The 54,257-nt window shown below is 36.8% G+C and overlaps 1 pseudogene; it reads right to left on the bottom strand.

Annotated features, from left to right (window-relative positions):
* Positions 1-6,911: 6,911 nt before the first annotated feature.
* Positions 6,912-27,332, bottom strand: LOC140524493 (pancreatic triacylglycerol lipase-like; annotated as a pseudogene).
* Between the last annotated feature and the right edge of the window lie 26,925 nt (positions 27,333-54,257).

Here is a 54,257-nt window from a genome sequence, read left to right as displayed (position 1 = left end):
GCTTGTATTCTTTTTTAATGTTTATTGAGTTTTAGTTTTCAATATTCATTTCCACGAAGTTCTGAGTTCCAAATTTTCTCCCCATCTCTCCCCTCCCCATCCCATAATGCCTTGCATTCTAATTACCCCTTCCCTTATTCCCATCTTCTCTCTTTTCTTTTAGAGAAAAATAGATTTCTATACCCCATTACCTGTATTTCTTATTTCCCAGTTGTATGTAAAACAATTCTCAACACTCATTCCTAAAACTTTGAGTTCCAACTTCTCTCTCTTCCTCCCTCCCCACATATCCCCACTGAGAAGGCAAGCAATTCAGTATAGGCTACACATGTGTAGTTTTGCAAAAGACTTCCATAATAGTCATGTTGTGTAAGACTAACTATATTTCCCTCCATACTAACCTGCCCCCCATTTATTCTATTCTCTATTTTGACCTTGTCCCTCCCCAAAAGTGTTTACTTCTAATTACTCCCTCCTCCCATTTGCCCTCCCTTCTATCATTCCCCCCACCCAACTTATCCCCTTTTCCCCTACTTTCCTGTAGTGTAAGACAGATTTTCATACCAAATTGAGTGTGCATGTTATTCCCTCCTTCAGCCAAATGTGAAGAGAGTAAGCTTCACTTTTTCCCTCTAATCTCCCCCCTGTCTCCTCCATTGAAAAAGCTTTTACTTACCTCCTTTATGAGATAATTTGCCCCATTTCATTTCTCCCTTTCTCCTCCCAATATATTCCTCTCTCACTCCTTAATTTTACTTTTTTAGATATCATCTCTTCTTATTTAACTTACCCTGTACTTTCTGTCTATGTGTGTGTGTGTGGGTTCAACTTTAGAAAGTCCCTTATGATTTCTCTTTCCTGTTTACCTTTTCATGCTTCTCTTGATTCTTATGTTTGAAAGTCAAATTTTCAATTCAGTTCTGGTCTTTTCATCAAAAATGCTCGAAAGTCCTCTATTTCATTGAATGACCATTTTTTCCCCCTGGAATATTATACTCAGTTTTGCTGGGTAGGTGATTCTTTGTTTTAATCCTAGGTCCTTTGAATTCTGGAATATCATATGCCAAGCCCTTCAATCCCTTAATGTAGAAGCTGCTAGATTTTGTGTTATCCTGATTGTATTTCCACAATACTTGAATTGTTTCTCTCTAGCTGCTTGCAATATTTTCTCCTTGATCTGGGAGCTCTGGAATTTGGTTATAATATTCCTAAGAGTTCCTCTTTTCAGGTCTCTTTCAGAATGTGATCAGTGGATTCTTTCAATATTTATTTTACCCTCTGGTTCTGAAATGTCAGGGAGGTTATTTTGATAATTTCATGAAAGATCATGTCTAGGCTCTTTTTTTGGTCATGGCTTTCAGGTAGTCCCACAATTTTTAAAGTGTCTCTCCTGGATCTATTTTCCAGGTCAATTGTTTTTCCAAAGAAATATTTCACATTATCTTCTATTTTTTTCATTCTTTTGGTTTTGTTTTGTAATTTCTTTGTTTCTCATTAAGTCATTAGTTTTCATCTGCTCCATTCTAATTTTTAAAGAACTATTTTCTTCAATGAGCTTTTGAATATCCTTTTCCATTTGGTTAATTCTGCCTTTTAAAGCATCTTCTCCTCATTGCCTTTTTGATCCTCTTTTGACAATTGAGTTAGCCTATTTTTAAGGGTGTTATTTTCTTTAACATTTTTTGGGTTTCCTTACCAAGCTGTTGACTCATTTTTCATGATTTTCTTGCACCACTCTCATTTCTCTTTCCAATTTTTCCTCTGCCTCTCTTATTTCATTTTCAAAATCTTTTGTGAGATCTTCCAAGGCCTAAGATCACTGCATATTTATTTTGGAGGTACTGGATGCAGAAGCCTTGACTTTCTCTGACAATATGCATTGTTCTTCCTCATCTGAAAGGATGGAAAAAATACCTGTTCCCCAAGAAAGTAACCTTCTATAGTGTTGTTTTTTCTCTCTTTTTGGGGGGCATTTTCCCAGTCAGTTACTTGACTTTTGAGTTCTTTGTCAAGAAGAGGGTATACGCTGGAGACATGTAAGTTCTCAGTTCCTCTAAGGTATCACAATCAGGGGAAAGGAGTTTACTCTTTGCCTGGCCTGCACACTGATCTGGGAGCAACCAAAAACATTTCTGCCCAGAATCTGTGAGTAGTAGAATTCCCTCTCCACAATGACCTTCAGGTCCACCACAACAGCATGCCTCATCACCCCAGAACTATGCTCAGGGCTGAGATTCAGATCAGTTTCTCAATTCCCCCAGGGGATTTAGAAGGAGGGATCAAAAAAATGGATGCTCCTGCAGTGGCTCCTGCTGGGCTCCAAAAATGAAAGCTGCAGTTGCAGTGGCTGCTGCTGGTGGTACAGACTGCATTCCCTTCTCCTGGGTGAAGGAGCTTCCTCACTGACCTTTGAAGCTCTCTTTCACATTTGTGGGTTGAGCAATCTGGGAAGTGCTGCTGTCTGTGGCTCCCTGAAGCCTGTTCCAAGTCTTGTCCCTGCCATGCCACGCGACCCATGTTGGGCTGCTCTCTGCTCTGCATCTGGTGTGATAGACCTTTCCTGTTGATCTTTCAAGCTGTCTTGGGCTGGAAATCTCTTTCACTCTGTTGTTTTGTGGTTTCTGCTGCTCTAGAATTTGTTTAGAGTCATTTTTTACAGGTATTTTATGGGCTATGTGGGGAAACTTCTATAGGTCCACCTTTTTACTCCGCCATCTTCAGTTGCTTGTATTCTTATAAATTTGGCTTGCTTCTCTATATATTTGAGAAATGAGGCAATTATCAGCGAAGTCTGTTGTAAAAATTGCTCACCAACCTCCTGCTTTTCCTTTAGTCTTGGTTGCTTTGGTTTTATTTGTGTGAAACTTTTAAAAAATGTAGTATAGTAAAAATTATCCATTTTACATCTTGTAATGCTCTCCATCTCTTGTTTGATCATAAATTCTTCCCTTCTTCATGGATCTTATGGGTAAACTATTCCTTGCTCTCTTAATTTTCTTATGGTATCACCCTTTATGTCTAAATCAGAGATTGGGAACTTGCAACCTCAAGGCTACATGTGGTCCTCAAGTGTGGCCCTTTGACTGAATCCAATCTACACAAAACAACTCATTCTGTGAAGTTTGGATTCAATCAAAAAGCAGTACTTGAAGAAATACAGGGTCACATGTAGTTTGGCCTCAAGGCCACAGGTTCCCCACGTTGGTCTCAATCATTTACCCATTTTGATCTTATCTTGGTATACAGTGTAAGGTGCTACTCTCTACTTCATTTCTGTCATACCATTTTTCAGTTTTTCCAAGTTTTTGTCAAATAGCAAGTCATTATCCCAGAAGCTGGGGTCTTTGGATTTACCAAACACTAGATTGCCATAGTCATTTACTACTTTGTCCTATGCACCTGATCTAGTCCAGTAATCCACGATTCTATTTCTTAACAAGACAATTTTGATGATTGCTCCTTTATATTATAGCTCAAGATCTGGTATGGCTAGACTACCTTCCTCATATTTTAAAAATTAATGTGCTTGATGATTTTGATCTTCTGTTCTTCCACATGAATTTTTAAATTCTTTTTTCATAGTTCTATAAAATAAATATTTGGTAGTTTGATTATTAAGGCACTGAATAAATAAATTAATTTAGGTGGAACTGTTATTTTAATTTTATTATCTCAAAGGAGCCCTTGATATTTTTCTAGTTGTTTAGATCTGACTTTATTTGTGTTTTGTAATGGGGTTCATACAGCTCCTGAGTTTGTCTTGGCAGGTAGCCTCCCAAGTATTTTATATCATCTACAGTTATTTCAAATGGAATTCTTTTTCTATCTCTTGTTACTGGGCTATGCTGCTTATATATATAGAAATGCTAATGATTTATGTATGATTATTTTATATTTTGCAACTTTGTTATAGTTTACTATTTCAGGTAGTTTTTCTTTTAGCTAATTCTCTAGGGTTCTCTAAGTATAACATTATATCAGCTCCAAGAAGTGATGGTTTTGTTTCCTCATTGCCTGTTTTAATTCCTTTTATTTCTTTTTCTTTTCTTTTTGTAAAACTAAAATTTATAGTGCAATATTGAATAATAGTGGTGACAATGGGTGTCCTTACTTCACCCCTGGTTGTATTGGAAAGGTATCTAGCTTCTTCCCATTAGAGAGAATGCTTGCTGATGGTTTTACATAGATACTACTTATCATTTTAAGAAAAGCTCTAATTGTCCCTCTGCTTTTTAGTGTTTCTAACAAAAATATATGCTATATTTTGTCAAAAAATTTCAACATTTATTGAGATAATATAATTTTTATTGATTTTGTTATTGATATGGTCAATTATGCTTACAGGTTTCCTAAAATTGAACCAGCCTTATATTCCTGGTATGAATCCCATCTAGTCATAGTGAATGATCCTGGAAATATGTTGTTATATAATCTCTTTGCTAATATTTTATTTAAAATTTTTGCATCAATACTCATTAAGGAAATTGATCTATAGTTTTCTATCTCCATTTTAGCTTTACCTGGTTTAGATATCAGCACCATATTTGTGTCATAAAAGGAATTTTATGGAATTTAAAAGGAATTCATTCTTGTCCTATTTTTCCATATGGCTTGTGTTGTATTGCAATTAATTGTTCTTTAAATGTTTGACAGAATTTACTTGTAAATCCATCTGGCCCTGGGAATTTTCTTAAAGGGTCCTGGCTTAATCAGTTTCTTTTTTTTTTAAGATGGTGTTATTTACCTATTCTATTTTCTGTTAATCTGTTCAATTTACACTTTCACAAATATTCATCAATTTTGCTTTGCCAGATTTACTGGCATATAATTGAACAAAATATTTCCTAATTATTGCCTTAATTTCCTCTTCATTGATGATGAATTCACTCTTTATTTTTGGTACTGGAAATACGGTTTTCATCTTTCTTTTAGTAATCAAATTAAATAATGATTTATTTATATTATTGGGTTTTTTTATCCTATATTTCCTTATTAGCTCAATAGTTTTTTCTTTTTTTCAATTTTATTCATCTCATCTTTTGTTTTCAAGATTTCCAATTATAACAACTTAAATATATTCCCCCCATTAATAGGCCTCAGGTGGAACCCATTAAGGAAAGCTTGATTATGGGAGGATTGTTTTGTCAGAAGTCCCACACCTTTTGTTAATTCCTAATAAGGCACTGGGTCATCAGGGTTGTGATGCCCTCTGACTCTGAAAAGTGTATATATACTCTGAGGTGAAGTTTTGCCCTGGGGCTTATGCTTTGGAAGAAAGTTCATTGCCAGATGAGACTCTGGGTAGCCAATATGAAGACCCCCAGCTATGAAAACCCAGATGTTAATGCTTCTCTCTCTGGTAACTATGTTTGCATGTAATGGTCAGACAGTTGGATCTGTCTGTTGATCTGTAATGTACGTATTGTTTATGGTCAGACAGAAGCCCCATCTGTTGGTCTTTATTTCTCTGTTTTTAATATAGCATTTCAGAAATGAATTTGGCCACAGCACTGATAGGCTTTAAAGATACTGACAGAACCCATAACCAATCAAAAAATCAAGTTTGTATTTAGCACCTACTGTTTGCTAGGCAGAGTGTCAGCCATGGTCACTGAAATCTAGGGATATGGAATGTCTCCAGAACAAAGGAATGCCAAGAAAATTTTAAAGAAAAGGTGGAAATAAGTCTACTTTGACTTGAGAAATGATTCAGATGACAAGTGTTTTTGATATAAAATTTTGTTCTTAATATTTTAGGAAGGAAAATATTGCTAGCCTCAAAATACCATGACAGAACCCTTATGCACCTTGGATGCTGAACACCAAGATTCTATGGAACATCATTTGGGAAGCTGAATTTGAGCACAATACTACATGTTCCCTGAAACTCTTGCTCTGTGAGTATAGTTAGCATGTTGAATTCAATTTAGCAATTAAGTCATCATTTATTAAACACCCTTTACTAAATACTGATAATAAAAAGATATGAAAAGATCTTTAAGAAACTTTTATTCATCCTTGTATTCCCTTCTAGTACCTTATCCAGCATTTAGTGGACACAATAAATATTTTCCCAATGTGAAATAAATATGTTAAGAAGCACAAGAAACCAGTCCAGAGTAAAAATTCCTTTCCTCTCGTTTTTTTTTAAGTTTAGCTTTTCTCATATTTTAGCTCACTAGCATTTCCAAAAATTCATGGATTAGGATTATCTTGACCCAGAAAGGATGGAGGAAGTAATTGGTACATGATTTTCCTTATTAGTAGCTAGACATTTATCATACAACATTAATTCAACCATGGCCATTTTCAGTAACAACATAATGAATTATAACAAAACTCTAAGATGTCGCAACTGTACTATAATATTACTTAGTCCAAATGTACTTAATGATATTTACCACATAGTTCTATGGAACGAACTGCTGTCCATGATACTATTTGCATTAACTTTATGTTTTCCTGGAACCAATTAATGTTTGATACTTTTATGACATTTGGTTAAATTCATTCATCTCTCTGAATCTCAGCTTTCTCATCTTTACAATGAGGGACTTGGATTAGATGATTTCTAAGGTTCCTCCTCTCTCTAAATTGTGTGATTCTATACTCCTTTATTGTACATTAGATAGAGGCATACTTAAATAATTGGAATTTAACAACAGTGAAACAGTCAAACTGACCTTTCCATGGATTTTTATTGGATGACACAATATCAACCAACACATGTTTAAAAATTCAATTTTTCTAAGGTAAACTATCATCTCATGAAATAATTTACATATAAAGTAAAGGTAATATGAAAAGGCAGCTGAGACATGTCTATCTCAAAGTAGATTTTCTGGTGAGCATATTACAAATATGCTTCTTCAGTACTTCAAATCTCTCTTGGTTCACAGTAAAAAAAATACTTACATTCGTCCATCTGAAGCTTCTACAGTGATTGTTGATGCTCCTACTGTGGGGAGGGTTGGATTGACTGCATTGTTGTTCCAAAGAAATGTAACTCTGAACAGTTCCAACATCAAAATCTGAATCAAACTCATTAGAATGGGTATAACCTGGTTGTAGGCTCCCCCTTGGAATAGAAGTAAATAACAAATTCAAGTACAGGAATCTCTACATTTATTTACTTATAAAATCTATACATGATACATATTTTTCTAATTAAATTGCATTTCTCATGTATTAAACAAAGGCAAAAAGACACACAAACAGAATTGTAATTTATGCCCCCAAATACCTCACAGTATTTTAGCATGTTTTAATCACAACTTTCTCCTACAAGTTAATAATGACTTCATTAAATCTCTTTTCCTCCAACTGCTGTGTTAGCAAAATAATTATTTACTGATTATAAATTAAATACCTAATGACATGAACAAAAGCATTTCTCTTATGAAATAAAAATGAATTATTTTCCCAGTGAATAGCAATGCACCAAAGTTAGAAACCAAATTCTAAAGTCAATTACAGTGTGCAAAATGCAAAAGGAAGTCATAAAATAAAATTACTAAGTTAATTTTTAAAGCAATGAAAATATAAACAATAATTTAGGTAAACACATTTGTATGAAGTAATAATTCCAAAGTTAAGATGTATGATAATATTGAACTCACTTGTAAATCTGATATTGCCTGCTGTTTCCATTACTCCAAACTTATACTGTTCCAGTAACCTTTTTTCCACACAATGTGACAGCTACCTTATACCTCCAACCTACAGAGAAAGGTAGAAATAGAAATATGAAGAAATAAACATATTAAATGTATAAATACGTAAATAGAAAGAAACAGACTTCTGTAAAACAATTTAGATGGTGCTAACGTAGAATATAAGATAATTTAATTATAGAATGCATGATTCTTATTGGATACAAAGTTTTAAGTAATTCCTTTATTTTCAAATTTTCACTTCTTACTAATAAAATGAATTCAAGCTAAAGTCAAGAAACTTTAACTGAGAGATTTAGACATTGACTATTTCTTCATAATGTTTTCCACTTTCTCTTTTGTCTACATAAACAAAAAAGTTCTTTGACAGAAAACTATTGCCAAAGAGAAGTTGAAAATTTTATATTAAAATAGGTTTTTTTTAAATTTATGGTCACTTCACGAAATTAGAGCTCACTATCATGGTGCTTGACAATTTATGAAATGTTTTTCTCATACAAAATTTGGTGTAAAATTATTATGGTCTCCACACTGTAAATGAGAAAGACAACATAAGCATAAATTATTTAACAAATGTCATATATTAATTCAGGCAGCTAGCAGAAACTGGAATTGAACCTTTCTTCAGATTGTGACTCTAAACCCAGCACTCTTTCAATTATATAATATTACTTTAATATCATAAATTCAGAGCTGTAAAGGATTTTAGAGGCATCTAGTCTAACACTCTTATTTTCCAGATGAAGAAACTGAGAGCCAGCGAGATTAAGGGATTTATCCAGTGTACCATACCTGGAAGGATCAGAAGACAGACTTGAACCATTGTCTTCCTGACTCCAGGTTCCTCCCTGTATGTACTCTGCCTCCCATATGCAATCATACTAGGTCCATATGGGGGCAAAATTGTGAAGAAAAGGTGTCTTCCACATCTTTAGCCTCTTGGTTCAATATCCTCTCCTCCCTTCTTTTGTTTCCTGGCCAGAGAACATAGAAATGAGGTCACATTATTTCCATATAAAGCTATTCTCAGATTCTTTACATACTCTCAGCTATGAATAAGCTGTTGTTACACCTTATAAAGTTGATTTTTCAGCAATTATTGAGTAAGCAGCAATAAAAAACTTAATTGTGCAAATTGTTTTTTATTAATGTTCACAAAAGAAAACATGAGTGTATGTGTGCATATATATATATATATATATATATATATATGTATGTATATACATATATACATATATGTTTAAAGACCCTCAGGGCATGTAGCAACATTGCAGCTACAGAAACTGGAAATTTATTTTGTGAAACCTCTGGGTATTTGGCAATCTGTTTTAAGAAGCATCTGAAACCAGAGGTCAATTTGTACACCCAACACATTTAACAGTGAAACCATGCTCTGGCATCATCCAGATTTCTCAGGCCAGGGAAAATCTGCTTTCTTCCCTAAATTGGCCATCAGTATCCAATAGTCATCTCTACATTCCCTTCTTTTTCCTGTTTGTACTGGAGGAAGTCTTTCCAAAAAGCAACAACAATTTCACAGAGTTTTGAAAATGAGGGAAATCAATGGAAACTTACGAGCAAAATTACTGGCATCCCCAGTGTTGAGATAAAAGACTTGTCCCACTCTTGAAATTTTACCAACATATTTGTCAGCATAGTGGTCCATCTGTGGACATCCTCCAGATGGACATGGGAAGCACTTATTCTGATGAAAATACATAAATGGTTAATGAGAACATGTTATCTTTCCAGGTTTTACCTCCCTACACTCACTATCCATTCATTTATCTAAAAAGCAATATAATTCTGGTACCTTCGTAACAGTTGAGAAGAAAAATGATCTTATTGGGGGCAAAGCCAAGATGGCAGAGTAGAAAGACATAGATACAGAGGCTCTCCCCACACAGTCCATAGAAAACCTGTAGAGAGGGACACTCAACAAACTGTGGAGCAGCAGAAGTGGAGAACAACAGAGTGGAAGAGATTTCCAGCCCAGGGTGACCTGAGAGGTCCACAGGAAATGTCTGTTGCACCGGGATGTGGAGCAGAGCCCAGCCCACCTGGGTGGGCTCACAAATAGCCCTTGGGGGCAGAATCTCCAGTCATGGAATCCCCAGTCCCAGCAGCAGCAGGTTCTCAGATCCCTCAACCCACAGGCACCAAAGGTCAGTGACAGGGCTTTTTCAGCTGGCAGGGAAGGGAGAAGGGCCTTCCCATAGCTCTGGCAGCAGGCAGCAGCCACAGAGCCTGCACAGCAGCCCATACTGAAGCTCCATTGTTGGACTGTAAAAACCCCTGGGGGCATTGAAGAGCTGAGTCTGGCCTCTGCCCTGGGTAGAGGCCCTGGTTGAGCTGGTCTTTGTCTCACACTGAATGGTGGCCCTGCCCATCCAACTTATCTGAAAATCAGCCCCCAGTGCTGACTTGGGAACTGGAGGCCAAGTGGCTGTGGAGAGGTATCAGCTAAGATTCTGAGCATAAAAATCCCTCTCTGCGTCCAGGCCAGTACATACTTGATCATGCCACCTTGGAGGAACTGAGATCTTACAGATTCCCAGAGTATACCCTACTCTTGACAAAGGACCCAAAAGTCAAGTAACAGGTTGGGAACATACCTAAAAAAAGGGAAAAAAAAACAAGACTATAGAAGGTTACTTTCTTGGTGAACAGATATCTCCTCCCATCCTTTTAGATGAGGAAGAACAATGCTTACCATCAGGGAAAGACATAAAAGTCAAGGCTTCTCTATCCCAAACATCCAAAATAAATATTCAATGGGCTCAGGCCATGGAAGAGCTCAAAAAGGATTTTGAAAATCAAGTAAGAGAGGTGGAGGAAAATTGGGAAGAGAAATGAGAGAGATGCAAGAAAAGCATGAAAAGTAGGTCAACACCTTGCTACAGGAGACCCAAAAGAATGCTGAAGAAAATAACACCTTGAAAAATCGGCTAACTCAATTGGCAAAAGAGCCAATTGGTCAAAAAGCCAATGAGGAGAAGAATGCTTTCAAAAGCAGAATTAGCCAAATGGAAAAGGAGGTTCAAAAGCTCACTGAAGAGAATCGCTCTTTAAAAATTAGAATGGAGCAGATGGAGGCTAATGACTTTATGAGAAACCAAGAAATCACAAAACAAAACCAAAAGAATGAAAAAATGGAAGATAATGTGAAATATCTCATTGGAAAAACAACTGACCTGGAAAAGAGATCCAGGAGAGACAATTCAAAAATTAAGGGATTACCTGAAAGCCTTGATCAATAAAAGAGCCTAGACATCATCTTTCATGAAATTATCAAGGAAAACTGCCCTGAGATTCTAGAACCAGAGGGCAAAATAAATATTGAAAGAATCCACTGATCACCTCCTAAAAGAGATCCAAAAAGAGAAACTCCTAGGAACACTGTGGCCAAATTTCAGAGTTCCCAGGTCAAGGAGAAATTATTGCAAGCAGCTAGAAAGAAACAATTCAAGTATTGTGGAAATACAATCAGGATAACACAAGATCTAGCAGCTTGTACATTAAGGGATTGAAGGGCATGGAATAGGATATTCCAGAAGTCAAAGGAGCTAGGACTAAAACCAAGAATCACCTACCCAGCAAAACTGAGTATAATACTTCAAGGGAAAAAATGGTCTTTCAATGTAATCAAGGACTTTCAAGCATTCTTGATGAAAAGACCAGAGCTGAAAAGAAAATTTGACTTTCAAACACAAGAATGAAGAGAAGCACGAAAAGGTGAACAACAAAGAGAAGTCATAAGGGACTTACTAAAGTTGAACTGTTTACATTCCTACATGGAAAGACAATATTTGTAACTCTTGAAACTTTTTTCAGTATCTGGGTAGTTAGTGGGATTACACACACACACACTCTCTCTCTCTCTCTCTCTCTCTCTCTCTCTCTCTCTCTCTCTCTCTCTCACACACACACACACACACACACACACAGAGAGAGAGAGAGAGAGAGAGAGAGAGAGAGCGAGCACAGGGTGAATTGAATAGGATGGGATCATATCTTTAAATAATGAAATTAAGCAGTGAGAGAGAAATATATTGGGAGGAGAAAGGGAGAAATGAAATGGGGTAAATTATGTCTCATAAAAGAGGCAAATAAAAGACTTTTCAGTAGAGGGGAAAAGGAGGGAGGTGAGAGAAAAAATATGAAGCTTACTCTCATCACAATCGACTAAAGGAAGGAATAAAATGCACACTCATTTTGATATGAAAACCTATCTTACAATACAGGATAGTGAAGGAGAAAGGGATAAGCAGGGTGGGGGGGATAAAGGAAGGGAGGGCAGTGGGAGGAGGGAGTACTCTTGGGAAGTGATAGGATTAAAAGAGAGAATAGAAGCAATGGGGGTCAGGATAGGATGGAGGGAAATAAAGTTAGTCCTACACAACACGACTATTATGGAAGTCATTTGCAAAACTACATAGATATGGCCTATATTGAATTGCTTGCCTTCCCAAAGGGAATGGGTGGGGAGGGAGGGATGAAGAGAAGCTGGAACTCAAAGTTTTAGGAACAACTGTTGAGTATTGTTCTTGCAACTAGGAAATAAGAAATACAGGTAATGGAGTATAGAAATTTATCTTGCCCTACAAGACAAAAGAGAAGATGGGGATAAGGGAGGAGAGGGATGTGAAAAGGGAGGACAGATTGGTAATAGGAGTAATTAGAAGGCTCGGAATTTAGGGGTGGGGGAGGGGAGGAATGGGGAGAAAATTTGGAACCCAAAATTTTGTGGAAATGAATGTTGAAAACTTAAATAAATTTAAATTTAAAAAAAAGAAGAAAAAGAAAAATGATCTTATGTCCAAAAATATAGGGAAGAGTTATCCTATCCTCCTGACTACATCTACATAATATAATAAATGTCTGTTGAACTGAGAGCTTAAATCGAATGATGAAGGCAGTTTTCAACAAACTTGTACTAATGAAAGTTAGGATAACCTAACAACAGAATATGGAATTATGACTTTCCCTTGCCCCAGCCAACAACCATAGATGGCATTTATACAGTACAAAAAGTTTGCCATGTGCTTTACACATATCTTTTCCTTTGGTCCCTACAACACAACCTGTAAGGTAGGTACTATTATTATCCTCATTTTACAGGTGAGGAAGCTGAGACTGAGAGAGATTTAATTATTTGCCCAGATTCCCATCACTAGTAGCTTTCTCAGGCAGAATTGGAATTCAGGTGTTTCAAACATCAAATCTAGTCCAATGTCTACTGTGCCATAACACCAAGTAGAATTTGAAATATTTTTTCCTTTTTAAATGACATTCATTGTTGATGATTTTTAGAATGAGCATTTGTATGAACTAAAGAAAAGCTAGCTTTTTAAAACAATTGGGTGAACCTAATGAACATTTGGGATCTAAGATCACAGCCCAATAATGCTGTACTAGCTTCCTGAGCAAACCTCTATTATTTTTCCTTTATAAGTAGTCTAAAGTTCTATTAAAAGTACATCACAAACTGAACAAAGCTAAAACATCCAAACTGTTATCAGGATGTTTAGAAAATCCATATTTTTATAAAATATTTTCTCATTTTCATTACATTTTCAATTTCACTGCAGATAGACACAGATTTCCATATGCTGTCTTCTTTGTTTCTAAAATGACCCTAAATGAAACAAATACTTAACCAGTACTCATAAGAGAAAGGAAGGATGAAGTAATCATTAAGGTAATTTAAACCAAAATGAAAATTTCCGTATTTCCCCCCAAAAATGCAAATGATAATTATGTGATTAAAACTGTATTTATATGACTTAAAGTAGAATACTCATGTAGCAACACTGATTCAACATACAGCGTGTGTATAAAATGATTCTAGAAAACAATAAATCCTAGAGTTAGAAGGGTCTTAGAGGAATCTGACTGGCTTGAAGCCCTAGAGACAATGCTGTAGGTCATATAGTGTCAAAACAGGACTGGAACCTAGATCATCCCGTTTGCTAGTTCAGCAGTCTTTCCACTGCATCACCATGTTCTGAGCTACTTTACAGAAATTTGGGAGTATGGGAGACATTATTATACTCCATCTATGTGTTCTCAAGAATTGAAGGAAATGAGAGTGCTTATTCTGGAGAAGAAAAGGTACAGGAGCCACTAGATGACTCTCTTGAGAATTGTTAAGAGAAATTGATCAGGGAGGCAGAGCCAAGATGGTGGACTAGAAAGACACACTTACGCAGGGTCCTCCCCACAGCCCATAAAATACCTGTAGATGGGGACTCTCAACAAATTTTGGAGCAGCAGAAGTGGAGAACAACAGAGGGGAGGAGATTTCCAGCCCACGGTGACCTGAAAGGCCCACAGAAACATTGGTTGCGCTGGCCAAGCAATGCGGTGCAACTAGACTCTGGGAAGAGGACACCTTGGGGGAGGACTCTCTAGTCACAGTAGCAGGGCCTCAGATTCCTCGGCCCACAGGCACCAAAGGTCAGTGATGAGGTTTAATCAGCAGGCCAGGAAGGGAGAAAGGCCTTCCCATAGCTCTGGCAGCAGGCAGCAGCCACAGAGCCTGCACAGCAGCCCATACTGAAGCTCCATTGTTGGACTGTAAAAACCCCTGGGGGCATTGAAGAGTTGAATCTTGCCTCTGGGTGGAGGCCCTGGTTGTGCTGGTCTTTGTCTCACACTGAATGGTGGCCTTGCCCATCCAGCTTATCTGAAAATCAGCCCCCAGTGCTGACTTGGGAACTGGAGGCCAAGTGGCTGTGGAGAGGTATCAGCTAAGATTCTGAGCATAAAAATCCCTCTCTGCGTCCAGGCCAGTACATACTTGATCATGCCACCTTGGAGGAACTGAGATCTTACAGATTCCCAGAGTATACCCTACTCTTGACAAAGGACCCAAAAGTCAAGTAACAGGTTGGGAACATACCTAAAAAAAGGGAAAAAAAAACAAGACTATAGAAGGTTACTTTCTTGGTGAACAGATATCTCCTCCCTTCCTTTTAGATGAGGAAGAACAATGCTTACCATCAGGGAAAGACATAAAAGTCAAGGCTTCTCTATCCCAAACATCCAAAATAAATATTCAATGGGCTCAGGCCATGGAAGAGCTCAAAAAGGATTTTGAAAATCAAGTAAGAGAGGTGGAGGAAAATTGGGAAGAGAAATGAGAGAGATGCAAGAAAAGCATGAAAAGTAGGTCAACACCTTGCTACAGGAGACCCAAAAGAATGCTGAAGAAAATAACACCTTGAAAAATCGGCTAACTCAATTGGCAAAAGAGCCAATTGGTCAAAAAGCCAATGAGGAGAAGAATGCTTTCAAAAGCAGAATTAGCCAAATGGAAAAGGAGGTTCAAAAGCTCACTGAAGAGAATCGCTCTTTAAAAATTAGAATGGAGCAGATGGAGGCTAATGACTTTATGAGAAACCAAGAAATCACAAAACAAAACCAAAAGAATGAAAAAATGGAAGATAATGTGAAATATCTCATTGGAAAAACAACTGACCTGGAAAAGAGATCCAGGAGAGACAATTCAAAAATTAAGGGATTACCTGAAAGCCTTGATCAATAAAAGAGCCTAGACATCATCTTTCATGAAATTATCAAGGAAAACTGCCCTGAGATTCTAGAACCAGAGGGCAAAATAAATATTGAAAGAATCCACTGATCACCTCCTAAAAGAGATCCAAAAAGAGAAACTCCTAGGAACACTGTGGCCAAATTTCAGAGTTCCCAGGTCAAGGAGAAATTATTGCAAGCAGCTAGAAAGAAACAATTCAAGTATTGTGGAAATACAATCAGGATAACACAAGATCTAGCAGCTTGTACATTAAGGGATTGAAGGGCATGGAATAGGATATTCCAGAAGTCAAAGGAGCTAGGACTAAAACCAAGAATCACCTACCCAGCAAAACTGAGTATAATACTTCAAGGGAAAAAATGGTCTTTCAATGTAATCAAGGACTTTCAAGCATTCTTGATGAAAAGACCAGAGCTGAAAAGAAAATTTGACTTTCAAACACAAGAATCAAGAGAAGCATGAAAAGGTAAACAGGAAAGAGAAGTCATAAGAGATTTACTAAAGTTGAACTGTTTACATTCCTACATGGAAAGACAATATTTGTAACTCTTGAAACTTTTCTCCGTATCTGGGTAGTTGGTGGGATTACACACACACACACACACACACACACACACACACACACACACACACACACACACACGCAGACAGACAGAGAGCACAAAGTGAATTGAATAGGATGGGATCATATCTTTAAAAATATGAAATTAAGTGATGAGAGAGAAATATATTGGGAGGAGAAAGAGAGAAATGGAATAGGGCAAATTATCTCTCATAAAAGAGGCAAGCAAAAGATTTTTCAGTGGAGGGAAAAAGAGGGGAGATGAGAGAAAATCATGAAACTTACTCTCATCTGTTTGACTAAAGGAAGGAATAAAATGCACACTCATTTTGGTATGAAAACCTATCTTACAATACAGGAAAGTGGGGGAGAAGGGGATAAGCAGGGGGGGCGGTATGATGGAAGGGAGGTCAGTGGGAGGAGGGAGCAATTTGAAGCCAACACTCTTGGGGAGGGACTGGATCAAAAGAGAGAACAGAAGCAATGGGGGGCAGGATAGGATGGAGGGAAATATAGTTAGTCTTATAAAATACAACTATTATGGAAGTCATTTGCAAAACTGCACACATATAGCCTATATTGAATTGCTTGCTTCCCAAAGGGAATGGGTAGGGAGGGAGGGATGAAGAGAAGTTGAAAGTCAAAGTTTTAGGAACAACTGTCGAGTTTTGTTCTTACCACTTGGAAATAAGAAATACAGGTAATGGGGCATAGAAAGTTATCTGGCCCTACAGGTCAAAAGAGAAGATGGGGACAAGGGAAGAGAAGGAAGTTAGAAGAGAGGGCAGATCCATCATAGGGGCAATTAGAATGCTAGGCATTTTGGGGTGGGGGGAAGGGAGAAATGGGAAGAAAATTTGGAACCCAAAATTTTGTGAAAATGACTGTTAAAAGTTAAATAAATAAATAAACAGATAAATAAATAAATAAAAGAGAGATTGATCAGAAATGTACTATTAGGCCCCAGTGGAAAGAACCAGGAATTATATGTAGAAAATAACGTTCATGTCAATACAAAAAAATTACTAACAATTAGAGTTTCCAATAGTGCAATGGGCTGGTAAAGAGTCCCCCTTGATGGAGAACTTTAATGGCCACTGGATGGTTACTTATCAGTCATGCTGTAATAAAGATTGCTTTCAAGTATAGTTTTCATTAAATGGCCTCTAATGGTCCTTGTTCCTTCCAGGTCTGTTATTCTGTGTAGAGAAATGCTTTTTTTCTGGATCTTGATGTCTACTTTCATTTATAAGGAAGCTCATGGTAAGGAAACTCCTTCTATCAATCCAGAGCACTGAGAAGTTAAGTTACGTGTCCAAGGTCAAACTAATGTGTGCCAGAGGTTGGAAAAGAATCCAGTATTTATGGACTTGGAACCCAAGTTCTCTACGCAGCATGCTATGCTGACTCTCATGTTATGCAATAACTTACTGCCTCAAAAGATTTGTAGGAAGCACAGGGATATCCAGAAAAGCCATTTGGGTTGAGGATGCTATCTGCATAGTACCTGTAACTTCGCAGGTGATTACATGCTGCAAAATCACGAGTTCCTGTGAAATTTGATGGGATCATACAGAAGGAACACTATTATTTTTTGATCCAAAATTATTTTTGGAAATTGATGACATTTGCATAAATTATAGACTTCATAGGCCGTGGTCAAACTTTAAGGACATATTATACTTCTTGACAATTTAAATTTAAAAGAAATTAAAATTGAAAATTAAACTTTAAAAAATCAAATTTGGGAACATATTCAGCTATCACTAAATACTATCAGACCAGGCTTGTCATCTCACCAATATAGGGAGTTCCTGGAGAAAGAATTCTTTGACCAAAGAGGTAGACACATTCTCTTCAACTAAGAGAGAAAACAGGGCTACCAAGAGGTTCAGTGACTTGCCCAGCATTATAAAACCAGTACTTCTCTGAGGTAGGATTCATCAAAGGTCTCCCTGACTTTGAGATCAGCTCGATAGCCACTGAAGAACTCTGGCTCTCAAGAGGAATTAGTGGTTACAAAAATGGAGTCAAATACACACAAGAGTGGGGAATTTATTTTGAGGCATAGTGGACATAGATGCATGTCTTTAGTTTATTAAAGGACAAGTTGGACTGAACCAGTGGAAATCTTACACAAATCCATTTCTTTTCATAACTCTGTACTCTCACTCTAGGAGGGGTGTCTCATACAGAGACATGTAGAGTACTATGGAACAGACTTTAAAATCCATAGTGTTACAGAAGAATAAAGCAAAGGTGAGACACCTTGGCAAGTTTAGAGAGATGGTAATATGCATTTTATTAGTAATTTTTGTTATATGCTGAATGGACTTACCTTCCCAGATTCCACTTATATCTATAATCTGAGAAAGGATATTCTTCTGACATTCAGGCATTTCCGCTCCTCCATTTGGGAAGAAATCAAGGTGTCCCACAATTTGACTTGTTCCAAAACCTAAGACATTTGAAACATGTGTTAAGTGGGTTTGAGTGCATTGCTGAAAGCTTAGTTATAGCTCATCATAGTTGCAAGAATCGAGAGGAAGAGCTCACCTAAGTAAGGGATGATAGGAGCAGCATCTGTGTGAATGACATCAACAAACAAGGCATCACTGGCATCCAATCGGACTTCTTCTGGGGCCCCCTCAAAGCAAGGCTCAGCAGGATCCAACCCTGAAAGAAATATTGTAATATTTTTGCTAAATTCTTTTATTTCATACAACATAAGCCATTATCAAATGGTAGCTATGACATCATGCGTAGAGAGATAATTGCAAGTCTTGGGCTCTCTTCCTCTCTTTGATGTGTCACAATAGGTGGGTGACCTTGGACAAGTAATTTAATCTCTCAATGATTTAAGCAATTCTCTAAGACTATAAATGGCAGAGAAGGGGCTGACTTGAACTGGTAGAAGGACTTCCACATACAAGAATTCTATCAATGAAATCACTGTTCTAGGACTTACCCCTAAGAATTGTTATAGAAAATATCTGTAGATTCAATCACTTTGATTTGGTGATTTATGTAATAATGATGATTATAATGTAATAGTTCATAACTAGGTGGTGCTTCAGGGTATATAGTACATTTCCCTCACAACATTACTTTAAGATATGAAATTTGAGTAATTATTATCTCTGTTCTGCAGATGAGGAAACTGAGATTAAGAAGGTTAAGTAACTTCACCCAAGACCTTACGTGTGTATGTGTATGGATAATTGTGGGGAAAGATAGTTTGAATTTCTTATTATTTTTAGAATTTCATTGACTCTTTTGTTGCCATCTTTGTTACAAAATGAATTGTCTGAGTGTTACAGAATTCACCATTCGGCTTCAATTCATAGAAGGCAAGGATAACCAGTTTTAGAATTGTTTATCACTTGAATAACACCACAGCGGTATTAAGCTTGAGGAACATAGAAGAATGGGGTACTTTTTGCCTACCAAGAGAAGTTCAAACTTTATGGAGAACTTCTCTCCTTTAAACCCTGTGAATATACCAGAAATTTTTTTTCAAAATACCCCTACTAGGTAGTCAAAATACAAATAAAAATGCAGATTCTCCAGAGAATCCCTGTTATGCCAATTATTTTCAGAGAGCCATGATGTCAAAGACAAAAAGAAAGGAAGAGATAAAGGTCTAAAGTAACTTTTTAATCAATGGTCCCTAAAAATTCCATCTCCTATCTAGCATCAGATTATCTTTGTGAGCAAAAATAATCTAATTATCCCAGGGCAGGAAGTGTAGTCAGATTCAGGCTCTCTTCCAACAAACTACACAATTTTATACACATTTTACTATATGATGCTAATATCAGGCAAAATGAAGGAGCTTTTTAATGTTTTACATAACATTTAAAAGATCACTAAGTTCTCATCATGTTCACCCTCAAATCTTAATTATATCATAGCAATGTTAGCACAATGTTGCCAGTTTCACCATTTTAATCCTACCTGTGATTCGTCCAAGCTGACCATTTGATCTTCTCCCAGACTCTCTAGCAATATGGGATCCCAGACTGTGACCAATGACATGAACGTTGGAAAGAGGGTATCCAAGCTCATTCTGACAAGACAAAAAATCATCAGAAATGGCTAGGCTGGTGTTATTGGTATGTTCATGACACACTCTTTGAGAGTCTTTATTGAGAATGGCTTCTCACGTCTCTTCAAAAGATAAATGATGATACTTCTAACTTTTCAAAGAGCGCAAATATTAAAGTATTCATAGTTTGTGACTTTAATTATGTACTTACATCCTGTATTAAACAATATGTTTTTAAGATGATTTTATCATGTTTTTGAGGAGGGGATTTGATATTAAACCCACCATTTAGAATTATTAGAATTTTCCCATAGCATAGATTTAGAATAAGAAAGACAATGAAGAAATTACCTAGCCATCTACAATTTGAGCCTAAGATATTTCTCATTTCTTTTAGTGATAAAGAGTATAGATCTTAGGATTATGAATTTAGTGGTAAAAAGGTCATTGGAAATCATCCAATCCAATCATTTCCATGTTAAGAAATGGAGACCCAGAAAATTGGCTAGCACAAACTCACACAAGGAAAGTAAGCAGTAGAACTGGGATTTGAAATCAGGTTATTAGACCCTAATCATTGTGACCAATTGCCTCTCAACATTTCCTAAAAGCTGATATTGACATAGGAACAATAATTTGACCATTGATAACTCTCCAGGCACCACAGTTTTAAAAACTAGTGAAATTTAGTCAACCCATTGGTGAAAATCACTTGTAGAAGGTTGGCGGGGTCAAATTAAATTGGTTGCTTGATTTTTTTCTTATAACTTAGTTGAGCAGGCATTTTAGTCAAAATGGAAAAATAAGTCTGTGTTCATAATAATAATAATATCATTCATATAGTGCTTTAAATTTTGCAAAGCACTTAACAAATACTATCTCATTTTATCCTCACAGCAACCCAGGCAAGTAGAGGCTGTTATTATCCCCATTTTGCAGATGGGGAAACTGAGGCAGAGAGAAGTTAAGTGATTTGCCCATAGTGACACAGCCAGTATGTGTCAGAAATCAGATTTGAACTCATCTTCCTGACTCAAGATCTAACACTTTATCCACTGAGCTGCCTTCCTCTTTGCAGACCAAGACCCAAATGTAGACACACTGCTCTTCTCTTCTGGTTAACCAAAACAAACAAAAATCTTCGTATAGAAAGGTTGATGATGACCTCTAGCAATGATATGAGTACAGCATTCAGAGAACAATGGTTAGAAAGTATGAAAATAACATGAAAACAACTAGTTACCTTGAGATAATCCACAAAACAGGCTATTTCAGCCCCTACTACTCGAACGTTTTGGGTGTCTTGGGTATATAAAGTCCGTGAACCCTTTCTCCAGTCCACACAAATGCAGTTTACCTGTTCCACTTTAAACAAATTCTGGAACAAATACAAGAGAAATAGTTAAATCATCAAGGGAGTGTTAGAACACCCATTTTTAAAAGATTATTTTTTACTTGTCACTAAGAAGCTTAATGAACTATATTATCTATGAATGGTTTGTTGAACATCTTAAAAGCTATGAAGAAATGCATCCACTAACAATAACAAAAACATTTTAAGGATGACACAATATTGAATTATTACCTTTTGACATTTAGCATTCCCAACTATTAATATGACTTTGCTGAAAACTTGTATCTGTAGTTCAGCAGGAACTCTACTGAGGGATTCTGTTGCATTAAGTGGAGAAATGTGTATCATGAGAAACTACAGGAAGCATGATATACAATGTGTTGCTATTATTAAGCAATAGCAGGGATAGGTCTGTGTACAGAGATTTCCCGTAGCAGACCTTTTAGAAATGAGTGTAACTGGTAAGTAAAAAAGATTGTTTTAAAATATCCTGTTTTCAATGAACCTAAAGGGAATTTGGGACAAACACCTATGATTATCTTTACAGCTACATCATTGGAAAGGTATTTCACATGAAAAAATAGCCTACAGCTACATAGGTCAAATCTTTGGCCCTTCTAAGCATGTGCACCTTCCTATAGAACCATAACTAGCATGGGGTAAATGCGACTTTGTTCCAGGGAGCTGATATCCTACATAGGAGGGGAGGGAAATATGGGATATAATCACCTCTGGCTACAGTCCTGTAGCTATGGTCTCCTTTCCCGAAGACCAACTTCCCCTCTCCCCTCAGTCCCAAACCTAGCATGTAGAAGTACCAGAACTATTTGGGGATAGGGATTGGGTTGCCTTCATGAGGAGTAATGGTTTTTCTGTGCCACCATGGCCCTCATCCACCCAAGTAGATTTGCCAAGGAAACATTTGTGTAGTTAGGGCTCTGCTGGTGACTCCTACCCTCCCATCTTGACTTCTTTACAGAAAGTTAGGCTTTCTGAGAATCCAGGCAATTAATAAAAATGCTTGTTGAATTCAACTGAAGTTTGCTGAATGCCTGAAGAGGGAGGCAATGAGGAGGAGAAAAAGAAAGATCTCTTGGCTCCTGGGAGCCATGTCCCACCAGCAGGGGCCCTGCTATCTCAAACACCAAGCCAGAGCACACCAGGAGAAGACTTGAGGAGACTAGACATTCCTTCAGCTGCCTTCAAACCTCCTGTGCCTAGCTTTAGAAGTCCAGAACACAGGAACTTAAAATCTGTCTTATTTGCCTTGCTTCCTCAGTCAAAGAGCATTTGCTCCTTGAGAATGTAAGGGGAAGTGAGAATTATCACCATTAAGGTACTGCACAAGGAATATTAGGGCTGAAAAGAAAGTTCAGAATAATAATAGGTATTTTATTATATAGTATGTATTTACTATATATAATACAATGCTATATATTATATATAATACAGTACTATACATAGTATATAGTATTTTTGTGTTTGCAAAGTACTTTACATATGTTAACCTCCATATCTTTAACACATCCCCATTTTATAGATGAAGAACAAGATTAAGAGAAGTTAGGTGACTTGTCTAGGGTCACTCATCTAGTGTCTAAGGTAGAATTTGCACTCAGATCATCCTGAAACTAGAGTCAAAACACTATCCATTACACTACCCAGCTCCCCCAAACTTAGATCATTTAGACCAGTGGTCAAGAACCCACTTCCTTAAGGCCATATGTGGCCCTCTATGTCCTCAAGTGCAGTCATTTGCCAGAATCCTCAGGGGCCATATGTTTGGATGCAGTCAAAGCTCCTCACTTGAGTACCTAGGGCCTGGAGGAAGCAGGTTCCCCACCCCTGATTCATACACCTTAGAACAGAATCAGGAGACTTGTTTGATTGTCTGCTTGAATCCCTTAATTTTGTTGATGAGTAAACCAAAGCCCAAAGAAGCAAAAATGCACCATAAGCACACTCTTAGTAAATTGCAGAGCTGGAATTTGAACCCTAAAATTCAGACTACAAATCTACTGCTTATTCTCTGTACTTCCTCTCATGTCAGTGAAGAAACTAAGACCCAGAACTGGCAAATGACTTTGAAAATGGCACATGGCTAATAAATGCTAAAGCCAGGATTAGACTCCCAAATCAGTGTACTTTCCATGTATAAGTACTAACATGTTATCGGAAATTTTGTGTGTATGATATTAGAACAGATTGAGGGTGTCAACAAATATTCTTTTGTACCATATACCCTCAGTTGTAGGGTAAATGATTTTATAATGATTTTCCTTAATTGTGATTTAGATTTTCTGTCTCTAATTTTCATTTACTCTAGAAAACCAGTATAGTTCATCACGTGTTAGAATGTGAAATGAGTAGATTGCAATAAGGCAGTTGACATCATCTCCATGATCATTATGGATTGCCCTTCAATGAACTAAATTACAGCAAATGGCCAGGGGCCATCGTGGTGCTCTTATACATACTGGGTAAATAATAAACATCCAATGAATATTCCATGGGAATGAATGAAATGAAGGGATTGGTCATATAGGTTAAACCTCTGGAAATGGGCATAACCTGTAACTGATTTGGTTTGGGAGTCTTGCAGAAGTCAATGATCCTCTCAGCACACAGTAGGCCATCAGTGTACACTTTCTGAATGAGTGAGTGAATTAATGCATGTGGCTATGAGGCTATTTTAGCTACTGGAAACTGACTATATTTGGTTAAAACGTAAAATCTCTCAATTCTTTTCAAACTTTTTTTTATGATCAGAGGGAAACAATCATTTCTAGATTTCAGACACTGAAATCAAAAGTAAAGATGAAGTAGATGAGGGAGGTGTATCTCCTTTGCTTTCAATGAGAAGTCAGTGAGCAAAAATCAAGACTGATGGAATATTTCTGTCCTATGCCAAGTTAAATGTTTCATTTGGGAATCCCAGATTAATGAGAAAATCCTGGAAAAGGGCTAAGACAGTATCTTCAGTGGCAACATAAGAGTATAATCAGGGGCAAAATGGTAAGGCAGAAAGAACATTAGTCAGAGACTCAAAAGATCTTGCTTGCGACTTCCGTTACAAGCTAATCATAAAATCACAAGTAGGACATATCAGAGGCAGCTCCTTTGATTCTAAATCCAATGCTTTTTCCACTACACTGCTTTTTTCAGGGTGAGCATAAGTGAAAACATTTGACTGCTCAGTTCTCACATATACAAAATAAGGTTAATAAAACTTGTACTATTCTCCTCGGTCCTGTTGTGAGAAAGGGACTCTGTAAAGATTAATATAAGGGAATAGAGGAGTGGAGTTTACCATTGATCTACCGTGCATGTTGTCAGCCAGTTTTCTTCACCTTTGTCTATGAAGCCATGAACAATAAATCAAGTTTTTCTATTTTTGTTGAATTTAGAGCTCTTGACAGCTGCCAAATTGTCTAGAAGTATTTCCTGTATTAAGAAGAAAAAATTTCATATCAGTCTCTCTGTTTTCTGAAATGTGATTCAACATGAGAGGAAAAGCTTCAGAGAAAAGGGTCTTTTTCACAGCTCCTCTGACACTATTGCAAATCACAGCCTAATTGGTAAATACCTCAGGACTCTGCCATCACTTAGAAAATAGAATGTGAAATGTATACTCTAATAATGATAGTAAGGGCAGTTTGAATGTGCAAAAGTATGACCAGGAAGAAGGAATTAATCCTTATCTATTACATTTAAAGCAATTATTGATAGTTTCTATATGAAATATAGCTCTTCAACTTGTTTGCACACTGGTTTGCATGTGGTCTTACTCATTAGACTCTGAATCCTTTGAGAACACAGATAGTGTTTTTTTCCTCTGTGTCCTTGGAAGTTAGCAAAGAGCCTGGCACATAGTAGGTATGTAATAAATGCTTGTTTACATGGCTTGACATAAGACAAACAGTGACTCTGGAAAATTCACAGTAAAGTAAAACTTGATCTTATTGTTTTTGAAAAGCCCCCAAAGAATCTAACTGCCTTCCCTGGTGTATGCTCAGTGAGGAACTAGGAAATCTAGACAGCCTATTATTTCCTCTAAATAATATGCACAGGTCATAAATCTTAAAATAGTAGCAGGACTTACTTGATAGTTCTTTGGGCTTTCATTGGTATACAGAAGAAAATGGGTGTTGATTTGTTCTGGAGACCAGGGGAGTACTTTAAGAGGTCTTTCAAAAATGCCAGCCCATGGTATATCATCTGAAAAGCATCCCAGTCTTGAATAGCAGACTTGGTCTCCTATAATCATCCAAAAAGTACCACCTCAGTAATAAATTAAACTAGAGGGGAGTTTTGATGACCTCTCTGTTACACAGGAGAAATTTGTAAAACAATGTTTTAGATTTTACTTCCCTCTCCTCAAAATCCCTTTATTGGTTATGAGTAATATACATGTTCTTCTCTCCTAAGTGCCAAATGCACAGTATACAAAATACTGAAGTACCTCATTCCTCTTATTACTGTGGTAAGACCCCTACATAAACCCATTTTTTAATCTCACCATTTTTGTGCTGGTCTCTGTGCCACAGCCACTAGAATCTGAGGAAAGCACACCTTAGCCAATCAATCAAGAAACCTGTGATAACTACCTACTAGGCACCATGCACTCTGCTAATTACTGCTAAAACTTAGTCTTAGAGTAAATGCTGGATATGGTGACCCACACCACAGTCCCTGCTACCAGGAAGGCTGGACTTTGAAGGATCTCTTGAGCTTAGAATTTCTAAGCTGCAATGGGCTCTAACAGGCTTGATTATATCAAGCCTCTTGGGAGTAGGGGCTGTCAGTTTGCCTAGGGAGGGAGTGAAATGACACAGATGTGAAACAGACTAGATCCAAGTTTCCATGTTGAAACCAGTGATGATTAGATGAGGCCATTGAATAGCCCCTGTCCTTCCAACCTGGGAGACATAGGGAGACCCACTCTAAAAAATACACCTTAATTAAAAATAGAATGATGAAATAGAATAAAGTTTGTTCTTGTAATTTAAAGAAGTAGGTTTGAAATCCAGTCTTGACAGTTTGCCTTAAAACACAAAGATATAAAAATGATTTGTATTTTATTACTAACTGTATTACTCTAGACAAGTCACAGCAACTTAGAACTTCAGTTTTCTTATTGCAAAATGGGGGTGATAATAATACCTACTAGGTTTGTTTGGGGGGTCCCATGAGAGAATATATTTCCAGCAGCTTACAGAACTTGTCAGATCCGTTTCTATCTCTTTAATCCTCCACAGCAAATCTGTTGCCAAGTTCTATTTCATTGACCTCTATAGCATCTTTCACATCCTGTCTTTCACTTCTGCTACCATTACAACCTCCTTATTTTAAATGTTCCATCACTTCTTAGTTGGACAATAGCAATACCTTTTAATGGGTCTTTCTGCCTTAGTCTCTCTCTATTATCTTGATAATGTAACCTTTAAAATATGACTCTTATCAAACACCATCAATGACTCCTCACTGTCCAAAGGGTAGAGTGTAAAGTCTTTTACTTTACTTTTAAAGCTTTCTGCAATATCATTCTATCCTTCCTTTATATACTTATGTAATGCTAATAAATATGACTTCTCCTCTTTTGGTCCTAACTGAACCTTTGGCCCAACAGGCACTCAAAATGGAGAAGATGCAGGCTCAGCCCATAAGCAAAAGCTGTTCTGAGTTTTGCATAATTCTGAGCTTGAACATTGCAATATCAATGAACTCCTCCAAAGAAAAGATATTCTGTGTTGGTAAATTTACCAGAAGTTAAAGTAGAACACTATAGCATGTGATATTTATTTTTGGTCACCCTTCGATTCCATGAACAGAGAGATTTCATTGTAAGGAATTCCCTTAACAATGTAAATAGTTACCTAGAGCACAGAGAGGTTAAGTTACTTGCCTAGGATCCATGCAGCCAGGATATGCTAGGGGTGAGACATGAACTCAGGCTCTCCTGATATATTGACTGGCTTTCTGTCTGTTACATCAGTCTGTCTCTATAGGGGAAATAATTCTGAACCATTTCACAGACTGAAACACACAGGAGACTTACATGTCCAACACTGACATAAATGTGGTTTCTTACCTGCCACTGTGCCCAATAGCAAGGAAAGTGTCCAAGTGAACAGCATCTAAATAAAGCCAAATACATAGTTGAGTATTGATAGAGAAACATACAAAGACTGGAATGATTCTTGTTCGCTTGATTTTTTTTTTCAATTCTGAATAATGTACATAATAAAACAACTCTGGAAAAGATTTCCCTCACTCACCATGGAAGTTCTGGCAAGCCCCAAGCACCACTCCAAACAGCCTGTAAATGTTCTTTTATAGCAAAATCTTATCTTCTGCTGGCATTGCCATGGGAAGGGGCACAAAAAAGAGAGAAGTTGCCAAGTCTGTCTTTTTAATTTTAATCACAGATAAAAACAAATGGTGGGTAAATTTTCCATAGTAATTATAGTCATGGAAAGAACATGGTTAGTTGTAAAACAGTCTTTGTTAATCTGATTAGTAGTTGCTCAGATTCAACAAACATCTAACAAATTCAACAAACATAGAGTGCCTGGGAAGAGTAATATGAAATCAGGTTGGAGAGTTAGGTAGGAAGCAGATGGTTGGGGGCTTTGAATCTTGTAGATAAAATTACTGAGGAGTCAGTATTTTCTCCTCAGTAAAGGATGAGCGTAGGGGGAAGCTCCTGAGTTCCATTGTGTAAATAATGATTTTGAGGTTCTTATGGGACATTTAGGAGGAAATATCTAGCAAATAATTGATATGTGTGGATAGTTTTCAGAAAATTAGGGATTAATTTATAGCTTTGGGAGTCATCTGTTTAGAGATGATTCTTGAATCTATGAGAGCAGATGAGATGTCTAAGAGAATAGAGAGAGAGAATGAAGAGCCCAGGACAGAGAGTTTTGTAATACTCTAAATATACAAGAGATGGATAATGATCCATCCTGCAAAGGAGACAGAACAGTGTGAAGTGAAGTTGAAGGAGAAACAAGAGACAGTAGAATTATGGAGAAGGGGAAGAGAAGAAGTCATTGAGAATTGGTTGTGTGACCATGTCAAAAAGATACAGAAAAATTAAGGACAATGAGGTCTGAGAGAAAGTTGCAGAATTTAACCATAAAACTATTATTGGTAGCCTTGTAGCTGAAAGTTCAGTCAAGTTAGAGGGTTTTTAACGATACTGTAATGGGACTTAGAAGTGAGTGGCTGCTAAAGAAATGGATTAAGCTATTATTATGCTATAAGAAATGACAAGCAGGATGATTTCAGAAAACCCTGAAAAGATTTACATTAACTGATGCAAAATGAAGTGAGCAAAACCAGGAGAAAGTTGTCCACAGTAACAGCATTATTGTACAATGAATTGTGAATGACTTAGCTATTCTCAGCAACACTGATCCGATGCTACGGCCAGCACAGTCCAGCAGGTCTGGGGTAGTTACGGGGCTCACAGAGCAAGGATGAAAAGACAGGCGGGACACAGCAGTCTGAACAAGCTGAGTTTTTTCTAGACATCCTGAGCCAATAAATTAGGGGGTCAGGGTGCTTAAATAGTAAAAAACCATAGGGGTAGCAATTGAGGCATGACACAGAACAGATTGTGATAAGCAGAAAGGGAGGCCTCAAGGTCTCTTTATCGAATGTTATCCTGTATAGCAGGAGCCCTGATTCCTGAAACTTCAACTCCCGAATTCAAGGACGTGCACCTGAGAACAATATATCTCTTAACTTTTCAAGTCAGCTACTCTCCCTTAGAGGAGGGGAACTGTTGATAAGGGGCTCTTTCAAACCCCTCAAGGTTCTCTACATCAGACAATCCCACAGGACTCTTGATACTATCTTGATACTATTTGTCTCCAGAGAAATAATTGATACTGTCTGCGTAAAGACTAAAGCATTCTTTTTCTTTCTTTCTTTCTTTCTTTCTTTCTTTCTTTCTTTCTTTCTTTCTTTCTTTCTTTCTTTCTTTCTTTCTTTCTTTCTTTCTCTTTCTTTCTTCCTTCCTTCCTTCCATTCTTTCTTTCTTTCTTTCTTTCTTTCTTTCTTTCTTTCTTTCTTTCTTTCTTTCTTTCTTTCCTTTTTTCTTTCTTTCTTTCCTTTTTTCTTCTTTCTTCCTTCCTACCTTTCTTCCTTTTCTTTCATTCTTCTCAAGTGCAAAATGACTATTATGGAAATCTTCTTTAGGACTGCACATTTTTAACGATATAAGATTGCTTACTATCCCAGGAATGGGAAAGGGTTGGGAGGTAGAGAAGGATAGAATTTAGAAATCAAAACTTTTAAAAATGTTGATTGTTTTAATACATATTTTTGGGGAAATCAAAATAAAATTTTTTAAGAAGTGGATTCGGCAACTATAGAAAACTTTTTTCTGGAAGTTTGGCGATGAATGGCGATAGATAATAGTTCAGGTAGGAGATAGAAAGATCAAGGGATGCTTCCTCTTTTTTTTTTTAAGGAATGGCAGACTTAAGCATATGTATAGGGAGAAGGTAAATAGTCAGTAGGTAGGAAAAATGGAAGATGAGATAAGAAGAGAATGATGAATAGAAGAAACTCTTAGAGGAGATGAGAGAAGGAACTCAGGTGCCAAAGTGGAGAAGTTGACTATGGTGAGGAAAAGGGTCAGTTTCTCCTCAAGTACAATGAGGGAAAGGTAAGCAAGATGGAGGACAATGCATCATTATTTCAACCCTATAGCTTTTATAGAGGCCTCATTTTCCTGTACAATTCTAATGTGTCAAGATTCATATAAGAAAAGGTTTGTCTGCATAGTTTTTATTGTATTAACTTTATAACTAAATGATGACAATTAACCAGCCCACATGATGTTTTTACACCCTATAATACTCTCAGGAAGTACCCAAACAATTAAAAGATTAAACTCCCTTCTTATTAACCTGGTATCAAAGATTTATAATTTTAGGAGATGAAAATTAGTTTGACCTGATACTAACTGACTTTGTAGAATACATTTATTTCTCAACAATAATATGGAAGAAACCACACATGAGAGAAAGGAATTGGTGAATAGTAGAAAAGGTGCCTAGGTGATAAACCTCCAGAATGATTTGTGAAGGTGATAATGAAATAGAATTCAACCAAGCTTTGTTCTAAAGGAATCTGAGGGGAAATAAACTGAAAAGCAAGTGTTAGAGAAGAATTTTGAAAATATTCAGCTTGGAAATGACTGTATAAATCTAAGAATAATGCTGTGTGAAATATCACAGTTTCTAGTTGTTTGCTACAACAAAAAGAGTTATTATAAATATCTCTGTACAAATGAATAATTTGTCCTCCTTATTTATATCTTGGTCATATCTAATAGTGATAATGAACAGGTTTGTGCTTTTTTGGCTTTTGGAATATAGTTCTGAACTGCTCCTAAATGGCTAGACATATTCACTATTCCATGAAAAGAGTCATCAGTGTGCCTGTCTTCCCACAGCCTTTCCAACAATTGTCATTTCCATTTTTTTTGTAATTTTTGCCAATCTGATAGGTATGAGATGAAAAGAGAGTTTAATGATTTGCATTTCTCTAATTTTTAAAACTTTGGAGCATCTTTTCCATATGCTTGTTATTGCTTGGATTTATTCCTTTGAGGATTGCCTCTTCATATATTCTGATAATTTACTAGGGAATGGTTATCATTCTAAGAAGTTATTTCATAGACTTGGAGATGGGTGAGACATAAGAGTTCACCTAGTCTAACTTTCTCTACTCCATCCTATCTTGTTTTCAAAACAGAAGAACAAACTAGGGCTTATAGAAGTGAAATGACTTGCCCAATTTGAACTCAAATTGGTCATCTGATTTTATAGTCAGTTCTCTTTCCACTGTATTACACAGTCTGTTTGTTCATCTATCAGTCTATCTCTTTTTTCATATAATGTCTGCAATAATAACTTTCCTATAAGATTTCACAGAAAGCACAATTTTTATGACCTCTCTATTGAAACAATATTAAAAATAGTCCAGAAAATAAATATCAAATCTGCCAAATAAATCTTTGTCTTTTTCCTGTCATTCAACCCTATTGTTCTTCCTTCACGGAAATAAGAAATCATGGTTTTTGTTCCCTACTTTATTGTGGTGACAATTCTGCATTAGTTATGGCTGAGTCCACATAGTGTGACTACAGAAACAATATTTCTACCTCTCAGAGAAGAAATTACTCTGTCTTGACTCTTCAAGATAGGCAAAAATGACTGCTAGCAATTTTGCATACTTCTTTTATGTATCCACTGACAAGTATAAATTGTGGTCCCAACTCACAAGTGGTTCATTTGGAGGTGGCCTTTTAGAATTATATAGAATCTATAGGTGTGGAAGGGGTAGCTAGGTGGCATAATGGATAGAGCTCTGGACCTGGTGTCAGGAAGATCTGAGTTCAAATCTGCCTTCAGATACTTTCTGGTTTTTTACTTTGGGCAAGTCATTTAACCCTTCAATTTACTTCAATTTCCTCATGGTAAAATGAGCTGGAGAAGGAAGTGGAAAATCCCTCCAATATATTTGCCAAGAAAACTCCAGAAGGGGAAAGGAAGAGTCAGACATCACTGTAAATGACTGCCAACATAGGTAGGGATGGCTACTCTATTCCTTGAGAGCAAGGACTGACTTTTGCCTTTCACTGTACCCCCAATATGCCTGGCACATAGCTTCAGGTGACATGTATCTAAAAGCTTGAATTTAAATCCTAAACAAAACTTTCTGAAAGGGTTACACTTATATTTATTTATAAACCACGTAAATAGATCTTCATGGAGAAGGGGTCCATAGGTACTGGACAATTGATATTTTTTGAAGCATCTCTAGAAAGCCAATAATGTCACCCTAAAACTCTGATATAAACTTTAGGGGATAATAGTAAAAATTTCATCCTTTTCCTCCCCCCTCCCCATATTTTGGAGTATATATAGTAATATATAGCACAATTTTTTTTTTAAATAATTGAGTAGGTATTTAGCAAAACACCTTTGACCATTAACAGCTATTGTAGGCATCTTGGAATGAAGTGAAACACTCACAGAAAACAAAACAAAAAAATTATTATACCACTAAAAATTTATATTTGTTATGATTTTGTTTTTCTTTTTTCTATTAGTGGGATAAATGGAAGGAAGAGTAAATGAATGACTATCAATTAAAAATAAATTTTAATTAAGTGAAATTGGGGTTCTTCATTGTTTTAGATGTGAATTAAAAAATCATAGAGTGATAGAATCTCAGAATCAGAAAAGACCCTGGAAGTCACATACTCCAATCTATACCTCACCAAGAACCTTCTCTCTAATGTCACTCAATTTAACAGGTATTTTTTAAATTCCTAGGCCAGACAGTAGAATAGGTGGTCAGGATACAAAAATAAAGAAAAACAGGTGACACAGAGGATGGGACAATGGATCTTGAGTTAGGAAGACCTAAGTTGAAATCCTAGCCCAGGCACTTATTAGCTGTGTAACCCTGGGTATGTCACTTTACCTCTATCTGCCTCCATTTCTTCAGTTGTAAAATGGATATAATAATAACAACAACCTCCTAGGTTTGTTGCGAGAATCAGATGAGATACCATTCATAATTACTTAACACATTACCTGGTACATAGCAAATGCTTAATCATTGTTTCCTTCCTCCATTCCACGTTTTTTTCTAAAAGAGGCAAACTTGATTATGTGCGCATACATGCAAAAACAGAAATGAGACTTTTCTGACCATGAAGGCACTTACAGATGTAGGTATTAGGAAAGGTCTCATGTAGGACATATTGCTTGAGTTGAATCTTCAATGAAACTAGAGGTTCTAAAAGAAAGAGATGGAATAAAAAGTAAAAGGTGGGGTTGCATTCCAGGTTTGGGAGACAGAGAGTACAAAGTGATGGAGATGAAAGATGCAGTGCTACCTGTGAAAAATAGTAAGAGGTCAGCATGGGTAAACCTTAGAGTTTGTGAAGGGGAGTTATGTGTGTTATATGTGTAATATTGTGTAAATTTATTTGCGTAATAATATTTACATGTCAAATGCTGGAAAATTAAATAGTGGCCACACTGTGAAGAGTTTTGAATGCCAAACAGAGAACTTTACATGTGAATGCCATTCAGAATAATTTATATTTTATAATACAGCCATTAGAGTTTACTGAATAGAAAAATGATCTGGTCAGATCCATGCTTTAAGTAAATCATTTGGCTGCTATGTGAATGATTAGAGACCAGACAAATGAAGTAGATAGCCCGCTTAATAAGTTATTGCAATATCCAGGCAAGAGGTGATAAGGAATTACATTATTGACATGACTGTGAAAGTGATGATTAGGGACACCTAGGAGAGATGTTGTAGAGGTAAAAAGAGCAAGATGTGGCAACTGATTGGATATGCAGGTTAAGAGAAGTTGAGAGTTCTAAAGTTTTTCCTCCTCCCTCCTCTCTCTCTTCCCAAGACAGCATGCAATCTGATATTGATTCTACAAAGACATTCATATTTGACATATTTTCACATTAGTCACCTTGTCAAGAACAATTAGACCCTATGGGAGGAACCAAAAGAAAGAAGAAATAAAAAAAGAAAGAGAGCAAATAGCATGCTTTGATAGGCATGCAGACCCCATACTTCTTTTTTTCTGGATGTAAATACCATTTTTCATCATGACTCTACTGGAGTTGTCTTAGATCCTTGCATTGTTGAGAAGAGCTAAGTGTATCAAAGATAGTCATTGCACAATGTTGTTATTGCTGTATACAGTGTTCTCCTGGTTTTGCTTACTTCCCTTAGCATCAGTTCATGAAAGTCTTTTCAGGTTTTTCTGAAATCTGCCTGCTCATCATTTCTTATGGAACAATAGTATTTCATTACATTCCTATACCACAACTTTTTCAACCATTCCCCAATTGATGGCCACCCCCTCAATTTCCAATTCTTTGCTGCCACAAAAAGGGCTGCTTAAAAAATTTTTGTACATGTGGGTCCTTTTCCTATTTTTATGATGTCTTTGGGATACAGATCTAGAAGTGGTATTGTTTAATGAAATGAATTTTTTAAATTATTAAAGATTATGTGCCTGGCACTGTGATAACTTCTGGGGATACAAAAATACAAAGGAAGATAATCCTTGTCTTCAAGGACCTACCATCGGATAGGGAAAGAAGACACATATAAGGTATTGCTGGAGTCATAGTTATGGTATAGAGCAATTGATTGACAAGTCCTTTCTGAGAATATTAGTGTTCGTTTGGTTATTTTTCCAGAAATAAGGATAGAAAGGGAGCAGAGGCTGACAAATGCAGGGTTCTCAGTCATGCTGGAAATATATATATAAAACACATAAATATGTATAGAATAATTTTACATTTATTTTTGTCTTTTTATACTATTTTCCCCAATTACTTGTAAAGATTGTTTTCAACGTTCACTTTTATAAGATTTTGAATTCCAAATTTTTTCCTCCCTCCTTCTTTTCCCAAAATAGCAAGCAATCTGATACAGGTTACAAATATACTGTCATATTAACATATGTCCACATAAGGCATGTTATGAAAGAAGAATCAGAACAAAAGGTAAAAACCACAAGAAAGAAAAATAATATGCCTTGATCTGCATTCGGACTCCATAGCTCTTTCTCTGGATGTGGATATTATTTTCCATCATGAATCTTTAGGAATTGTCTTAGACCATTGTACTGCTGAGAAGAGCAAAGTTTTTCAAAGTTCATCACTGCATAATGTTGCTGTTACTGCGTACAATGTTCCCCTTATTATGCTCATTTCATTCAGCATCTGTTCATGTATGTCTCTCCAGGTTTTTCTGAAATCCACCTGCTTGTAATTGCTTAATAATTTTGCGTATATATACCTATTTGTGTCTAACAATAGCCACCTCTAGGGTGGTTGGCTGGGAAGAAAGAAAAAGGAGAAAAAAGGAAGAAATTTGCATGATAAATATATTATATATTTAAAAGGAATAGCCAATCATACACAATAGATTTGCAGTTTCATGTACAACCATCATTTTATCATACTATGTAATGGAAATGTTTGTTTTATTCCATAAATAAAAAAGAAAAAAAAAGAAATTTCACCAATCAGAAACTCAGGGACCCAGGGTAGGGTCGTGGAATGAAGGGTGAGAGAAGAAAAGGCAAGAAGTTACATTTTGGACTTGGAGTTTGAGGTACCTATTTGGATATATAATTCAAAATGTCCAATAGGTAGTTAGTGATGCAAAACTGAGGCTCTGGAAAGAGACTAGGGCAGGATATAGCTCGGAGAGTCTTTTACATTGAAATCATCATTAATTCATGGGAAATGCTGTGGTCACTAAGTGAGAAAGTAGAGAAAAAGAATGGATAAGGACCAAGGATAGAGCCTTGGAGTATAATTAAAGCATGATATATGTATGATGATCCAGAAAAGGAGACTGAGAAGAGGTGGTCAGGTAGGAGGATAGCCAAAAAATAAAGCAGTGACAAAAACACCCAGAAGGACACAATACCCAGGAAGAAAGATTAAATAAAAGTGTCAATTGTTAACACAGAGTTTACAAAGCATAAGGACTGAAGAGAAGCAACTAAATTTGGTAATTAAGAGATAATAAGCTTCAAACACTTACTAGCTATATGACCCTGGGCAAGTTACTTGACACAAGTAGCCTCAAAAAAAGGAAAAAAAGATAGGAAAAAGGAAAAGAAAAAAGAGATCATTGGAAACTTCAAAGAAAGCAGCTTCAGTTGGGCGATAAGCCATTCTACACAAAGTTGAAGAGGGACAAGAAAGGAATTAGAGTCAACAAGTGTTGACAGAATTTTCTGGGAAGCTGGATGAGCATGAGAGAAGAGATATAAGAAATTATCCAATAAGTAATCATCCTGCCTTTGCTGAAAGACTTTCAGGGAGGGAGAAGCCAATATCTCTCAAAGAAGCACATTCCATTTTCAGAAAATTCAAATCATTAAGAAGTCCCAATTGATAAATGGTCAAAGTATATGAACAGGCAGTTTCCCAATGAAGAAGTCAAAAACAATTTAATTTTATTTTTAAAAATGCTCTAAATCATTACTAATTAGAGAAATGCATATTAAAACAACCTTGAGACCATTTTACACCCACCAGATTGGCTAAAATGATAGAAGATTAAGTAACAGATATTGGTGAGGATGCGGAAAAATTGGGAAACTAATTCACTGTTGATGGAATTGTGATCCAACCATTTTGTAAAGAAATCTGGAATTATGCCCAAAGAGTTATTGGACTACCTATACTCTGAGACTCAGTAACACCATTACTTGTTCTATTTGGAAAAATGATTAGGGAAAAAGGAAAAGAACCTATATGTTCTATAATGTTTATAGCAACTTTCTTTCTGGGGGCAAAGAACAGGAAGTTGCAGGGATGCCCCTCAGTTAGGGAATGGCTAAACATGTTGTGGTATATGATTGTCATACAATATTACTGTGCTATAAGAAATGATAAGCTCGATGGTTTTAAGAAAACTTGGAAAGACTTGCAGAAAATAATGAAGAATGAAAGAGCAGAACTGAGAGAACACTGTGTACAGTAACAGCAATATTGTTTTAAGAAAATCTTTGAGCAAATAAGTTATTTTATCTATTATAAATACCCAAATTAACTATAAAGCCATATGAAGAATGATGCTATCTACATCCAGAGAAAGAACTGATAGAAAGAGTACATATAGAATAATTTTACATGTATATAAATGTATGTGTGTTTGTATATATGTGTGTATATGAATATTTGTATACATACACACACACCTATTTGTGTGTAATGATAACCACATCTAGAGCAGGGGCAGAGGAGGGAAGGAAAAAAATTTACATGACAATTTTATTGTATATTTGAAATGAATAGCACATTGTGTATAGCAGATTTGGAGTTTCATGTATAATGATCATTTTTATTGTACTTTGTTATGGAAATGCTTATTTTACTCTATAAATAATTTTTTAAAAATCATTAGGAAACTTTTGCTTCTATAAGGCCTAAATATGTCATTTTGCAAATTCCACCCATTGTGTTCCTAGTTCTGTCTTTTGGGGTCATGCAAGACACTCTCATGTCAACCTTTCAAATTTTTGATAATAGCTATTGCATTGTCCTTAACTCTTCTGTTCTCCAGCCTCAGGCATTCACAATTCCTTGAAGATATTTCTACATGGCATACTCTTCTGGTCCTTCACTATTATGTTGCCCTCCTATGGATACTGTAGCACTTATTAGTGTCCTTCTTAAAATGGGACACTACAATGACCATAAGTATATATTAAATAAAGAATAAAATGAAGCTAAATGCAGAACATTTATTATAATGATCAATCTTGGCTTTCGTCAGAAGATTAGGAAATGCAACTCCCTGATTTTTTTTCCATAGGGCAAGGTGCAAAATGTTTCATGTACTTTTGAATGTGATGGCTGTGTCATTCATTAACCCAATCGTTTTTTTTTTTTTTACAAGGGGAAGATCACGGAGGTGAGAAAGTAGATATCTCAAAATGCCTATGATTTTAGAACTAGAGGTATCAATGAAACTTTTTAAAATTTATGCTTATTTATTTATTTTTAGTTTTCAGCATTCATTTCCACAAAATTTGGAGTTTCAAATTTTGTCCCCATCTCTCCCCTCCTCCTCCCCCAAGACACCGTGTATTCTGATTACCTCTTCCCCCAACCTTCTCTCCCTTGTATCGCACCCCTCCCTTCATTTTCCCCATCTTCCCTCTTTCCTTATAGGACAAGGTAGATTTTTATACCTGTATATCTTATTTCCCAGTTGCATGCAAAAACAGTTCTCAGTATTCACTCCTAAAACCTTGAGTTCCAAATTCTCTCCCTCCCTCCCTCCCCACCCATACCCACTGAGAAAGCAAACAATTCAATATAGGCTATACATGTATAGTTTTGCAAAAGACTTCCATAATAGTCATGTTGTGAAAGACTAATATATTTCCCTCCATCCTATCCTGCCCCCCATTTATTCTATTCTCTCTTTTGATCTTGTCCCTCCTCAAAAGTGTTTACTTCTAATTACTTCCTCCTCCCATTTGCCCTCCCTTCAGTCATACCCCCCATCGCACTTGTCCCCTTCTCCCCTACTTTTCTGTAGTGTAAGATAGATTTTCATACCAAATTGAGTGAGCATGTTATTCCCACCTTAAACCAAATCTGAAGAGAAAACCTTTACTTTTTCCCTCTCACCGCCTCCCTTTTCTCCTCCATTGAAAAAAACTTTTTCTTGCCTCTTTTAAGAGAGATAATTTGCCCCATTCAGTTTCTCCCTTTCTCCTCCCAATATATTCCTCTCTCATCCCTTAATTTATTTTTTAGATATCACCCCTTCTTATTCAACTCACTCTGTGCTCTCTGTCTGTGTGTGTGTGTCCTTCATACAACTACCCAAATACTGAGAAAAGTCTCAAGTTACAAATATTATCTTTCTATGTAGGAATGTGAATAGCTTAACTTTAGAAAGTCCCTTATGATTTCTCTTTCCTTTTTTCCTTCCTGTGCTGCTCTTGATTCTTGTGTTTGAAAGTCAAATTTTCTTTTCAGTTGTGGTCTTTTCATCAAGAATGCTTGAAAGTCCTCTATTTCATTGAGTGACTATTTTTCCCCAGATATATTATACTCACTTTTGCTGGGCAGGTGATTCTTGGTGTTAATCCTAGTTCCTTTGATTTCTGGAATATCATATTCCACGGTCTTCAATCCCTTAAGGTAGAAGCTGCTAGATCTTGTGTTATCCTGATTGTATTTCTACATTACTCGAATTATTTCTTTCTAGCTGCCTGCAATATTTTCTTCTTGACCTGGGAACTCTGGAATTTGGCTACAATATTCCTAGGCGTTTCTCTTTTCAGGTCTGTTTCAGGAGGTGATCGGTGGAGTTTTTCAATATTTATTTTTCCCTCTGGTTCTGGAATGTCAAGGCAGTTTTTCCCGATAATTTCATGAAAGATGATGCCTAGGCTCTTTTGATCACAGCTTTCAGGTAGTCCCATAATTTTAAAACTGTTTCTCCTGGGTCTATTTTCCAGGTTAGTTCTTTTTCCAATGAGATATTTCACATTGTCTTCTATTTTTTCATTCTTTTGATTTTGTTTTGTAATTTCTTGGTTTTTCATAAAGTCATTAGCTTCTGGGGGGGGGGGAGGAGCTAAGATAATGGAGTAGAAAGACACACATATGCTAGCTCCTAACCCACATCCCATAAAATACCTGTAAAGAAGAACTTCCAACAAATTCTGGAGCAGCAGAAGCCACAGAACAACAGAGTGAAGTAGATTTCTGTTCCAGAGAGACCTGCAAAACCAAAGAGAAAGGTCTGTCAAGCACTGGACCCAGAGCAGAGCCCATCCCTGCCTTGACCAAGGCACCAAAAGGAGCAGATCCTAGCAGGCTTCAGGGACAGAATCTCCAGCAGCAGCGCAGGTCCCTCCACCCACAGGCACGAAAGATCAGTGAGAGGGTCTTTTTGGCTGGCTGAGAGGGTAGTGGGGTGTTCCCATAACTCAGCCCCCCTCAGGAGGCAGCAGCAGAGGCAGCAACAGACAGGGGCTCTCAAAGCAGGCAGGAGCTTGGATCCATTATTGAAGATCTCCTCATAAATCCCCTGAGGAAACTAAGCCCTGTGTGGTTGCCCTGCCCCCACCAAGCACCTGAACTTAATCTCACACTGAATAGCAGCCCCATCCCCACTGAAAGCCCTGAGGCTGGGAAGCAGCATTTGAATCTCAGCCCACAAGCTCTGGCTGGGCAGAACTGGAGGCAAGGTGGGTGTGGAGAGGAAACTCAGAAGTCAAGTAACTGGCTGGGAAAATGCCCAGAAAAGGGGGGAAAAAATAAGACCATAGAAGGTTACTTTCTTGGGAAACAGGTGTCTCCCTCCATCCTTTTGGATGAGGAAGAACAAGGCATACTGTCAGAGGAAGTCAAGGGCCCTCCCTCCAAAGGGGACTTAAACTTGGCTCAGACAATAGAAGACCTTAAAAATCAAGTCAGCAGCTTAATAAAGGAGAACCAAAAAAATGTTGAGGAAAATAGCAGCTTTAAAAAGAGGCTAACTCAATTGGAAAAAGAGGTCCAAAAAGCCAACAAGGAGAAGGAGGTTTTAAAAAGCAGAATTAGCCAAATGGAGGACAAGGTCCTAAAGCTCACTGAACAAAATAATTCATTGAAAGAGACAATTGAGTCCAGGGAAAAGAATGACTATGAGTTAAACCAAAAAGTTACTAAACAAAACCAAAAATTAAAAAACATAAAAGATGAAGTGAAAGAACTCATTGGAAAAACAACTGACCTAGAAAATAGATCCAGGAGAAATAATTTAAAAATTATTGGACTACCATGATCAAAAAAAGAGCCTAGACACTATCTTCCATGCAATTATCAAGGAAAATTGCCCTGATGTTATAGAATCAGAGGGCAAAATGGATATTGAAAAAATTCATCCATCACCCCCTGAAAGAAACCCGAACAGAGAAACTCCTAGGAAAATTGTGATCAAATTTCAGAGTTCCCACATCAAGGAGAAAATACTGCAAGTAGCTAGAAAGAAATAATTTGAGCACTGTGGAAATACAATCAGGATAACACAGGATCTGGCAGCTTCAACATTAGATGAATGAAGGGTTTGGAGTAGGATATTTCAGAAGTCAAAGGAACTGGGATTGAAGCCAAGAATCACCTACCCAGCATATCTGAATATAATACTTCAAGGGAAAAAAATGGACATTCAGTGATAGAGATACATTTGAAGATTTCATGTTGAGGAAAAGACCAGATCTGTATTTAAAAATGTGACTTTCCAAGACAAGAATCAAGAGAAGCATGAAAAAGTAAACAGAAAAGAAAAATTATAAAAGACTCTCTAAAGCTGAACTGTTTACGTTACTACATGGAAAGAAAATATTTTTAACTCTTGAATCTTTTCTCAGTATTTGGGTAGTTGGGGAGATTGTACACACACACTCACACACATATACATAGATAGATAGAGAGTACAGGATGTGTTGTATCAGAAGAGATGATATAAACATACACACACACACACACATAAATAAATAAAATTAAACTAAAATTAATGGGTGAAGGAGGAAAATACCGGGAAGAGGAAGGTAGTAATGAAAAGAGGCAGGTTATAACTCATAAGAGAGATAAGAAAAATCTTATTCAATAGAGGAGATAAGGGAGAATGGGAGAGGGGAATAAAGCTACTCTCCTCACATGTGGCTGAAGGAAGGAATAACATGCTCACTAAATTTGATATGAAAATTTATATCACCCCACAGGAAAGTAAGAGAGGAGGCAACAAGTGGAGCAAAAGGAATGTTAGAAGGGAGGGCAAATGGGAGAAGGGAGTCACTAGAAATAAACACTTCTGAGAAGGGACAATTTCAATTGTAAGGGGGAAAATAAGGGGGATAGGGTAGGTCAGAGCGCAATATAATTAGTATTACACAACACGATTACTATGGAAGTCTTTTCCAAAACAACACATGTTTAGTCTGTATTGAACTGCTTCCCTTCTTAGTGGGGCTGGGGAGGGAGGGGGGGAAGGAGAGAAGTTGGAATTCAAAAGGGTAGAAACGAATGTTGAGAATTTTTACTGCATATAATCGGGAAACAAGAATTACAGGGATAGGGGTATGGAAATTTATCTTGCCCTGCAAGAAAAGAAGGAAGATGGGGATAGGACAGGGGTGGGGTGTGATGGAGGGAAGGGTACACTGACAGAAGGAGAAACCAGAATGCAAGGTATTAGGAAGTGGGGGGAGGGGGATGATGGGGAGAAAAATTGGTCATGTTATAAAGTAAGGTAAAAACAATTAGTATTAAAACAATAGACTGAATTATTTACTGAGAATAAATCAATGACATCTTTAGTTTGGAGAAAAGAATTTCAGTCTAACTTTCCAAGAGGAAGGTAACCTCTGATAAAATTTGGCATTGATGGAAAAGTCAAGGTTTTAATGGTAAATTAGATTTTATGATTGCCATTTAATCAGGAACCAGAACATGTATAGAAAAACATGTAAGCCACTTAAGAATTGCCTCAAAAGATGTTCCTTAGCCAAAGTGAAACTATAATCATATTTTAAACTTGATTATTGGAACTTGTCATTTTTAGATACTATGGGACAACTAAGTGACTATTCTTCTGAGTCTAACTCCAGATATGGGAAGCAAGAAAGGCGATCCGAGCATCCATTACATGATCCCAGTATGCTCATGAGATGCTGGTGTGAACTGTACAGGTCATCTCAAGGGAAGGATGGGAGAGTGGCTGTTCAGCATGGGCTGAGGTGGGATTCTCCTGACTCAATTTCCCCACTGACACCTGGCAGATTTTAAGCCTGACTGAATGCAAGTGGACAATCTACTCCTGCTTGGAAGTGACATGAAGTTGGGGAGGTATTGTTTCCCTGCAATGTCCTTACTCTTGGTGGAAATTTCCTATAGTCAAAGGTCTGTAAGCTTAATACCAGATCTATTCAATTATAGATTATGGGTAGAGGAACATCTGAGGCTGTCTATAATTCAGCTATTAGGCGTAGGACTTTAGACCAACAACATCAAGTTAGGGTTTATTTATTCTTGGTAATACTGTGGAGACAATTAGATCAAGAGATTGTGAAGTTAGCAACAAAAATATTATCTGTGTCTCAATTGGCTTATGCTTAAAAAAAAAAAATTTAAATAATGCTTTTGTGGTCCATATTGTAAATGCTTTAAAAAGATGTATCACCTGACCAAAAATTTGTATTGCTTCATCTGTTACAAACTGCGTTAAAAATAAGTAAAAAATAAGAAAGAAGAGTCATTAGCTTCCATTTGCCCTATTCTAATTTTTAAAAAGTTATTTGCTTCAGCGAACTTTTGAACCTTCTTTTCCATTTGGGTAATTCTGCTTTATAAAGCATTTTTCTCCTCATTGGCTTTTTGGACCTCTTTTGCCATTTGGGTTAGTCTATTTTTAAAGGTGTTATTTTCTTCAGTGTTTTGGAGGGGGGAGTCCCCTTTAGCAAGCTGTTGACTTGAATTTCATGATTTTCTTGCATCGCTCCCATTTCTCTTCCCAATTTTTCCTCCACCTCTCTTATTTGATTTTCAAATTCTTTTTTGGACCTCTCCCATGGCCTGAGACCACTGTATATTTATTTTGAATGTTTTGGATGCAGAAGCCTTTACTTCCTCTGAAGGTATGCATTGTTCTTCTTCATCCAAGAGAATGGAAGAAAATACCTGTTCAACAAGAAAGTCACCTTCTATGGTCTTCCCCCCCCCCCTTTTCTGGTCATTTTCGAAGCCAGTTACTTGACTTTTGAGTCTTTTGTCAAGAGGGATGGGGACCTATAAGTTCTCAGTTCCTCCAAAGTGGCACAATCAAGGGAGGGGAGTTTACTCCTCTCCTGGCTTGCACGCTGGCCTAGGAGCAACCAAAAACTTTTCTGCCCAGAATCTGAAAGTAAAATTCCCTTTCCACAACTGCCTCTAGCTCCACTATGCCAGCACTCCTCCTCAACCCAGGGCCATGCTCAGGGCTGAGATGCAGATCAGCTGCTCAGTTCTCCCAGGGATTTTAGGCAGAGGGCTCCAAAAATGGATGCTGCCACTGCAGTGGCTGCTGCCAGTGGTTCAGACTGCTTTCCTTTCTCCTGGGTGAAGAAGCTTTCTCACTGACCTTTGAAGCTGTCTTTGGCATTTGTCAGTTGAGAAATCTGGGAACTGCTCCTGGCAATGGCATCCTGAAGTCTGCTCTTGTCCTGTTTGAGCCACACCACACAGCCCAACCTGGGCTGCGCTCAGCTCTGCATCTGGTGTGATTGACCTTTTCTGTTGGCTTTCCATGCTGCCTTGGCCTGGAAATCTCTTTCACTCTGTCGTTTTGTGACTTCTAGTGCTCTAGAATTTGTTTACAGTCATTTTTTTACAGGTATTATATGGGTTATGTAGGGGAGCTTCTAGACGTCCACCTTTCTACTCTGCCATCTTGGCTCCACCTCCCCCTTTTAAAAGACTTTTAAAAGAGAAAAATAAAATAAAATGTGGTGCCAAGGGCTGAACTCAGTATAACAGATGTAGTCTGCCCAGAGCAAAGTGCTTTGGGACAATCAGTGCCCTGGAACTGGAAACTGAATTCCAAACCAAGAAAGAATAGTTGACTTCTGAGATGATAAAAATCCAAAAAGATATCAGAAGGTTAGAACACTAGGTCAGGTATAATAAGATGAAATTTAATGAGCATAAATGTAAAGTCTTGTACATGGTTCATTTAATCAAATTTACAAGTACAAAATGTGGCTGGACAGTAGTAGATCTTCCTAGAACTAAAAACTATGCTATTCTTAAGCCACCCTAAAATTGCATCAACATTTTTGATGCAGTCTCACACCATTACTACACATTAAAGCTACTAGGTCTTTTTTTCAAGTGAACTGCTGTCTTGCCACAGCTAATACTTAGGTTGATTACTTGAACCTCTGTCAAAGATTTTATATTTGTACTCATTAAATTTCATCTTGTTATATTTGATCTAGTGTTCTTATCTTCTCAAATCTTTTTAGATTCTATCATGTAAGAAGCTACGTTTGGATTTCTTCAGTTTGGATCATCTAAACATTTTATAAGCATGCCCTCTAGAAATACAAATAGACAGAGAGAGAGAGAGAGAGAGAGAGAGAGAGAGAGAGAGAGAGAGAGAGAGTGTTAGAGAGAGACAGGGTGACAGAGAGAGAGTAAAGGAGGAGGGAGAGAGAGACAGATAGAGAAACTAGTCATCTCCTTTGCACATAAAATATCTTCAGATACTGGACTCAGCACATGGACATGCAATAAGGTACCTGCATGACCATCCATAGAGAGAAGTAGTCAAAAGAACACTGGGCTCAAGAAACAAAAGACTTGAGCTTGACTCCTGACTCTACTACTTGTGTAATCTTGGGAAAGTCACCTTCCCTCTCTGGGATTCAATCATTTTACTTGTAAAATAAAAAAGGAGGCATAGAGTATGTACAAAATCCTTTCTTACTCTAAATCCTATAACACTTCCAATTCAAGTCAATTTCTTTTAACTAGTTTAAGATTTCAGCCATTATAAGAGTAGGGTACACTTAATAGAGACTCAATTCTACATAGAAATTCAGCTAATTTAGAAAGAGATGAAATGGTCTTTAAAATTCACCTGATCTACACGTCACTTCAACTTCATCCTAATTGTAAAGATTAGGCAAAGAGATATTTTTTTGTTTATTTTAACCAAGCCAAGCATTTGGAGAGTCGTATTTGCAGACAAGTCAATATTGACACAAGTGCAAACTTTCAGAGAAATCTGGCAGCCTTGTATCACCAAAGAAAAGTGAAGGGTACTTGCCATCTGTGGCTCTAGATAATCAAAATGTCAATATAGCATACAAAATGTTGTATAAACTTATTGTAATCTTCAGATAGCCTGACCTGTCGTCATTTGGATTGATATCAGTTCTCCATAATTCATGTACAAACTAGCCAGGATTGACATTAACTGTCATAGGAATGTCAAGGTGACAAAACGTATTCTGTGTGAAAAGAGCATACCCATTTTCAAGTGCCACAGTCTTAGATTTCGTCAAACATAGCAAAGCAATCATCCAGCGAACTGCATAAAAGACATTTCTATCCCAAACAAAGGAATTATGGAAAACCCATGAACAGACACAGAAATGGACATGGACACATGAAGGTGGGAGGTGTAAGAAGAGACTTAAACTGATGTCTTTCCAAAGGAACCACCAGCACTTTTCTGTTTTTAAATAGTACTGAATTTTTCCCAATTACATGCCAAGAAAATTTTTCAGCATTCATTTTCACAAGATTTTGAAACCCAAATTTTTCTCTCTCCCTGCCCTCCCCTCTTCTGAAAATGGTAGGCAATGTTATATAGTTTATCCCATTTATATACTAAAAATATTTCCATACTAGTCATTGTTGTGCAAGAAGAAACAGGTTAAAAGATGATAAAGAACTTGAGAAAGAATAAAGTAAATGAAAAAACTATGTTTCAATCTGTATTCAGAGTCCTTCACTTCTTTATCTGGATGTGGATAGCATTTTCCTTCATGAGTCCTTTGTGCTTCTCTTGGATCATAATGTTGCTGAGAAGAACTGAATTATTCATATTTGGTTATCACACAGTGTTGCTGACACTATGTACAATATTTTCCTGGTTCTGCTCATTTCATTTTGCAGCAGTTCATAAAATTCTTTCCGGGACTTTTTGAAACCTGCTTGCTCATCTTTGCTTATTGCTCAGTAGTATTTTATTCCATTCACATTCCACAGCTTATTCAGTCATTTCCCAATTCCCATCAATTTCCAATATTTTTCTACCATGAAAAGGGCTATTATGATTATTTTTACACGTTTAGGTCTTTTCCCCTTTTTATGTTCTCTTTCAGATACAGATCTAGTAGTGATGTGGCTGGATGAAAGAGCATTCACAGTTTGGTTGCCCATTGGGCATAGTTCCAAATTGCTTTCCAGAATGGTTGAATCAGTTCACAACACCACCAGCAGTGCATTAGTGTCCCAATTTTCCAACATTGTCCCCAACATCTATCGTTTTCTTTTTTTTGTCATATTAACCAATCTGATAGGTGTGAGGTGGTTTCTCAGTCATTTTAATTTGCATTTCTCTAATCAAAAGTGATTTATAAAGCTTTTTCATATGCATATAGATAGTTTTGATTTCTTCACCTGAAAATGGCCTGTTCATACCCTTTGACTATTTATCAATTGGGGAATGGACCACACATATTATTATGAATTTGGATTGGGTCTCCATATATTTGAGAAATGAGGCCATTATCAGAGACACTTGCTGTAATGACTGTTTCCCAGCTTTCTGCTTTCCTTCTAACAAAAGTCTTTTATGTAAAATTGTCTGTCTTACATTTGTAATACTCTCTACCTCTTATGTGGCCATGAATTCTTCCCCTACCCATAGATCTAACAAGTAGACTATTTCTTATTTGCTTATGGTGTCACTCTTTATGTCTAAACAATGCATTCATTTTGACCTTATCTTGGTATACGATGTTTGATGTTGGTCAACTCTTAGTTTGTGTACGATTGTTTTATAGTTTTCCCAGAAGCTTTTGTCAAACAGTGAGTTCTTATCCCAGAAGCAGAAGTCTTTGGGTTTATCAAGCAGTTGATTTACTGTAGTCATTGACTACTGTGTCTTGTGTACCTAACCTATTCCACTGATTCACTACTCTGTTTCTTAACCATTACCAAGGAGTTTTGATAATTAATGCTTTATAATATAGTTTTAGATCTGCTAAGGCTGGGTCACCTTCTTTTGCATTTCTTTTCATTAATTCCCTAGATATTCTGGACCATTTGTTCTCCCAGATAAATTTTATTATTATTTATCCTAGCTCTATAATCTTTTTTCTTAGTGTGATTGGTATGGCACTGAATAAGTAAACTAATTTAGGTAGAATTTTCATTTTTGTTATATTAGCTTGGCCTACCCATGAGCAACTGATATTTTTTGCCAGTTATTTAGATCTGACTTTATTTGTGTGAAAAGTGTTTTGTAATGTATTCATATCGTTCTTAAGTTTGTCTTGGAAGGTAGACTCCCAAAAGTTTTACATTGTCTACAGTTACTTTAAATGGAATTTCTCTTTCTATCTCGACGTTGGACTTTCAAATGTTTTTGTAATGTACAGAACTAGCAGTGATTTATATGGGGTCATTTTATATCTTGCAACTTTGCTAAGATTGCTTATTACTTCAAGTAGTTTTTCACTTGATTCTCTAAGTATACCATCGTATCATCTGCAGAGAGTTATATATATAGCTATGTTTCTTCATTGCCTATTCTGATTTCAATTTCATTCTCTTCTTAGTATTGGTAAAGGTAACATGGAATAACAGTGGTTATAAGGGACATCCTTGTTTCACTCTTGATCTCACTGAAAATGCTTGTAGTTTACCCCATTGCATATAATGCTGACTAATGGTTTTAGATAGAAGTTACTTATCCTTTGAAGGAAAACTCCATTTATTCCTATGTGCTCCAGTGTTTTTTTAAATACGAATCAATATTGTACTTTGTCAAAAACTTTTTCAATGTCTTTTGACATCATCATATGATTTCTGTTATTTTTATTATTGTTATGGTCAATTATGCATATGGTTTTCTTAATATTGAATCAATCCTGCGTTCCTGGCATAAATTCTATCTGGTCATACCGTGTTATCCTCATGATAAGTTGCTGTAATCTCTTTGCTAATATGTTATTTAAAATTTCTGCACCAATATTCATTAGCGAAATTGGTCTGTACTTTTCTTTCTCTGTTTTGGCTCTTCACAGTTTAGATAACAGCATCACCTTTGTATCACAAAAAGAATTTTGTAGGACAACTTCTTCAGCTATTTTTCCAAATAGTTTATAGAGCATTGGAATTAATTATTCTTTCAAAGTTTGGTAGAATTTACTTGTAAATCCATGTGGCCCTGGAGATTTTTATTAAGAGAGTCCATTGATGGCTTGCTCCATTTCTTTTTCTGAAATGGGCTTACTTATGAATTGTATTTCCTCTTCTATTAATCAGGACAATTTATATTTTTGTAAATATTCATCCCTTTCACTAAAATTGTCAGATTTATTGACATACAGTTGGACACAATAGCTTCTAATTATTGTTTTAACTTCCTCTTCATTGGTGGTGAATTCATCCTTTTCATTTTGGATACTGATGATTTGGCTTTCTTCTTTCTTTTTTTAAATCAAACTAGTGAAAGGTTTATCTATTTTATTGTGTTTTTCATAAAACCAGTTCGTAGTTTTATTTATTAGTTTGGTAGTTTTTTTTTTTATGTCAGTTTTATTCATCTCTCCTTTCATTTTCATAATTGCTAATTTAGTATTTAATTGAGGATTTTTAATTTGTTCTTTTTCTAGCTTGTTTAGTTGCATGCCCAATTCATTGATCTCCTCTTTCTCTATTTTGTTCATGTAAGCATTTAAAATTTCTCCCAAGAACTCCTTTGGCTGCATCCCACCGGTGTTGATATATTGTCCTATTATTGTCATTCTCTTCAATGAAGTTATTGTGTCTATGATTTGTTGTTTGATCCACTCATTCTTTTAGGAATAGATTATTTAGTTTACAACTACTTTTTATTCTGTCTTTCCATGACCCTTTAAAACATGCAGTCTCTTTGTATCTTGATCTTAAATGGAGACATTTAGTATTTCTACCTTTCTGCATTGAATTGTGAGATTTTTATGCCCTAGGATATGCTCAATTTTTGTGTAGGTACTGCATACCACTAAGAAAAAGGTATATTCCTTTTTATCCTCATTCAATTTTCTCCAAAAGTCTACCATATCTAACTTTTTAAAGATTCTATTTACCTCCTTAACTATTATCTTATTTATTTTGTGGTCAGATTTATCTAGTTCTGTGAGGGGGAAGTTGAAGTCCCCCGCTAGTACAGTTTGGCTATATATTTCTTTCTGTAATTCACTTTAATTCTCCTCTAAGAATTTGGATGCTATGCCACTTGGTGCATATATGTTCAGTATTGATATTACTTCATTGTCCATACTTTTTCTTTGTCTGAGATCAGGGTGACTAACACTTCTTCTTTTTCAACTCTTTAGCTGATGCATAACATATTCTGCTCCAGCCTTTTGCCTTTACTCTGTGTGTATCTTTCTGCTTCAGATGTGTGTCTTTTGTAAATTAAGCATATAATTTATTAATTTTTCAGTTCTTAACATTGATTTCCACAAGAATTGGAATTCAACATTTTCTACCCATCTCTTCCAAACCCCCACCCCGGGATGGCATGAACCCTATCCACCGCTTCCTCCAGTCTGTCCTCCCTTCTGTTACCCACCCTTCCTCCATCAACCTTCCCCTCTATTTGCCTCTAGGGCAAAATAGGTTTCTGTATTCCATTGCCTGTATAGCTTAACTTCCAGCTGCATGCTAAAACAATTTTTAACATTCATTCTTAAAGCTTTGAGGTCCATATTCTTTCCCTCCCTCCCCACCTCATTGAGAAAACAAGCAATTCAATATAGATCACACATGTGTAAAAATGCAAAGCACTTCCATAATATTTATGTTGTAAAAGATTAATCACATTTCCTATCCTGCCCTTCATTTATTCCATTCTCTCCCTTGACTTGTCCTCCCACAATAATGTTTGCTTCTGATTATCCCTTTCCCCAGTCTGCTGTCCCTTCTATTATCTTCCCTCTCCTATTTCCTTGCCCCTTGCCTTCCTACAGGATAAAATAGACTTCCATATCCAATTGAATGTGTTGTTATTTCCCCCTTAAGCCAAATCTCATGAGAGTAAGGCTCAATTATTTCCCTTCATCTCCCCCCTCTTCCCCTCCATTGTAGAAGCTCTTTCTTCTCTCTTGTATGTGAGATGATTTGCTACATCATAGCTCTTCCTTTCTCTTACTCCTAGTACATTCCATTCAGAAGTCAATTCCAAATTTAGATATTCTCCCTTCATATTCAGCTCCCACTGTGCCCTCTGTCTATGTATATATACATCCATATCCATATGTATATACAAAAATACACACTTGTACATATACGTATCTACACATGTTTAATATACACATATACATGCCCATACATACCCATACATACCTATATATATATATATAGGTATGTATGGGTATGTATATATATATATATATGTATGTATGTATGTATGTATGTATGTATGTATGTATGTATGTATGTATGTATGTATAGTGTTTGAAAGTCAAATTTTCTATTCAGCTCTGGTCTTTTCAACAAGAATGCTTGGAAGTCCTTTACTTCATGAAAGATCCATTTTTTGCCCTGAAGTATCATACTCAGGTTTTCTGGTTTTAAACCCAGCTCCTTTGACCTCTGGAATATCATATTCCAAGACCTTGGATCCCTTAGAGTAGAAGCTGCTAATTTGTGTGTTGTCCTGATTTTATTTCCACAGTACTTGAATTGTTTCTTTCTGGCTGCTTGTGATATTTTCTTCTAGACTGAGCAAGTCTGGAATTTGGCTGCAATACTCCAAGAGTTTTCCTTCTGAGATCTATTTCAGAAGGTGATGGGTGAAATCTTTCCATTTCTATTTTACCCTCTGTTTCTCAAATATCAAGGCAGTTTTCCTTGATAATTTTTTGGAAGATGATTTCTAGGCTCTTTTTTTGATCATGGGTTTCAGGTAGACCAATAATCTTTAAATTATCTCTCCTTGATCTATTTAACAGGCCAGTTATTTTTCCAATGAGATATTTCACATTGTCTTCCATTCTTTCATTCTTTTGGTTTTCTTTTATAATTTCCTGGTTTCTCATAAAATCATTACCTTCCTTCTGCGGCATTCTAATTTTTGAACAACTATTTTCTTCATTGAGTTTTTGAACCTCCTTTTCCATTTGGGTAATTCTGCTTTTTAAAGCTTTTTTCTCCTCATTACTTTTTTGGACCTCTTTTGCCATTTGGGTTAGTCTATTTTTAAAGGTGTTATTTTCTTCAGTGTTTTGGAGGGGGGGAGTCTCCTTTAGCAAGCTGTTCACTTGCTTCTCATGATTTTCTTGCATCACTCCCATTTCTCTTCCCAATTTTTCCTCCACCTCTCTTATTTGATTTTCAAATCCTTTTTTGACCTCTCCCATGGCCTGAGACCATTGCATATTTATTTTGAATGTTTTGGATGCAGAAGCCTTGACTTCCTCTGAAGGTATGCATTGTTCTTCTTCATCCAAAAGACTGGAAGAAAATACCTGTTCACCAAGAAAGTCATCTTTCATAGTCTTTTTTCGCCCCTTTTTTGGTCATTTTCTAAGCCAGTTACTTGACTTTTGAGTCTTTCATCAAGACTGATGGGGTCCTGTAAGTTCTCAGTTCCTCCAAAGTGGCACAATCAAGGGAGGAGAGTTTACTCCTCTCCTGGCTTGCACACTGGCCTAAGAGCAACCAAAAACTTTTCTGCCCAGAATCTGAAAGTAAAATTCCCTTCCACAACTGCCTCTAGCTCCACTATGCCAGCACTCCTCCTCACCCAAGGGCCATGCTCAGGGCTGAGATTCAGATCAGCTCCTCAATTCTCCCAGGGGCTTTAGGCAGAGGGCTCCAAAAATGGATGCTGCCACTGCAGTGGCTGCTGCCAGTGGTCCAGACTGCTTTCCCTTCTCCTGGGTGAAGAAGCTTTCTCACTGACCTTTGAAGCTGTCTTTGGAATTTGTCAGTTGAGCAATCTGGGAACTGCTGCTGCCAATGGTGTCCTGAAACCTGCTCTTGTCCTGTTTGAGCCACACCACACAGCCCAACCTGGGCTGCGCTCAGCTGTGCATCTGGTGTGATTGACCTTTCCTGTTGGCCTTCCATGCTGCCTTGGCCTGGAAATCTCTTTCACTCTGTCGTTTTGTGACTTCTAGTGCTCTAGAATTTGTTTACAGTCATTTTTTAATAGGTATTTTATGGGGTATGTGGGGGAGCTTCTAGACGTCCATCTTTCTACTCTGCCATCTTGGCTCCACCTCCCCCTTTTAAAAGACTTTTAAAAGAGAAAAATAAAATAAAATGTGGTGCCAAGAGCTGAACCCAGTATAACAGATGTAGCCTGCTCAGAGCAAAGTGCTTTGGGACAATCAGTGCCCTGGAACTGGAAACTGAATTCCAAACCAAGAAAGAATAGTTGACTTCTGAGATGATAAAAATCCAAAAAGATATCAGAAGGTTAGAACACTAGGTCAGGTATAATAAGATGAAATTTAATGAGCATAAATGTAAAGTCTTGTACATGGTTCATTTCATCAAATTTACAAGCACAAAATGTGGCTGGATAGTAGTAGATCTTCCTAGAACTAGAAACTATGCTATTCTTAAGCCACCCTAAAATTGCATCAACATTTTTGATGCAGTCTCACACCATTACTACACATTAAAGCTACCAAGTCTTTCTTTCAGGTGAACTGCTGTCTTGCCACAGCTAATACTTAGGTTGATTACTTGAACCTCTGTCAAAGATTTTATATTTGTACTCACTAAATTTCATTTTGCTATATTTGTTCTAGTGTTCTTATCTTCTCAAATCTTTTTAGATTCTATCATGTAAGAAGCTACGTTTGGATTTCTTCAGTTTGGATCATCTAAACATTTTATAAGCATGCCCTCTAGAAATACAAATAGACAGAGATATAGACAGAGAGAGAGAGAGAGAGAGAGAGAGAGAGAGAGAGAGTTAGAGAGAGACAGGGAGACAGAGAGAGAGTAAAGGAGGAGGGAGAGACAGACAGACAGATAGAGAGAGAAACTGGTCATCTCCTTTGCACATAAAATATCTTCAGATACTGTACTCAGCGCAAGGACATGCAATAAGGAACCTGCATGACCATCCATAGAGAGAAGTAGTCAAAAGAACACGGCTCAAGAAACAAAAGACTTGAGCTTGACTCCTGACTCTACTACTTGTGTAATCTTGGGAAAGTCACCTTCTCTCTCTGGGATTCAATCATTTTACTTGTAAAATAAAAAAGGAGGCATAGAGTATGTACAAAATCCTTTCTTACTCTAAATCCTATAACTCTTCCAATTCAAGTCAGTTTCTTTTAACTAGTTTAAGATTTCAGCCATTCTAAGAGTAGGGCACACTTAGTAGAGACTCAATTCTACATAGAAATTCAGCTAATTTAGAAAGAGATGAAATGGTCTTTAAAATTCACCTGATCTACACGTCACTTCAACTTCATCCTAATTGTAAAGATTAGGCAAAGAGATATTTTTTTGTTTATTTTAACCAAGCCAAGCATTTGGAGAGTCGTATTTGCAGACAAGTCAATATTGACACAAGTGCAAACTTTCAGAGAAATCTGGCAGCCTTGTATCACCAAAGAAAAGTGAAGGGTACTTGCCATCTGTGGCTCTAGATAATCAAAATGTCAATATAGCATACAAAATGTTGTATAAACTTATTGTAATCTTCAGATAGCCTGACCTGTCGTCATTTGT

This window comes from Notamacropus eugenii, chromosome 1 (assembly GCF_028372415.1).
Source record: "Notamacropus eugenii isolate mMacEug1 chromosome 1, mMacEug1.pri_v2, whole genome shotgun sequence".
NCBI lineage: Eukaryota > Metazoa > Chordata > Mammalia > Diprotodontia > Macropodidae > Notamacropus > Notamacropus eugenii.
This window is presented reverse-complemented; position numbering and strand designations above follow the sequence as displayed.